We start from the raw sequence: 72,089 nt of genomic DNA on the forward strand, positions 1-72,089 counted from the left end.
TACACACGACTATTACATAATGGTTTACAATACAAATATGTTACAACAAAATAAGTTTCTTGAATGCAGTTTTTACACAATATCATACAAGCATGGACTCCAAATCTCGTCCTTATTTAAGTATGCGATAGTGGAAGCTCTTAATAATCATCTGAGAATAACAATGCTTAAAACGTCAACAAAAATGTTGGTGAGTTATAGGTTTAACCTATATATATCAAATCATAATAATAGACCACAAGATTTCATATTTCAATACACATCCCATACATAGAGATAAAAATCATTCATATGGTGAACACCTGGTAACCGACATTAACAAGATGCATATATAAGAATATCACCATCATTCCGGGACACCCTTCGGATATGATATAAATTTCGAAGTACTAAAGCATCCGGTACTTTGGATGGGGTTTGTTAGGCCCAATAGATATATCTTTAGGATTCGCGTCAATTAGGGTGTCTGTTCCCTAATTCTTAGATTACCAGACTTAATAAAAAGGGGCATATTCGATTTCGATAATTCAACCATAGAATGTAGTTTCACGTACTTGTGTCTATTTTGTAAATCATTTATAAAACCTGCATGTATTCTCATCTCAAAAATATTAGATTTTAAAAGTGGGACTATAACTCACTTTCACAGATTTTTACTTCGTCGGGAAGTAAGACTTGGCCACTGGTTGATTCACGAACCTATAACAATATATATATATATATATATATATATATATATATATATATATATATATATATATATATATATATATATATATATATATATATATATATATATATATATATATATATATATATATATGTATATATATATATATATATATATATATATATATATATATATATATATATATATATATATATCAAAGTATGTTTAAAATATATTTACAACACTTTTAATATATTTTGATGTTTTAAGTTTATTAAGTCAGCTGTCCTCGTTAGTAACCTACAACTAGTTGTCCACAGTTAGATGTACAGAAATAAATCGATAAATATTATCTTGAATCAATCTACGACCCAGTGTATATGTATCTCAGTATTGATCACAACTCAAACTATATATATTTTTGAATCAACCTCAACCCTGTATAGCTAACTCCAACATTCACATATAGAGTGTCTATGGTTGTTCCGAAATATATATAGATGTGTCGACATGAAAGGTCGAAATATTGTATACGTGTCTATGGTATCTCAAGATTACATAATATACAATACAAGTTGATTAAGTTATGGTTGGAATAGATTTTTTACCAATTTTCACGTAGCTAAAATGAGAAAAATTATCCAATCTTGTTTTACCCATAACTTCTTCATTTTAAATCCGTTTTGAGTGAATCAAATTGCTATAGTTTCATATTGAACTCTATTTTATGAATCTAAATAGAAAAAGTATAGGTTTATAGTCCAAAAAAATAAGTTACAAGTCATTTTTGTAAAGGTAGTCATTTCAGTCGAAAGAACGACGTCTAGATGACCATTTTAGAAAACATACTTCCACTTTGAGTTTAATCATAATTTTTGAATATAGTTTCATGTTCATAATAAAAATCATTTTCTCAGAATAACAACTTTTAAATCAAAGTTTATCATAGTTTTTAATTAACTAACCCAAAACAGCCCACGATGTTACTACGACGGCGTAAATCCGGTTTTACGGTGTTTTTCGTGTTTCCAGGTTTTAAATCATTAAGTTAGCATATCATATAGATATAGAACATGTGTTTAGTAGATTTTAAAAGTCAAGTTAGAAGGATTAACTTTTGTTTGCGAACAAGTTTAGAATTAACTAAACTATGTTCTAGTGATTACAAGTTTAAACCTTCGAATAAGATAGCTTTATATGTATGAATCGAATGATGTTATGAACATCATTACTACCTTAAGTTCCTTGGATAAACCTACTGGAAAAGAGAAAAATGGATCTAGCTTCAACGGATCCTTGGATGGCTCGAAGTTCTTGAAGCAGAATCATGACACGAAAACAAGTTCAAGTAAGATCATCACTTGAAATAAGATTGTTATAGTTATAGAAATTGAACCAAAGTTTAAATATGATTATTACCTTGTATTAGAATGATAACCTACTGTAAGAAACAAAGATTTCTTGAGGTTGGATGATCACCTTACAAGATTGGAAGTGACCTAGCAAACTTGAAAGTATTCTTGATTTTATGTAACTAGAACTTGTAGAATTTATGAAGAACACTTATAACTTGAAGATAGAACTTGAGAGAGATCAATTAGATGAAGAAAATTGAAGAATGAAAGTGTTTGTAGGTATTTTTGGTCGTTGGTGTATGGATTAGATATAAAGGATATGTAATTTTGTTTTCATGTAAATAAGTCATGAATGATTACTCATATTTTTGTAATTTTATGAGATATTTCATGCTAGTTGCCAAATGATGGTTCCCACATATGTTAGGTGACTCACATGGGCTTCTAAGAGCTGATCATTGGAGTGTATATACCAATAGTACATACATCTAAAAGTTGTGTATTGTACGAGTACGAATACGGGTGCATACGAGTAGAATTGTTGATGAAACTGAACGAGGATGTAATTGTAAGCATTTTTGTTAAGTATAAGTATTTTTATAAGTGTATTGAAGTCTTTCAAAAGTGTATAAATACATATTAAAACACTACATGTATATACATTTTAACTGTGTCGTTAAGTCATCGTTAGTCGTTACATGTAAGTGTTGTTTTGAAACCTTTAGGTTAACGATCTTGTTAAATGTTGTTAACCCAATGTTTATAATATCAAATGAGATTTTAAATTATTATATTATCATGATATTATCATGTATGAATATCTCTTAATATGATATATATACATTAAATGTCTTTACAACGATAATCGTTACATATATGTCTCGTTTAAAAATCATTAAGTTAGTAGTCTTGTTTTTACATATGTAGTTCATTGTTAATATACTTAATGATATGTTTACTTATCATAGTATCATGTTAACTATATATATATCCATATATATGTCATCATATAGTTTTTACAAGTTTTAACGTTCGTGAATCACCGGTCAACTTGGGTGGTCAATTGTCTATATGAAACATATTTCAATTAATCAAGTCTTAACAAGTTTGATTGCTTAACATGTTGGAAACATTTAATCATGTAAATATCAATCTTAATTAATATATATATAAACATGGAAAAGTTCGGGTCACTACAGCAGTAGTGAGTCTGGACTTCGACCGTGTTTTTCTTCAAAAACGATTGCTTAACACTTTTTGTTGGAAACTATATATTATTAACATGTAAATATTATGTGATATATTAATCTCTTAATGTGTTTGATATTGTGTGATAGATGTCTACCTCTAGTACAAATCCCATCAACTCACCTAATAATAATGAAGAGTCGAATATATTTTGGGAAGATTCACAAATTCCCGAAGAGGAACCGGAAGAGGAGGAACCGGAAGAGGAGGAACCAGAAGAAGAGGAACCGGAAGAGGAGGAACCAGAAGAGGAGGAACCGAAAGAAGAAGAGGTTCCGCAGGAAGAAATATTGATACCTACAGTAAATCGATTAAATAAAAGAAAATCCTCAACCAACGGACCAAAGTTAAAAATGGTCAATGGTGTATCTGCCGAGGAAGCAAAATATTGGGAAGATTACCCATTTTCTGATGAATCGGATCTCGATGAGGATTCCGATGATGTTATAGAAATTACCTCGACCCAATTTAATATAGCAAAATAAAATAATAAGGGAAAAGGTATAAAAATAGAGAAACCTGATTCCAACCCCGATGAACTTTATATGTATCGACAACATCCGTATTTCTTAAAATGTAACAATAACCCGGGAACCTCTAAACCACCAGGTTTTTCTAAACCATTGTGAAAAATGACGGCTCGTATTAGAGGAACACCATATATCACTAGAAAATTAGGAAAACGAACCAAGTCCGAAGAAGAAGAAACCAGTGATTCAGATTAGAGGGTTGTAATCATGTTGTGTATTATATGTATTGTAGTGTTCTTGTACTTTTATGTTCTATGTAAAAATTGCTTGTATTGTTTGTTAATTATCTTTTACAAATCTAATCCTTGTCTATTTTACAGTATAAAAACAAAATGGATGTTAAGGGTAGACAACCGAATATTTTAGAAGACCTACCAGAGGATATGATTGAGGAAATCTTGTCTAGAGTCGGTCAGAATTCATCAGCACATTTAGTTATGACGAAATTAACTTGTCAAACATTTGAAAGACTTTCCAGAAATGCCTTAGTTTATAAAAGGCTTTCTTTTGATAGGTGGGGTTGATGTTATGCGAGGTGTATACGAAATAGTTATATTTTTGTTACGAAATACTATTAAATACGATACAATTTTACACAAGTTATTTATTTATTTATAGAGTGGATATACCTAAACCTTGCTACAACACTATAAGCAGTGTATCTAATCGTACAGTAGTGTAGTTTTTAGTAAGTCCGGTTCGTCCACAGGGAACTAGCCAAGTTTAACGCTATATTTTTAAAAACTATATTTATATATATATATATATATATATATATATATATATATATATATATATATATATATATATATATATATATATATATATATATATATATATATATATATATATAAGTAGTATTATTATTATTATAAAAAGGGGTTTTTACCGTTTAATGGCCGGTTTGTCGATTTTATGTCTTAAGTCGCAATTAAAACCTAATGTAAAATATTAAATATAAATACAACTTAATTTAAAGCGTAAAGTAAATAACGATAATAAAAGTGCGATAAATAAAATGATGATAAATAAAATTGCGATAATTAAAAGTACGATAATTAAAAATGCGATAAGATATAAAATAAAGGAATTATGCTTGTTTAAACTTCCGTAATCATAATGTTCGATGTGTTGATTTTAGTTTATTACCATGGGTTAATTGTCCTTTGTCCTGGATTATTCAATATGTCCATCTGGTTTTTGTCCATAACAGTCCATCAGTCATAAATATAAAGTGCGAGTGTCCTCGTCAAATTATCCTTATACCCGAAGTCAAATATTCCAACTAATTGGGGACTTAAACTGTAATAAGGTTTAATACATTGTTAATGATTACACTAGGTTATCGATTGTGTGCAATCCAAGGTTTTAATACTTTATTAACAATTACACCAAGTGTCCTTGTATGTAATCCACCCATGTTTTAATGAGTCCATTAACTATTAATCCATTCCCGTTTCCAGTTAAATGAACGATTATTAGTATTTATAAATATCCCGCCCATCGTGTCCGATCGAGTGTATATGGTTATTTATAGATACGTCAAATTGTAAATCTCTATATTAAATTAACGAACTATCATTCAGTTAAACAAATATAAAGCCCATTAATAACCCATAGTCCAATTTTCACAAGTGTCGGTCATTTGTCCAAACCCCAATTATGGTCCAAAGCCCAATAACCCCGTCTTTAATATTTAGCCCAACAACATGATTACTTTGATTTAAATAAGCATAATAATAACTTAGCTACGAGACATTAATTAAAAAAGGTTGAACATAATTTACAATGATTAATAATAGCGTAGCGTTACACGGACAAAATTTCAACTTACAAACTTAAAACATTCGCCCCTTTAACCTTATTATTATTAATCTTAAATTAAAATTAAAATTATAAAATATATATATATATATATATATGTTGACAGAGTGCAGAGAAAGGAAAGAAAAAGATGTGTTAAATTCGACAGAAAACGTTCCAATTTATAGCACTTGGCCAACATTTTACAACCATGTGATCGCATGGTTTTTGTGCTTCCAGGCCATGCGATCGTATGGCCCTCTGATCCAGCTCACAAAACTTTGTTTTCTAGTTTGCCGACGGTTTTTAATATATAAATATTATATATATATATATATATATAATTTATAGAATTATTTATATATTATATTATATTTATGTGCATAGTTGACTTGTAATTTTAGCTCCGTTGCGTCACGCGTTGATAGTTGGTTCATATCCCGGTTTCGGATTTTCGAACATCCTTGCGTACTATTTAATATCTTGTACTTTGCATTTTGCGGCTTGTACTCTTATAATTTTGAGACGTTTCTTATCAATAAATTGAACCACTTGGATTGTATTTTGTACTTTTGAGCTTTTTGGTCGTTTGCGTCTTCAAATCGTCGAATCTGTCTTTTGTCTTCACCTTTTATTATTTAAACGAATATCACTTGTAAATAGAACAATTGCAACCAAAAGTTTGTCTTTCTTGAAGGATAATGATATGAAATATGTGTTCGTTTTTAGCATTATCAAATATTCCCACACTTGTGCGTTGCTTGTCTCAAGCAATATAGAACTTGAATATAACTTTACTAAAATCACTTCTTTATTCTTCACACTTTGTACATCAGTGATTTCTATACGGCGGTATAAACAATGATAGTAACGATGTGGTTTACAGTCCCACATGACTATGAAAATTTAGATCATTTAAGAAATTGGATCTTTATGAAAACATTTGATCTTTTGAAAATTCCATCTAGCTTTTACCCTCGATAAGTTTTTCGGAATAACCCTTCATCGGTGTTTGCAAAATGTTTGTGGGTTTTGTGGGTTTCAGATTTGAAAATTTTAGCTCAAAACTTATGGTTTTATGTCACCCACTTGCTAACCTTGTATTGGGAAAGCAACATGTCCAGTTTACTTGCTCCCTATATTACCTTTCGGTAAACTACCGTCCGGTTGTAAAGGAAAGCATTGAACAAGCAACTGTTAAGGCAATGTCCCGTGTCATGCTTTTGATTATGGTCTATATCGTGTCGGATGCAATTACTATCCTTTGTAGGAGCAATAGTAAAGATCACCCTATAGTTTTTTCGGTCTGGCACAAGGTCCTGTCTTCGAATATGCTATGCAACCACCGTTCTTACGGTTGACACCCGATTTGGTTCAGGTGACCTAATGAATTCCAGGTGAATTCCTAGGATTTTACGTTCAATGGTAATGAACGCATTGAAAATGGGTTTTCTGAAAACAAATCGGTTTGTAATTTGATCAAAATATTTTCTCGTTCAAGCTCGAGTTTAGATATCATTGAATTCCATGAGTTTGAATTCTCAATCTTTAAGGTCAATCTCAAGGATTGAGTAATATCAGTCTTAAAAGCTGATTTTTGATCTTTAAAGAGATTATCCTTTCTGGGGATCTGATTCATTAGTCTTATAACCTAATTTTCACGGTGCCCCCCCATTGTACGGGACAGATCCTCTCATGGTTAGGATAAGTCTGACCACTTGGCGACCCTGTTTGACGCTGAGGTCCGTGGATTTCCAGCTGATTTTCGAGAAAACTTTTTAAGGTTTTTCATAGACTCTACAACTGGTCTGGACGACAACTTCCTGACATAAATCAAGAAGCGTGTGTCTTTTTCTCAGAAGACTTTACTTCCTTTTAAATTCTATTACAATAAACTGGGTAAAACTTGATTAAAATTGTCCAAAACAAAAGTTTCTGCAATTATTTGTACAAAAATATGTGATATATGTTCTAAATAACTTGGTAAATTTTTCCCACATTTGGCTTTTATTTTCCTTTCTTTGCCTTTTTATTATCCTCTATTCCATTTTAAATTAATTCAAGCATTTTGGGTTGTTTCTTAATTTATGTCCTTTCCGAGGTAACAATAATTTCGGTGTTAACACCTAGTTTTATCGTTCATAAATATGTATAAACATGATTTTGAGTTCATTTATTTAAAAATTTAAAAAAAAAAATTTATTAGAATTGGGTAGTCAGTATATAAGACTAGGGATGTTCTTTATTATCAGAGAGCACTAGATTCTAATACAACTACTGCGTTACTAGTATTTTTAATGGTAACCAAGTGTTTAAATTAAAATGATAAAAATCCGAAAGAATTTAACCCCTTCCCACACTTAAGATCTTGCAATGCCCTCATTTGCAAGAAATCAGTAACTATTTAAATTATTGAGGGTGATTAGTGTAAAAAGATGATTAAAATTTTACCAAAGTTTCCAAACATATTGTTATTTATGTTGAATGATAAAGGGTGCACATCATTTGTTCATTCTGTCTGTTGTTACATCACACTTGTTTTTCGTTTTGTCGTCAAAATTAATAGCTTTTGCTGAACTTAATACCAGTCTTTGAAAATGCGCTGTTTTACCCTGTTGTGTACATGAGATAAAATACATATAATACAAATATAAACATGCATGGTAATTTTAAATGGGACTTAATATCCCACTTTAAAATTACAAAAATGAAATATTAGTACAAAATAATAAAAATATTAAACATTACATTAAAGTATCAAAATGTTAAATGTTTAGCATAAATAGATAAAAATAATAAAAGAGAAGACATCACCAATGGAACACTATTGATTTGAATAGAGGTTCCAGTTCATATCATCGTTTGGGTTCCATGGTTGGTGATAGGTGTTCTGGTATGCTTGATTTGGGTCGTACAAGTCAAAGGGTGGTCGCATGTCGGGCTGATGCGGTGGATAGTAAGCAGGCCGAGTCGGGATGTAGTTATTTGGTACCTGATATGATAGATGGCTCATGATTTGGTGCTGATGAACTTGCCAGCTATCGTGTTTGCGTCGCCTGGAAGTCTCATACTCATTCGCGGCTTGCCACTGCTCATACCGACGATGCCTATCCTCATTAGTCATTTTTACCTCATCTATACGCTGGAAAACGTCAGTAGCACTATCCCTAATGACATCCCTAATGTCATCCGCTTCCTCCATTTCCTCATCCGAACCCCTCTCTACCTGTGGATGGCGGCCCTGATATTGTACTGCCTGATTGCGTCTCCTAGTCAATACCATTGCACCTTGATAGACTTGCAAACCTAAAGTCTCGCCCTGTTCCCTACATACCATCATCGGACCCCCTTGATCCCTATCTACACCTAAATACTCTCCAATGAGAGTAACAAAAATACCTCCTCCTATTATTCCCCCTTCCTGTATACCTTCCACCATTTTGGACAGATAAAAACCATCACAGTAGGGGATATTAACAAAGCTTCTAGTGTTTCGAATGCACTTAAGGTAAAATAAATCGTGTAAGGTCATTTTCTCCTTGTTGTTACCTCTTTGTGTAATCGATTTTGCTAAGAATCTATGTATTATACTAAGCTCGACTTTATTAATATCTAAATAGGAGTGTCTTCCTCCCCGAGTAAACACATTAAAATATGACATACGTCTCCAGATGGCGTTAGCGTCAAAATTTCTATCTACCCGCTCACCATGATAAATCAAATTTGTACAATCAGGTGATAGTAATTCAGCGGGAGTGTAAATCTGTAAAGCTCTGGCCATGTCCAGCATGGACATCCTGTACATCCTACGGCCAAGTAAAAATCTAAGAAAACTCTTATCGTCTAACCTATCTACATCTTTATTAAAAGCGATAGTACTCATTAGCTCAACACACCACTCCTTATATACATGCCTACGAGTGGTAAATAAACGTTCCCAATCAGTAAAAGAAGAGATGCCATACCTTTGGATTAGATGCTGCCTAACTGGGTTAGCTAGGTGGACCCTTTCCAAAGGCTCCCAATCTATTACCCTTGGAACTTCTACATTTTTGGTCCAAAGCTTAAATTTGTTACTTTGGTACGTCGGGTAATCTCTCCAACTTCTATCAATCCTTAAATTGGGATGCAACTGTTCTTCATGAATTGTTAGGTGTTCTATTATATGGTGAACAAGAAATACAACGTAGGCAATAAAAAATTGTGGGTCTGGTTCATAGTATGGTACGTGTTGATCATAATGTTGTTGTTGTTCAGGTTGGTGTTCAGGTTCGTGATATTGCATCTCTGCCTGTGGTTCTGGATCAGGTTGCCTAGACGATGATGCACCGTCCGTATCTGTATTTCTCTGTAAAACACATTAAACACAAAATTTGTGCATCCAAATATGCATTAATGTTAGCAAAATAACAAATTAAAATAATTACAATAACATGTTTAATCCATATTAAACTTATACTCATTTCTATATTTTTATCAATTCTACACTTTTTTAAATAAGCATATATGAAAATGTATACAAAGTTCATAAGCATTCAACTCAAATAACATGTTAAAATAATCATTACTAACAATTAAACAAGTCTCAAATGGCATTTATATCAAATTAATCAAGTTCATGAATTTTAGACTTAAAAAGTCCACTTTAATTCTCAAAAATCATGTTTAGGATCAATGTTTGGATCATTTTGCAACCTAAACATGTTACACTACTCAATTTAGCAATAATTCATGACAAAAATCGGCCATAACCTGTTTATATCAAAAACCCCCAAATTGCTCAAGAACACAAATCCTAGATTCCTAAAATTTTTGAAGTTTAAGGCTTCAAATCATGTTAAATAGCATCAATCTAGGTTGTACATGCATAATATACTAACAATTTAACTCTAATTACACTAGAAATTAACAAAATCAAAGTAGGTAAAAATTAGCTCAAGAACACTAAAATTCGAATTTAAAGAGTTTTAGAGGTGAAATCTTTACCTTCCTACCTCCTCATCTGAATATAGGCATGATTAGAGCAAGAAATTTGATGAATTTTGGTTGAAAAATGCGAATTTTTGAGAGTGTTTGTGTGTGTTTTCGTTTGTGTATGTGTGTGTTTGTGAAGACAGAGAACCAGCGAGCTGCTCTTTTGATTCTGTCCAGTATTTTGATACCATGCGATCGCATGGTCTCCATGTACAAATCCCATGCGATCGCATGGGATCCAAGTTTTTTTTTTTTTTTTTGTTTATAAAATCATTTACTTATAAAACAAATAAATAATTTTAAAATTTTGTTTTCTTTTAGAATGAGAGCGTTTCGAATCGTTGTCCTAGTTCGTCTCTCGACAAAATTTTAAAATTTATCACTTGTAAGCGTTATTTTAAAAGCTAAGGTTTTTTGGATTTTTTTTTAAAATGTTTTTGGCATACTTTAATTCAATAAGATTAAAAATAATGATAATAAAATTTCTCGTCCCGCCCTCGGGTAAAGCAATTTCGGTTCAACGACCTAGTCTTCAACTCATGACGAATTTTAGAAATCATATTTTTATTTTAATGAAATAAAGTAATTTTTTTTTAAATTCACACCAAACTTAAATTTAAAATGCATAAAATTAAAAATTCATATTAATATTAGTAATATTTTTATACATTAATTTTACAAACTTATATTGAAAATATTAATTTTCAAAATATTTAAAAACTTAAATATATTGGTTTTAAAAATTTACAATAATAATTTAATATTAATTTAAAAACAAGGTAAAAATTAAAATGAAAAATCTTTTTGGTCTTTTATCCCACTTTAATCAATCAAATATTATCAAAAATATACGCCCCTCTTTTGGGTAAAGTAATTTCGACTATTTTACCTAGTTTTACTCCTAAAGATTTTTTAAAATATTTTGGATTGATTGATTAAAGATATTTATACCTTAAGAATAACTGGTAAATTTTGTAGTAATGTAATAAATTTATGTATGATATCAATAATTTCGGTTTCGCGTACCTAATTTTATTGAATATCAATTTAATACTTTATAGCGAACGATTCAGTGTTTATTATCAAAAGGTTAAAAGCAATAAATAAAAACAAATAAAAACGGTACATACTTACCCGTGAGGTAGAATTCTCAGTGACCTGCTTTAGCCGACTCATAGGAGAGTCGTGTAATTTGAGTTTCCATATCTACATAAGCGTAACCTCGATTCTTCAATAACTTTTCTTCTAAACATATGAATGGTCCTTCTCTGCATAGAGTAACAAATTCGGTATTTGAATATGTTTGATTGTTCGAACATTTACCTTCGTGTGACCATTTTCCTCATTTATAACATCTTTCAAGGTGTCGTGCTCTTCTTTTTGTTGCGGATTTTGATTTTCCTTTACCAAAATGTATCTTATTATGATTGTTTCTGAGTTCTTTCCTCACTTCGTCCATTTTTCCTCTTATGAATGATACCAGTTCACTCGGGAAGATGTTATTATTACGTTTAGTAATCAAAGCGTGTAGTAGTAGACCATGGTTCAGATCAAAGGAATTCTTCATCTCGTAAAACCTAAAAGAAATAAAAATTCAGAATGGAGGGAGAAGACTAGTTCTTTAGGGTCTGCTAGGGAAAGACCATTCGAATTCCATTCTACGAAATTACACAAAAATAGAATATCTAACTCTAACAGAAATACATATTACCCTTAAAAGACTCGAATCTTCCTACACTTAGTTAGCTGTGGTATCGAAATTGTGATTAACTTCATCTTCAACTTCCATTGGATTATCTATGTAATGTTTAACTCTGTGACCATTAACTTTAAATTCAACTTTAAATTCAACCCCATTTGAATTTATTAATTCTACTGTCCTGTATGGGAAAACTCTTTTGACTATAAATGGTCCAGACCATCTTGATTTCAATTTTCTAGGAAATAGCTTGAATCGTAAATTGAAAAGAAGAACTCTGTCTCCTTCCTTAAATTCTTTTGAACTTCTGATTTTTTTATCATGCCATTTCTTCGTTCTTTCTTTATATATTAATGAATTTTCGTATGCCTCATGTCTTAATTCTTCTAATTCATTTAGTTGACTTAACCGTAGACGTCCAGCTTCATGCAAATCAAGATTACATGTCTTCAAAGCCTAAAATGCTTTGTGCTCAATTTCTACTGGAAGGTGACATGTTTTTCCGTAAACGAGTCTAAAATGTGTGGTTCCAATTGGAGTTTTGTAGGCTGTTCTAAAAGCCCAGAGTGCATCCTCCAATTTCATGGACCATTCCTTCGGATTTGATCCTACGGTTTTCTCTAGAATACGTTTTAATGCTCGGTTGGTATTTTCAACTTATCCACTTGTTTGTGGATGATAAGCGGTTGAGATTTTATGAGTTACTCCATATCTTTTGAGAACTTTCTCAAGTTGATTATTACAAAAATGAGTACCCCGATCACTTATTAAAGCTTTCGGTGTTCCGAACCTAGCAAAAAGACGTTTTAAGAAGTTGACTACAACTCGTGCATCTTAGTTGAGAGAGCTTGTGCTTCCGCCCATTTAGATACATAATCAACGGCAACGAGAATGTAAAGATTATTATGAGATTTTGGAAATGGACCCATAAAGTCAATACCCCTAACGTCAAATACTTCACATACTTGAATGACATTTTGTGGCATTTCATCACGTTGACTTATTTTTTCGGCCCTTTGACAAGCATCACAGGATTTACAAAGAAGGTGTGCGTCTTTGAAAATTGTAGGCCAATAGAATCTAGCGTCGTAGACTTTTCTTGCTGTGAGTTGAGGCCCATAATGCCCTCCTGTTGGTCCTGTGCAATGGTTTAAGATTTGACTAGCTTCATCTCCGAATACACATCGGCGTATTATTCCATCGGGACAACTTTTAAACAAATGTGGATCTTTCCAAAAAATAGTGTTTTATATCACTACAGAATTTCTATTGTTTTTGGTACAACAACCCTTTTTCAAGAAATCCACATACTAAGTAGTTTGCATAGTCTGCAAACCATGAAATTTCACTATAATCGATTTTCAATAGATATTCATCAGGAAAGTTATCTTGTATAGCCGATTCATTTAGAACTTCTAATTCAGGATTTTCGAGACGAGAAAGATGATCAGCGGCGAGATTTTCTGCTCCCTTTTTGTCTCAGATTTCAATGTCGAACTCTTGTAAGAGTAAGATCCAACGGATTAATCATGGTTTGGCATCTTGTTTTGAAAATAGGTATCTAAGAGCAGAATGGTCGGTATAGACCACCGTTTTAGCTAGAACGAGATATGAACGAAATTTGTCAAAAGCAAAGACAATAGCAAGGAGTTCTTTTTTAGTAGTTATGTAATTCGTTTGTGCTCCTTGTAACATCTTACTAGCGTAATAAATAGGTTGAAATCGTTTTTCAATCCTTTGTCCTAAAACGGCTCCCATTGCAAAATCACTTGCATCGCACATGAGTTCAAATGGTAGATTCCAATTTGGAGTTATCATGATCGGCTCATTAGTGAGTTTTTCTTTAAGAATATTAAAAGATTTGATGCATTCATCCGAAAATATGAATGGAGCATCCGTTTCTAGGATTTTATTCATAGAAGTGGCAATTTTAGAAAAATCTTTTATGAACCGTCGGTAAAAACCGGCATGCCCTAGAAAACTCCTAACTCCTCTAACATTGGTGGGATGTGGAACTTTAACAATTACATCTACTTTAGCTCTATCCACTTCAATTCCTTCCTTTGAAATTTTATGACCAAGAACGATGCCTTCTTTAACCATGAAATGACATTTCTCCCAATTAAGAACTAGATTTGATTGCTCGCATCTAATAAGCATTCGTTCAAGATTAATTAGACATGTTTCAAAAGTATCACCGAAGACTGAAAAGTCATCCATGAAAACTTCCATGCATTCTTCTATCATGTCGTGAAAAATTGCCATCATGCACCTTTGAAAGGTTGCAGGGGCGTTGCAAAGTCCAAATGGCATGCGTTTGTAAGCAAAAGTACCATAAGGGCATGTGAAGGTGGTTTTCTCTTGATCCTCGGGTGCGATTAGAATTTGAAAATATCCGGAAAAATCGTCAAGAAAACAATACTAACTGTTTCCAGCTAACCATTCCAACATTAGATCAATGAAAGGTAAGGAAAAGTAATCTTTTCTGGTGACGTCATTTAATTTTCTGTAATCAATATAAATACGCCATCCTGTTACAGTCCTAGTAGGAATAAGCTCATTTTTTCATTTGTGATAACAGTCATGCCACCCTTCTTAGGTACGCATTGAACTGGGCTTACCCATGGACTATCAGAGATTGGATAAATTAAACTGCATCTAGTAGTTTAATAATTTCTTTCTTAACAACATCTTGCATACTAGGATTTAGTCTTCGTTGGCGTTGCACATATGTTTTATTACCTTCTTCCATAAGAATTTTATGTGTGCAATACGAAGGACTTATACCTTTAATATCATGAATCTTCCATGTAATAGCTGGTTTATGAGCTTTTAGCACAGATATGAGTTGAGATATTTCATTTTCAGTAAGAGAAGACGATATTATTACAGGTAATTCAGATTCACCATGTAAATAAGCGTATTCCAAATGATTTGGAAGTGGCTTTAACTCTAATGTCGGTGGTTCTTCTATCGATGATTTATATCGATATCTGTCTTCTTCTTTTAGCATTTGAAGTTCTTCTATTGTTGGTTTGTATTCATTAGCCATGAGTGCGGCTAACATTTCAGCTTCATCAATTGGTTCATTTCCTTCTCCTAAAGAACATTCTCCTGTTCCTTGTAATTCTGGAAATTCGTCTAACAATTCTGCATGTGAATCTATAGTTTGAATATAATAACATGTATCATCTGCAGATTGCTGTTGTTGCATGGCTCGATCAACAGAAAAAGTAACACTCTCGTCCTCTATACTTAGGGTCACTTTCTTACCAAACACGTCTATTATTGCTTTAGCCGTGTTTAAGAATGGTCTCCTAATATGAGAGGAGCTCGAGAATCTTCTTCCATGTCCAGAATAACAAAATCTACTGAAAATACTAAAGTACTAACTTTAACTAGCATGTTCTCCATTATCCCTCTAGGATATTTTACTGATCGATCTGCTAGTTGTATACTTATTCGTGTTGGTTTCAATTCTCCGAGGTCTAGTTTAGCGTATAATGAATATGGCATTAAATTTATACTAGCACCTAAGTCTGCCAATGCTTCTATTGAACTAAGACTTTCCAGAAAACATGGAATTGTGAAACTTCCTGGATCTGATAATTTTTCTGGTATCTTATTCAATAGCACTGCAGAACAATTAGCATTCATTGTAACAGCCGAGAGTTCTTCCATTTTCTTTCAATTTGTGATTAGATCTTTCAAAAATTTAGCGTATCTTGGCATTCCTGATATCACATCAATGAAAGGAAGATTGACATTTATTTTTTTAAACATATCCAAGAATTTGGATTGCTCGGCTTCAAGTCTTTCTTTTCTCATTTTACTTGGGTAAGGAAGAGGTGGTTGGTATGGTTTAACATAAGGTTTTGCCTTAACTTTGTTATCTTCATTAACCTTTTCAACTACCGGTTCTTTTTCCTTTTCTTGCTCAGATTGTGGTTCTTGTGTAGTAGGAATAGAGTCATCAGAAATTTCAGGTGGTTTAAGTGTAATACCACTTCTTGTGGTAATGGCTTTAGCTGTTTCATTCTGGGGGTAAGCATTTGTATCGCTAGGTAGACTTCCAGGTTTTCTTTCACCTATTAACCTTGCTAGGTTACTCACTTCTTATTCCAGATTCTGAATCGAAGCTTGTTGATTTCTAAATGTTTGAGCATTTTGTTCATTAGTTTGTTTCTGAGATGTGAAAAATTGAGTTTGAGATTCAACTAGCTTCGACATCATATCTTCTAAATTTGACTTTTTATCATCGGTTTGTGGTGGTTTAATTGGAAAAATAGGTCTTTGCTGATTGTAAGTATTGTTAGATACTTGTTGATTGCTAGGACCTTGTTGATTGTTGTATGGAACATTTCGGTTATAATTCTGATTTTGATTGTAGTTTGGTCTTGGCGGTTGATAATTATTTTGATAATTATTTCCAGGCCTTTGGTTCATGTATGAAACATTCTCTCTTTGTTCCATTGTTTGTTCAATACTGAGACAATCTTTTGTCAAATGTGGTCCTCCACACTGCTTACAACTAATTCGTATTGCGTGAATATCTTTAGTCATCTTTTCCATTCGTCTTTCGAAAGCATCAATCTTTGCGGACATGGAATCAAAGTCATGGCTAGAATCGGCTCTAGCCGCTTTAGATGATCTAACGATATCTTTTTGTTGATGCCACTCATGTGAGTGGGAAGCAGTGTTATCAATAATTTTGTAAGCTTCAGTTGCGGTTTTCTTCATAATGGAACCACCAGCTGCTATATCGATGTCTTTGCGTGTAGTAATGTCGCATCCTTGTAGAATATTTGTACTATTTGATAAGTGTCTAAACCATGTTGCGGACATCCTCTTAACAACTTTCCAAATCTTGTCCACGCCTCATTTAGAGTTTCATTTGGCTTTTGCGTGAACGTAACAATTTCTCCTTGAAGTCTCACGGCTTTAGATGCCGGAAAGAATTGTTTAAGAAAATTTTCAACTAAAACATCCCATGTATCAATCGCCCCTTCAGGTAACGATTCTAACCAATCTTTGGCTTCTCCCTTTAAAGTCCAGGGAAATAATATGAGATAGATCTGTTCATCCTCAACTTCTCTTATTTTGAATAGAGTACAAATTCTATTAAAAGTTCGAAGATGTTCGTTTGGATCTTCCTTCGGCGCACCACTAAATTGGCATTGATTAGTTACCATGTGTAGGATTTGTCCTTTGATTTCATAATCTGGTGCATTAATGTCTGGTTGAGTAATTGTGTGACCTTGGCCAGTGCGTTTAGCTCTCATTCGGTCTTCCATACTTAGAGGTTCCAGATTTTCCATGATTAAAATTGTTGAATCTGAATCACTAGAGGATTCTGATTTAATGGTTTCTTCCTCGACAATCTCTGGATGAGTGATTTGTGGTTCAGGAGGAATGATTAGTGGTTCAGGATCTCTGAATTGTCCCTGAATATCCTCCGGATTCTCAATTGTGAGGTAGGGTTCAAAAAATGGATTATCGGAAATTTGAATTGGAGTACTTGGTCGACTAGATAACGATTCTAAAGAAAAATCAACGGCGAAAATATTGGCTAGATGTCTTGATCGAGTTACAGGTGGTGAACGTATGAAAGGTGGTGAACGATTTGCTCGGTGCATTCACTGAATATCCTATTAGTTATAAAAGATAAGAAAAAATTATATAAGTTATCAAATTAATAGACTTTTCTGATTTTGCCCACGTTTTGAATAGCCAATAGATGCAGCAGGTAGCCAGGACTCTTTAAATCGGAAGCCCACAACTCGCCACTAACAAATCCAACTATTACTACGAACCAGAAAATTTTGGATGTCTATCAATTTAACCGCTTAAAATAATTTTTCGTCGAAGTTTAAATAAATAAAGAAAATTCTATGTCCTAAAAACTAGAGGGCCGAGAAATAAGAAAGAAAAAGAGTGCGTCGTAAAACGTCGAAAAATGAAAGGTCGAAAAATAAGCGTCGAAAAATAATAAAATGCAGCGTCGAAACTTAAAAGTCTAAAAACTAAGAATTAAAAGTTGTGTCTAAAGGTATTAAAGCTTAAAGGAATTCTATATCCAAAACGGCAATAACTTAAAAAGTACTAAAATCTTAAAACGGCATCGCAAAATTCTAAAGCACCTAAATCATAGTCTAAAGAAAAAGCACTTAAGGGATTTTACGGCAAAGCTTAGAAATCTAGAAATATAAAAATAAACTATGGCAAAGACTAGTCTTAAAACTAATTACGAACGATAAAAATACAAATACGTGCTAAATAATAAAAAGATTCAAAAAATGATAAAATTACTTAATTTTATAAAAAAAACATTATTATTTTATAATAGTATTAAGTTTATATATTTAATAAAACTAATTATAACTTTAAATATAATATTAATTAAAACTAAAACTAAATATTATTAAATTAAAAACCCTAACTATAATTAATTATAATTAATAATAATTAAAATCGTAACCCTAACCTGCAAACTGAGGTATCGGTCCTGTCAAATCAATCCATGTGATCGCATGGATTGAGTGTAGGATTTTCATGCGGTCGCATGACTTCGGTTTCCAGGCCAAGTAGTTGGGCTTCTACAGTGTTGGCCCGAAATTTTTTTTTCTGTTTTTTTATTTTATATTTTTATAAAATATTTATATAAAACTTATAAATAAGAAAATTTTACTTATTAGTTTTTATAAAATATAAATTTTTAAATTTAACTAAACTTAAAATATAGATATATATTTTTCTTTTTCTTGATTTTATATTTTTGATTGTATTATATAAAACGTATTTTTATAAAAATAAATTTAAGCTTAATAAAAATCTTTTTTATAGCTTTTCGCTTCGGCGTTTAAGATGTTCCCCGGTAGCAGCGCCAAAAATACTTAATGTTATGCGAGGTGTATACGAAATAGTTATATTTTTGTTACGAAATACTATTAAATACGATACAATTTTACACAAGTTATTTATTTATTTATAGAGTGGATATACCTAAACCTTGCTACAACACTATAGGTAATGTACACAATCGTACAGTAGTGTAGTTTTTAGTAAGTCCAGTTCGTCCACAGGGAACTAGCCAAGTTTAACGCTATATTTTTAAAAACTATATTTGTATATATATATATATATATATATATATATATATATATATATATATATATATATATATATATATATATATATATATATATAAGTAGTATTATTATTATTATAAAAAGGGGTTTTTACCGTTTAATAACCGGTTTGTCGATTTTATGTCTTAAGTCGCAATTAAAACCTAGTGTAAAATATTAAATATAAATACAACTTAATTTAAAGCGTAAAGTAAATGACGATAATAAAAGTGCGAAAAATAAAATGACGATAAATAAAATTGCGATAATTAAAAGTACGATAATTAAAAATGTGATTAGATATAAAATAAAGGAATTATGTTTATTTAAACTTCCGTAATCATGATGTTCGACGTGTTGATTTTAGTTTATTACCATGGGTTAATTGTCCTTTGTCCTGGATTATTCAATATGTCCATCTGGTTTTTGTCCATAACAGTCCATCAGTCATAAATATAAAGTGCGAGTGTCCTCGTCAAATTATCCTTATACCCGAAGTCAAATATTCCAACTAATTGGGAACTTAAACTGTAATAAGGTTTAATACATTGTTAATGATTACACCAGGTAATTGACTGTGTGCAATCCAAGGTTTTAATACTTTATTAACAATTACACCAAGTGTCCTTGTATGTAATCCACCCCTGTTTTAATGAGTCCATTAACTATTAATACATTCCCGTGTCCGGTTAAATGAACGATTATTAGTATTTATAAATATCCCGCCCATCGTGTCCGATCGAGTGTATATGGTTATTTATAGATACGTCAAATTGTAAATCTCTATATTAAATTAACGAACTATCATTCAGTTAAACAAATATAAAGCCTATTAATAGCCCATAGTCTAATTTCCACAAGTGTCGGTCTTTTGTCCAAACCCCAATTATGGTCCAAAGCCCAATAACCCCGTCTTTAATACTTAGCCCAACATCACGATTACTTCGATTTAAATAAGCATAATTATAACTTAGCTACGAGACATTAATTTTAAAAGGTTGAACATAACTTACAATGATTAATAATAGCGTAGCGTTACACGGACAGAATTTCGACTTACAAACTTAAAATATTCGCCACTATAACCTTATTATTATTAATCATAAATTAAAATTAAAATTATAAAATATATATATATATATATATATATATATATATATATATATATATATATATATATATATATATATATATATATATATATATATATATATGTTGAGAGAGTGCAGAGAAAGGAAAGAAAAAGATGTGTTAAATTCGGCAGAAAACGTTCCAATTTATAGCACTTGGCCAACATTTTACAGCCATGCGATCGCATGGTTTTTGTGCTTCCAGGCCATGCGATTGCATGGCCCTCTGATCCAACTCACAAAACTTTGTTTTCTAGTTTGCCGACGGTTTTTAATATATAAATATAATATATATATATATATATATATATATATATATAATTTATAAAATTATTTATATATTATATTATATTTATGTGCATAGTTGGCTTGTAATTTTAGCTCCGTTGTGTCGCGCGTTGATAGTTGGTTCATGTCCCAGTTCCGGATTTTCAAACGTCCTTGTGTACTATTTAATATCTTGTACTTTGCATTTTGCGGCTTGTACTCTTGTAATTTTGAGAAGTTTCTTATCAATAAATTGAACCACTTGGATTGTATTTTGTACTTTTGAGCTTTTTGGTCGTTTGCGTCTTCAAATCATTGAATCTGTCTTTTGTCTTCACCTTTTATTATTTAAACGAATATCACTTGTAAATAGAACAATTGCAACCAAAAGCTTGTCTTTCTTGAAGGATAATGCTATGAAATATGTGTTCGTTTTTAGCATTATCAAGGGTATATCACATTGGGGAGATTGTAAGTTACGCTGGGTTTTCTTTAAAGCGTTAAATGCGGGGAACCCAAATGCAATTTTACGCTACGGGTTAAGAACCTATTTTGACTCAACATATCCCAACATAAGATTTCGTGAGTTAGAAAGAGCTTCTAACATGCAGCATAAAGAAGCATGTTATACTTACGGGTTAGTGATGTTCGCTTCTTACCAAAGTGAGAAAAAGAACATCGGATTACAACTTTTAAATAAAACCTTCCCACAAGTGACGGATTCAGTAGTTGGGGTGAGGAACAAGGGTTTTAGATTATTACGGGGCTGTTGGACATTACGAAACCCTCGTCCTTTTGACGACATTACAACATGCTGCCTAGCCAATGGTCATAACGGTTACTTTCCACAAGACCAAGAATGGAAAGTCGTCTTAGTAAAACCAGAATGCATGACTTATTTCTGGACTTATGAATTATGTATCTTTATTTCTTTTGCTGAACAACTTGCGTATTAACTAGAATTGCCTTTATAGCTGCCGAGTAGTAAAGTTATTATGTGCTATATTTCATCCTATATGTATAATAGCGGTATTGTAAGTTTGTAAAATATTTTATAAAATTTGAACGCGAAATATTATTATAATCAGTTTTTTCATATAGAATTGTAGTAGTTGAATTGTATATTAGCTACTAAGTATGAACTTAACGGGTAGGTACTACCCGAATTAAAACTATAAAACGCTAATATGATGAAAAAACTTTTATAAATGAGTTCATACTATGCTACGAAATACTATTACTACTCTTAAAATTCTATATGATTAACTTAATTCTTTTGGGCTATTTTTGAAGGAAATGGCACCGACGACTCGTCAGAATTTGAACATGAGCGAGGAAGACTTCCGTGTTTTCCTTGCAGCAAACATAGCCGCAGTACAGGCTATGATGCAAAATAACTATAACTCTGGATCAAGCAGTGGAACTAATTCCGCAAGAAATCGTGTAGGATGTTCCTACAAAGAATTCACTGCCTGCAAACCTTTGGAATTTGATGGAACCGAAGGACCAATTGGATTGAAACGGTGGACCGAGAAGGTCGAATCGGTGTTTGCCATAAGTAAGTGTACTGAAGAGGACAAAGTTAAGTACGCTACGCATACCTTCACAGGTACTACGTTAACATGGTGGAACACCTATCTTGAACAGGTAGGACAAAATGCTGCTTACGCACTACCGTGGTCGGCATTCAAGCAATTGAAGAACGAGCAGTACCGTCCTAGAAACGAAGTCAATAAGCTCAAGGTAGAACTTAGAGAGTTACGAACACAAGGGTTCGACATTACCACATATGAACGACGATTCACAGAGTTGTGGATATTGTGTCCGACAGCGTTCGAAGATGAAGAAGAGAATATCGACGCGTTTGTAAAAGGGTTACCAGTAAGGATTTAAGAAGATGTGTGGATATTGTGTCCGGGAGCGTTCGAAGATTCACACGAGCCCCCTTCCATACAGAAGGCAAGTAGAATGGCTCATAAACTCATAAATCAGATTGAGGGGAGAATTAAAGAACAGGCGGCCGAAGAAGCCAACACGAAACAACTCAAGAGGAAGTGGGAGGAAAACAGTGACCACAACCGCAACAACAATCGCAATAATAACCGCAATCCCAACAATAACTACAACAAACGTCCCAACAACAGCAACAACTACAACAACCGTTTCAACAACAACAACAATCCCAACAACATCCTCAATAACAACAAACATAACAACAAACAACAGAAACAACCATGCTTCAGGTGTGCAGAGTACCATCCGAATGCTTTTTGCACAACATTTTGCACCACGTGTAAGAGAAGTGGTCATGACGCGAGAAAATGTGAGGTTTACGGACCAAAGAACACCAAAAATAAAGAAACAAATAATGTCGGAACAAATAATGCCGACGTAGTTTGTTATAAATGTGGAAAACCGGGCCACATTATTAGAAATTGCCCAAACCAAGGGAATACTAATGGGCAAGGCTGCGGAAGAGTTTTCAATATTAATACGGCTGAAGCGCAGGAAGACCCGGAGCTTGTTACGGGTACATTTCTTATTGACAATACATCTGCTTATGTTTTATTTGATTCGGGTGCGGATAGAAGCTATATGAGTAGAGATTTTTGTGCTAAATTAAGTTGTCCACTGACGCCTTTGGATAATAATTTTTTACTCGAATTAGCAAACGGTAAATTAATTTCAGCAGATAATATATGTCGGGATAGAGAAATTAAACTGGGGGATGAAACGTTTAAAATTGATTTAATACCAGTCGAGTTAGGGAGTTTTGATGTAATAATAGGCATGGACTGGCTGAAAAAGGTGAGAGCAGATGTCGTTTGTTATAAAAATGCGATTCACATTATGCGTGAAAAAGAAAAACCTTTAATGGTGTACGGAGAAAAGAACAACGCGAAATTAAATCTTATTAGTAGTTTGAAGGTGCAAAAACTAATAAGAAAAGGTTGTTACGTCATTCTAGCACACATCGAGGAAGTTAAACCTGAAGAAAAGAACATCAGTGATGTTCCCGTTGCAAAAGAATTTCCCGATGTATTTCTGAAAGAATTAACGGGATTACCCCCACATCGATCCGTCGAATTTCAAATAGACCTTGTACCAGGAGCTGCACCAATAGCTCGTGCTCCATACAGACTTGCACCCAGCGAAATGAAAGAATTACAAAGTCAGTTACAGGAACTTTTAGAGCGTGGTTTCATTCGACCAAGCATATCACCGTGGGAGCTCCTGTTTTGTTTGTCAAGAAGAAGGATGGTACATTTAGGTTGTGTATCGACTACCGAAAGTTGAACAAACTTACCATCAAGAACTGCTACCCACTACCGATAATCGACGACTTATTTGATCAACTACAAGGATCGTTGGTTTATTCAAAGATTGATTTACGCTCTGGGTATCATCAAATGCGGGTGAAGGAGGATGACATTCTGAAGACTGCTTATAGGAAGCGTTACGGTCATTACGAGTTTATGGTTATGCCATTTGGATTGACTAACGCACCAGCTGTGTTCATGGATCTCATGAACCGAGTGTGTGGACCATACCTTGACAAGTTTGTCATTGTTTTCATCGATGACATACTTATTTACTCAAAGAATGACCAAGAGCACGAAGAACATTTGAGAAAAGTGCTAGAGTTGTTAAGGAAAGAAAAACTGTACGCTAAGTTTTCAAAGTGTGCATTTTGGTTAGAAGAAGTTCAATTCCTTGGACACATAGTGAACAAAGAAGGTATTCAAGTGGATCCAGCAAAGATTGAAACCGTTGAAAAATGGGAAACCCTGAAAACTCCGAAACATATACGCCAATTTTTAGGACTAGCTGGTTACTACAGAAGATTCATCCAAGATTTTTCCAAAATAGCAAAACCCTTGACTGCATTAACGCATAAAGGGAAGAAATTTGAATGGAAAGATGAAAAAGAAAAAGCGTTTCAATTTTTGAAGAAAAAGTTAACTACGACACCTATATTGTCATTACCTGAAGGGAATGATGATTTTGTGATATATTGTGACGCCTCAAAGCAAGGTCTCAGTTGTGTATTAATGCAACGAACGAAAGTAATTGCTTATGCGTCTAGACAATTGAAGATTCACGAGCAAAATTATATGACGCATGATTTGGAATTAGGCGCGGTTGTTTTTGCATTAAAGACTTGGAGGCACTACTTATATGGGGTTAAAAGTATTATATATAACGACCACAAAAGTCTTCAGCACATATTTAATCAGAAACAACTGAACATGAGGCAGCGCAGGTGGATTGAATTGTTGAATGATTACGACTTTGAGATTCGTTACCACCTGGGGAAGGCAAATGTGGTAGTCGACGCCTTGAGCAGAAAGGACAGAGAACCCATTCGAGTAAAAGCTATGAATATAAAGATTCGCACTAACCTTACTACTCAAATAAAGGAGGAGCAACAAGGAGTTTTAAAAGAGGGAAATTTAAAGGATGAAATACCCAAAGGATCGGAGAAGCATCTTAATATTCGGGAAGATAGAACCCGGTATAGGGCTGCAAGGATTTGGGTACCAAAATTTGGAGATATGAGAGAAATGGTACTTAGAGAAGCTCATAAAACAAGATACTCAATACATCCTGAAATGGGGAAGATGTACAAGGATATCAAGAAACATTTTTGGTTGCCGGGTATGAAAGTCGATGTTGCTAAATATGTAGGAGAATGTTTGACGTGTTCTAAGGTCAAAGCTGAGCATCAGAAACCATCAGGTCTACTTCAACAACCCGAAATCCCGGAATGGAAATGGGAAAACATTACCATGGATTTCATCACTAAATTGCCAAGGACTGCAAGTGGTTTTGATACTATTTGGGTAATAGTTGATCGTCTTACCAAATCAGCACACTTCCTGCCAATAAGAGAAAATGACAAGATGGAGAAGTTAGCACGACTGTATTTGAAGGAAGTCGTCTCCAGACATGGAATACCAATCTCTATTATCTCTGATAGGGATGGCAGATTTATTTCAAGATTCTGGCAGACATTACAGCAAGCATTAGGAACTCGTCTAGACATGAGTACTGCCTATCATCCACAAACTGATGGACAGAGCAAAAGTATGAAACAAACGCTTGAAGTCATGCTACGAGCATGTGTTATTGATTTCAAAAACAGTTGGGATCGACATCTACCATTAGCAGAATTTTTCTACAACAACAGCTACCATTCAAGCATTGAGATGGCACCGTTTGAAGCACTTTATGGTAGAAAGTGCAGGTCTCCTATTTGTTGGAGTGAAGTGGGGGATAGACAGATTACGGGTCCGGAGATAATACAAGAAATTACTTAGAAGATCATCCAAATTCAACAACGGTTGAAAACCGCCCAAAGTCGACAAAAGAGCTACACTGACATTAAAAGAAAAGATATAGAATTTGAAATTGGAGAGATGGTCATGCTTAAAGTTTCACCTTGGAAAGGCGTTGTTCGATTTGGTAAACGAGGGAAATTAAATCCAAGGTATATTGGACCATTCAAGATTATTGATCGTGTCGGACCAGTAGCTTACCGACTTGAGTTACCTCAACAACTCGCGGCTATACATAACACTTTCCACGTCTCGAATTTGAAGAAATGTTTTGCTAAAGAAGATCTCACTATTCCGTTAGACGAAATCCAAATCAACAAAAAACTTCAATTCATCGAAGAACCCGTCGAAATAATGGATCGTGAGGTTAAAAGACTTAAGCAAAACAAGATACCAATTGTTAAGGTTTGATGGAATGCTTGTAGAGGACCTGAGTTCACCTGGGAATGAGAAGATCAGATGAAGAAGAAATACCCGCACTTATTTCCAGAAGATACGTCAACACCTCCAACTGCTTAAAATTTCGGGACGAAATTTATTTAACGGGTAGGTACTGTAGTGACCCGAACTTTTCCATGTTTATATATATTAAATGAAATTGATATTTACATGATTAAGTGTTTCCAACATGTTAAGCAATCAAACTTGTTAAGTATTTTAACAATGAGTTATATACATAAAAATGAGACTATTGAATTAAGAAACTCGAAAACGATATATATAACGATTATCGTTATAACAACATCTTACTAATTACACTACCAGAATTTTTACTAAGTGACCATGTGACCACCGGAATTTCCCCTCTTCACACTACCAACGCTTTCGGAGCGCTTCTTACTATTCTTGTTTGAAAAGTTCGAATGACTCGAACCCTCAAACTTTCTTTTGCTTAAAGTAAAGCTACTCTTTCTCAAAATGAGCGTCTCAAAACCCTTTGCCATGTTGAACAATTCATCAAAGCTTTTTACCACACTTACACTAATCTTTTTTTGATAGTTATCGTTCAAGATTCGGTAAAAATCTTCTTTCAACATTTTATCATTCCCGACATACTCCGGGCAAAATTGGGTCTTTGACAAGAAAACGGATTTGAGAGTGTTCAAATCCATCGACCCTTGTCTCAAGGAACGCAACTCATCCTTGAGTCTAGTAAGATCGGACGAAGTTCGGTATTCGTCGAAAAACTCTTTCTTGAATTCATCCCAAGTTAATTCCATGCATTGTTCTTGCCATAAAGTTGGATCTTCGCGTCCCACCACAATTTAGCATCACCTCTTAACATGCTACAGCCATACCTTGTCTTTTTATCGAGGGGCATTCACATGTACGAAAATCCCCCTCCATATCGGAGATCCAACGGCACTCTTAAGTGGGTCCCGTTCACCATCGAAGGTGGGAGGTTGAGAGTACTTGAAATTCTTATAAAAGAAGTCCCGTCTCCCCACATTATCCTCTTGTAGAACAAGCTTAACTTGTTCCCTAACCACATTAACTAGTTACTCGTCGATCGTATCTAGAAACATCTTCTTAACGTCTTCGAGAAACTCCGCTTTTTGACATTTAAAGATGGCCTCAACTTTGGCCGTGAACTCAACGTCCTCACTCGTACTTCCGTCATTGGTGTCGTGTCCATTTCTCTTCTTCATTCTATAAAACGGAAATAGGTTAAACAACGAATGAAAAGACATGACACATATACATATTCACCTCACCGCCCCATCTTGCTCAACAATCGTCGTGCATCGCTTGCTTGACACGATTTGGACCCGTAACAATGGTAGCTAATCATTGTTACGCGAGCACGTTGCATTAACTCGCTAGTACAACGTCTATCTCGCTTGATGATTACAAAAACACAACACAAAACAACTAGCGCATAGTTAGTTCACCTAAACCTAGGTACTAACCAATTCTCGGTCCGACCCGTCTCCTACAAGTTCCGCATAAAGCGCATACACAATACAAGTCTAAGTCTAGGCACCTATCTCAAGTCGCCTAAATCCCTTAGACCATGCTCTGATACCACTTGTAACAAACCAACCCATTATACAATTAAACACGCGGAATAATTTTTTTTTTTAAGTTAGAAGGGTGCACCACGCACACCACCTTAGGGTAGGGTGTTCATCGGTTCGGTGTTCGGTTTTTCGGTTTTGAAATTCTAAAAATTAAAACCAAAAACCAAACCGAAACCAAATTCAAATATCAAAACCAAAACCAAAACCGAACCGAAAATCAAATTTGAATTCGGTTCGGTTTCGGTTAAAACCAAATTAACTTCCACATCGATTTTTTTTTTTTTACTTTTTTCCCACGATGTAAATAAGCATTATATTATTAACTTTGTAAGTATCATACTAAAATAATATATATAATCGAACATATATACAAATTTTATAAAATAAAAATAAGCTTATATAATATCATAATACAATACATTTTATATCAAAAAATAAACAAAACCAATACCAATAGCAAACTAAAACTTTCTTTGTTTTAGTCATAGTGTATATTTTCTAATAATAAACTGTTGTAAAGCAGTGTATATAAATTTGATTGATTCAACGTGCACACACATAAATTGAACTGAATAGCAAATCGACTTGAAATGATTACAGTTTCAAAAATGTGGAGTTCAAAGGAAAATTATGAAATTAAAGATTAAAATAGGATTTCAATCCAAATAACAAAATTTGACCTGAAGAGTTAAAATATTTATTCAAAATCGTTTCTCGTACATGTATACAATAATATAAATAACTTAAAATATTTATTTAATATTGTATAAATTGAATTCGGTTTTATATTCGGTTTTCGGTTAACCAAATTAAAAATTTTCAAAACTGAAAACCAAACCAAAAAACCGAATTAAAATTCGGTTTCGGTTATTCTCGATCCGAAAACCATTTTTCAAATTCGGTTTGTTTTTTTTTCGATTTGGTTTCGATTCGATATTCGGTTTAAATGGTTTCAAACCAAATGGTGCACCCCCTACCTCAGGGTGCGCGGCGCGCACAGGCCCAATTCAGTTCTGTTCGGTTTTGTCAATTTTCAAATAAAGATCTCCCACTTGCCGACATATTTAGACGAAACTCTTTTCACAACATGATATATAAGTTAAAACTCACGCGATTCTATAATAAAATAAGTTTTACGAAACCGGGCCCACATTTGCCGTAATACGAGTTTCGTACAAAAGTATAAGTTTCAACCGAATTAGTTTAAATTCCAAACGACACTAGAGCATGATGTTTGGGGGTTAAACTACCCAACTCTCGGTCAAACTTCAAAAGCTAACACATCCGAAAGCGTCCCCTATCAAAACAAGCGGGATCTCTAATCCAATCGTACGCCCTTACCCTTGTCAACGCCCGAGCCTATAAAAAGGTAAACAACGAGAGGGTAAGCAAAACGCTTAGTGAATGCAATAATTATACATACACATATATAACCTACTTACTTGCAAACACCAATACCGCATACAAGCTAGCAATTCGACAACTATGCAAACATTATGCATATACCAATATCCGCAATCATAATAAGCTAGCGATACCAAAAGCATATAGTTCACAATTAAATATGCTAGTACAAAAATTCACACAACCATGGTTAACCAATCGTACAAAGGAATGGTACTCGAATTTTCCATCGGTGTTCATAACAACCGTTAGCGTACAACAACATATATCACTAACCCTTGGCGAAACGACAACACATATCCGTTCATAAAACCGTTAGTGTACAACGACATATATCACTAACTAGGACAACACATATCCGTTCATAAAAGTCGTTAGTGTACAACAATATATATCACTAACTAGGACAACACATATCCGTTCTTAGAAACCGTTATTGTACAACAACATATATCACTAACTAGGACAACACATATCCGTCCCTACAAATAAATACATTATATACATACATGTATATTTATTCCACTCACCTTACGCCTTTGGTGAATTGATAAACCAAGCTCGCAACTTCAAGGTAACGTACCTATTACATTATGCACATATATCAATCATTCATTCAAGTTGGTCAACCAACTTATTCGCCATTCTAGTGCCATTCGGCCCATAGTGCAAACGTGACCCATTTACACTATTCATTTTAACACTAGGTCGAGATTATGTCAAACCCTTACCAATACTTCAATTATGGTCTTAATACACCTTTTAACATAAGGTTATCACATTTTCACACCCATTAACCCACTTTGGTCATCAAAGACTCATTTGACCCATTTCAAGGTTAACACGCTCATTTGGGTCACTAACAAACCCAAATACACCCATTCACTATAAACACTAAATGTGCTAGTGATTTACTAACAATTAAGACCCATAAACACAACTTAACATTTCAAAACCCTAGGTTAGTCATCTTTGAGTCCTCATGACCCAAACTTACCCAAACCCCCCCCCCCCCCTCTAAATCACTAGCAAATGGGTTTTATGCTCATCTATAACCCAAACCCTAACCCTTTAAACAATTAAAACAAAGAAATCAAGGTTAAGACTTACCACTACAATCAAAATGTAGCTAGTGAGGAGATGAACAACTTTAATACTCGATCTCTAACCCGAAACAAGCTTCTTCCTCTTCGATTTGAGCTTTCTCACACAAGAATCACTCTCTCTCTCTCTCTCTAGAATTTAAGTGGAAGAGGTGTGGTGGTTGTAGATGGAGTAAATGATGCTCCAAAAACTGATCTAGGGCTTTAAATTCGACCCCCATGTGAAATTACCAAAATACCCATTTAAATATCTAAAAATAAGACAGCTGGCCCGCCAAACCATTTGGACGGCGTCCAAACAGTCTAGACGGCGTCCAGTACTTCACACTGGGACGGCGTCCCATAATCTGGACGGCGTCCCATCCTTCTGTGAAAACAGGATCTTACATTATGATTGTTAGTTCTAGACAAAGGATATTCAAAGACGCACTGTAATTAATTCATCCATTGTTGTAAACAAAGCTGCAAATCAAATACATATGCTTCTGGTGTGTTTGTATAACAATTTTTTTTTTTTAAAAAAAAAAAAGAGAGAAAGCAAGGTTTTATATAAAAAACAAGTTTCTATTCTAAAGAAACGAAACCCGTTTTATTAAGAAACCGGTTTCGAAGGTTAGGTTTGGAAACCGTCTCAACTTTCTAAACCCCTACCTTTGCAAACCGGTTTTAAATCCGGTTTCGAAAGCCCAAAAAACCAGTCTCAATCTCCTTTTTTGTAGTAGTGATTGATCATTTATTTAGGAATTAGTTGGGTAGTTGCCTGTTATTTGTTCCGTTTTGATTTGGTATGGTATCTCCCTATTGTATTATTGTATGCCACTTATCGTTGTTTGGGTTAGTGGCTAGTTTTTCTCTTTAGTTGTTATTAAGTGCAAGTAATAAACTGAGAAAAGGCAGGTAGTTAATGCCAACTAATCTTATTCTTTGCATATATTTTAACGTATTAGAGCTAGGTTATAAAAGGAGGAGCAACAGACTTCATATGTTATACTAGCCTTTAATAGCCCTTGCGTTGCACGACGACCCTTAATAAGACAAAATGTAAAATGTTAATGAAAGTAGCAAAAGTATCTAAATCATATGAATATAAAACATTATAGTTGATATCAAATAAACGATGTTTGTCCATCAAGAAATGCATTTAATTTTCTCTAAGGATTGTTGTAAACATTAATAAAGATATAAAGCACGTTCCTTAAAGTAGTACGTGAATAACATTTTGTGCCACGTTTGAGACGATTTTGTCTTTGAAAACGGCTAAATCCGTACGACACCTGTTTACATAGACCACTGAATGGATCAGTTCTGCTGACCCGCTAAAGCTGAGATCAAGACTCCACTTGCTTAATTACAAAAGAGTATAATGACATTCTTTGTAGGTCCTTTTCTTTGTTCCTTTTAGTGTATTTTGCTGGTATATTTGTTAAGATAATGAGCACGTAGAAAAAGAACTTTCTTGTATTCCTGCTTCTTCAAAGAAGGTAAAGTATGCCTCTCCAATATGTATTGTCTCGGCAGATGCCAATGAAACAGTACCTAGAAGACAGTTAAAACGAAAAAAATAAACAAATAAAGTGGAAATTATTTTACATCTCATAAAAGAGTAAAACAATTTAAATTTATCTATGTTATCATTGATTTGTAAATAGATAATACCAAGTACCAATTTCAGATGTTTTAGTAACATGTTGTTTTAGTAGTCGAATTTCAGACCATCTGCTCTAATATTTCATCTTTTTGGCAAACTTCAAGCTAAGATACCTTATGCTATCATTATTATTGATCATACCAATTTTGGTCCATACGACTCCTAATATTCTGCCATTATTGAACGGTTATATACGCCTATTTACGAACAGTCAAACATGCCTATGAAGCATCACAATTCAGAGAGAATATTCTTATATTATAGATTAAAGAAAAAGTACCTCTAAATAATAACTTAAGTTCCTTTGAGAAATCTTCTATGCGTCCCAACATGGGTCTTAATTCGCAAACTTGTGAGACACGGAATTTCAAATATAAACACTTTCAAGTTATTTGTAGAAGTAGGAAGCAAACACCCTTAATTTCTGGCGTCACCTGCTTCGACCTGTTGGCTTCACATAACTTCTTAACAACACCAAAAGTTGGTGGATCGTGTCGAATTGGTTAAGTCAGCTTGCTTTGAATAACCGCTTTAAAACAATTTGCCAAAAAGATCAGTGGCCACATATCCATCATAGAAAAGGTACTTGTAGAATCATTCAAAGCAATTAATACAGTGACAAAAACATGAACTAATATAACGTTTCTTTACCCAGTAATTCTTAAATCAAGACTGATTATCATTATAGTATAACAAATTACATTTCAACAAATTAAATAAAATTTAATCTTTTCCTGTACACTGTTCAAGTCGCTCAAATATGGTTAGTCAAAAGTGGTCAAATGGGTTAATAAATAACAAATTACGTTGTAGCTATTTAGGAAAAAAAAATTAACCTATTTCTATACATTGTCAAAATTAAGTAAATGTAAAGTTGTTAGAAATGGTAAGTCAAAGAACTCAAATATACCAAGTCATTTTGTTTTAGTAAGATTTAACCGTTTATCGGTTGTAGAATATGACCCGTTTGAAGCTGCCCATTTTGAAATATGTAGGAACACCACATCGCAATTCTCTGACTTAGAACTATTTCTATATTAAGTATGCGCAGATAAAAACCAAAGCTAATTACAAATGATTCAAGTGACGATTAATAAAAAGTCCAAACTATCTGAGCAAGCGTAGAATGAAACAGTTAACTACAGCAAGATATTATTGTGCACAGGGTCGCGAAAGTTACTTGGAAAAATGCATATATATATATATATATATATATATATATATATATATATATATATATATATATAAGTATTCAAACGAGAACATTTTCATTTTTAAATATGGTGAGAACACTTATGGACCACATGTTTAATTTAAATAATTTTAATTAAATAATAATTAGATAATAAATTGTAAGGGTGTAATAGTCATTAGCATTAGTATTTAGGGGGCAAGTATGTACTTTACATTGTATAAATCCGATTACCTTCAACATACATGTCCTATTTTTTTAGCAATAACTCAATTCTCAAATACTAAAACTGCCCACCACTATCTCACCCACTATGCCTATTTTCTAGTATCATATTCAATTCGTCAGAAAAACTCGATTTTGAAAAGTAGTATTACTACCCCGTCGCATCTGTGATACTATTTGATAATATATTAACATATTCAGTTCGTCAGTAGCTAACTTCTTAATTGTGATCAATACTTCATCCATCATCCATATCCATATATTTATAAAATTAGCATAATTCATTAATTTAGTGTTGACATCCAGTTATGGTTAATTAGTCTAGATCTTAATTTGGTACATCCCGAGTTACGAGTTAAACGTATGTATGCATCCCAACTACGTAGTCCCGTCCGATGTTTATGTATGCATGTCCAGTCCCAACCGATGGTTTTTTAAGTATCCTTCGTCCCGACGTAGCATGGATGTATGCATCCTTTTCTCCCGACCAATGTGTATGTATGCATCCCGAGTCCCCGACTCATGTGTACGGTTTACGTATGCATCCCTAGTCTTGATGTATGTTGTATTTATATGTAGCCCAGACTAATATGTATCCTGCGCATCCATAATTATACATATGATGCACATGAAAATATGTATCTTGAATTAAAGTTGATGAGGGAAAATTTTGATGAGATTTTTTTGATTAAATACTAAAGCAGTTCATGTTATTAGGATGAAAATAGATAGATTGCGCTTGAAACTAATTAAAAGAGTTTTTAAAAGGGGTCGTTAGAAAAAGTAGATGTTGATATACCTTTTTTACCCTTTTCAAAGGTTAATGAAATGAATGGCTGAAAACTGTTCTCACTATAATATAAAGTAAGAACATTCTTACATGATTACTACCTTTTATATATATATATATATATATATATATATATATATATATATATATATATATATATATATATATATATATATATATATTAAAATAGCAAAAGAAGAAATTACTTGAAATGTTATATACGGATATACATGTGAACTTACATAATCAAATAGTAATGAGTGCATTAGATCAGACAAATATTGTTGCACCCAAGAAAAGCTCAGAATACATGTTTCTAGGATATAAACTAACTATTAATAATAATAAAGCACAACAATGTATATCGTTTTTGTACCTGTGATAGTTGTTGGATAATAGGGTTTGAATGCCGGATAAACCTTTGAATCGTGTAGTCACTTTTGCGATAAAGTATTTCGACCCTATACATGATTGCCTTATGGTTACACGAAATCTTTATTTGAGATAAGACAAAGGCACAACTCCAATATAGGCAATTAAAATTGAAAGTCAAGAACAAAGAGTTTTATGTATATTGTGAATGTTCATGTTTTCATCATCTTGAAAATGAGACAAATCTTCTCTATTTATAGAGTATGAATGGTTACTATGAAAAAACACATATCTTGGTATAAAAGATTCCATGAAAAGTCATACATTTTGATTAAAAGGTAAAACACCATTTCATTACAAGTTACATCATTTCATTAATGATAGTCACCATTCCATGAATAGTTGTGTCCTTTGACCAAAAAGACATCAACTAATAAACATAACCTTTCAATTAAATGACTCTAGTTAGCTTAAACAAGCGTGTACTCCACACTCTCCTAGCTTGTTATAAAGCTTAACTAGAAATCCATTTGTCTCAAGTAAATCACCTTATCACACAAAATGACCGATGACACTAAAATCACCAACAATCCCCACCCGCCTTTGTCTTATCCCGAATAAAGATTTCGTGTAATAGTCATTAGCATTAGTATTTAGGGGGCAAGTATGTACTTTACATTGTATAAATCCGATTACCTTCAACATACATGTCCTATTTTTTTAGCAATAACTCAATTCTCAAATACTAAAACTGCCCACCACTATCTCACCCACTATGCCTATTTTCTAGTATCATATTCAATTCGTCAGAAAAACTCGATTTTGAAAAGTAGTATTACTACCCCGTCGCATCTGTGATACTATTTGATAATATATTAACATATTCAGTTCGTCAGTAGCTAACTTCTTAATTGTGATCAATACTTCATCCATCATCCATATCCATATATTTATAAAATTAGCATAATTCATTAATTTAGTGTTGACATCCAGTTATGGTTAATTAGTCTAGATCTTAATTTGGTACATCCCGAGTTACGAGTTAAACGTATGTATGCATCCCAACTACGTAGTCCCGTCCGATGTTTATGTATGCATGTCCAGTCCCAACCGATGGTTTTTTAAGTATCCTTCGTCCCGACGTAGCATGGATGTATGCATCCTTTTCTCCCGACCAATGTGTATGTATGCATCCCGAGTCCCCGACTCATGTGTACGGTTTACGTATGCATCCCTAGTCTTGATGTATGTTGTATTTATATGTAGCCCAGACTAATATGTATCCTGCGCATCCATAATTATACATATGATGCACATGAAAATATGTATCTTGAATTAAAGTTGATGAGGGAAAATTTTGATGAGATTTTTTTGATTAAATACTAAAGCAGTTCATGTTATTAGGATGAAAATAGATAGATTGCGCTTGAAACTAATTAAAAGAGTTTTTAAAAGGGGTCGTTAGAAAAAGTAGATGTTGATATACCTTTTTTACCCTTTTCAAAGGTTAATGAAATGAATGGCTGAAAACTGTTCTCACTATAATATAAAGTAAGAACATTCTTACATGATTACTACCTTTTATATATATATATATATATATATATATATATATATATATATATATATATATATATATATATATATATTAAAATAGCAAAAGAAGAAATTACTTGAAATGTTATATACGGATATACATGTGAACTTACATAATCAAATAGTAATGAGTGCATTAGATCAGACAAATATTGTTGCACCCAAGAAAAGCTCAGAATACATGTTTCTAGGATATAAACTAACTATTAATAATAATAAAGCACAACAATGTATATCGTTTTTGTACCTGTGATAGTTGTTGGATAATAGGGTTTGAATGCCGGATAAACCTTTGAATCGTGTAGTCACTTTTGCGATAAAGTATTTCGACCCTATACATGATTGCCTTATGGTTACACGAAATCTTTATTTGAGATAAGACAAAGGCACAACTCCAATATAGGCAATTAAAATTGAAAGTCAAGAACAAAGAGTTTTATGTATATTGTGAATGTTCATGTTTTCATCATCTTGAAAATGAGACAAATCTTCTCTATTTATAGAGTATGAATGGTTACTATGAAAAAACACATATCTTGGTATAAAAGATTCCATGAAAAGTCATACATTTTGATTAAAAGGTAAAACACCATTTCATTACAAGTTACATCATTTCATTAATGATAGTCACCATTCCATGAATAGTTGTGTCCTTTGACCAAAAAGACATCAACTAATAAACATAACCTTTCAATTAAATGACTCTAGTTAGCTTAAACAAGCGTGTACTCCACACTCTCCTAGCTTGTTATAAAGCTTAACTAGAAATCCATTTGTCTCAAGTAAATCACCTTATCACACAAAATGACCGATGACACTAAAATCACCAACAATCCCCACCCGCCTTTGTCTTATCCCGAATAAAGATTTCGTGTAATAGTCATTAGCATTAGTATTTAGGGGGCAAGTATGTACTTTACATTGTATAAATCCGATTACCTTCAACATACATGTCCTATTTTTTTAGCAATAACTCAATTCTCAAATACTAAAACTGCCCACCACTATCTCACCCACTATGCCTATTTTCTAGTATCATATTCAATTCGTCAGAAAAACTCGATTTTGAAAAGTAGTATTACTACCCCGTCGCATCTGTGATACTATTTGATAATATATTAACATATTCAGTTCGTCAGTAGCTAACTTCTTAATTGTGATCAATACTTCATCCATCATCCATATCCATATATTTATAAAATTAGCATAATTCATTAATTTAGTGTTGACATCCAGTTATGGTTAATTAGTCTAGATCTTAATTTGGTACATCCCGAGTTACGAGTTAAACGTATGTATGCATCCCAACTACGTAGTCCCGTCCGATGTTTATGTATGCATGTCCAGTCCCAACCGATGGTTTTTTAAGTATCCTTCGTCCCGACGTAGCATGGATTTATGCATCCTTTTCTCCCGACCAATGTGTATGTATGCATCCCGAGTCCCCGACTCATGTGTACGGTTTACGTATGCATCCCTAGTCTTGATGTATGTTGTATTTATATGTAGACCAGACTAATATGTATCCTACGCATCCATAATTATACATATGATGCACATGAAAATATGTATCTTGAATTAAAGTTGATGAGGGAAAATTTTGATGAGATTTTTTTGATTAAATACTAAAGCAGTTCATGTTATTAGGATGAAAATAGATAGATTGTGCTTGAAACTAATTAAAAGAGTTTTTAAAAGGGGTCGTTAGAAAAAGTAGATGTTGATATACCTTTTTTACCCTTTTCAAAGGTTAATGAAATGAATGGCTGAAAACTGTTCTCACTATAATATAAAGTAAGAACATTCTTACATGATTACTACCTTTTATATATATATATATATATATATATATATATATATATATATATATATATATATATATATATATATATATATATATATATTAAAATTGCAAAAGAAGAAATTACTTGAAATGTTATATACGGATATACCTGTGAACTTACATAATCAAATAGTAATGAGTGCATTAGATCAGACAAATATTGTTGCACCCAAGAAAAGCTCAGAATACATGTTTCTAGGATATAAACTAACTATTAATAATAATAAAGCACAACAATGTATATCGTTTTTGTACCTGTGATAGTTGTTGGATAATAGGGTTTGAATGCCGGATAAACCTTTGAATCGTGTAGTCACTTTTGCGATAAAGTATTTCGACCCTATACATGATTGCCTTATGCTTACACGAAATCTTTATTCGGGATAAGACAAAGGCACAACTCCAATATAGGCAATTAAAATTGGAAGTCAAGAACAAAGAGTTTTATGTATATTGTGAATGTTCATGTTTTCATCATCTTGAAAATGAGACAAATCTTCTCTATTTATAGAGTATGAATGGTTACTATGAAAAAATACATATCTTGGTATAAAAGATTCCATGAAAAGTCATACATTTTGATTAAAAGGTAAGACACCATTTCATTACAAGTTACATCATTTCATTAATGATAGTCACCATTCCATGAATAGTTGTGTCATTTGACCAAAAAGACATCAACTAATAAACATAACCTTTCAATTAAATGACTCTAGTTAGCTTAAACAAGCGTGTACTCCACACTCTCCTAGCTTGTTATAAAGCTTAACTAGAAATCCATTTGTCTCAAGTAAATCACCTTATCACACAAAATGACCGATGACACTAAAATCACCAACAATCCCCACCCCCCCCCCCCCCTCCATTTTAGTGTAATCCTTGGATTTACTTAATAATTTGAACAAACACACAAACTAATGCGTAAATGGAAATGTTCGTGAACAATTGAATTTCCACTTAGTATATTATTTACGAGAATTCGAAAATCGGGGTGTTCGTGAAGAATTAAACTCTTCAATTCATTTGAAAACTATAAAATAATATACACATCAGTTTCTTAAAATCTCTATTGTTCGTCTTGACGCTTTTATAAGCCATGCGTCCATATCCATTCATGAGTATATAGGAAGCCAAGTCCAAGCTTCTTTGAAGCGGCAAAACTTCATACTCATATAGGTAACTCTTTTAGTCTTGCACCAGCATATGCAATTTTTCAAAAGAGCTATTAAGAAGTTTAACTTCAACCTACTCAACTTACGGGTCTAAACACATACTTTGGGATCAGTATATTTATGTGTTTCAATCTTCAGAAAGTAAGCTTACCTCATTGAATTCAGCTTCTAACGTTGTACTAGAAGGGAATTGGGCGTCTCACTTTGGAAGATTTAATGGACTTCTATCCCACAACATTAGCCAACTTGTGCGCACTTCAGGCTAATGCTTTTGTCAAGTGATTTTGTTAAATTCTGTTGTGACCCAACAAAATCTACATATCTCACTCCATTCGTGATTAACTCACGAAACATAAAGGCATAAGTGTCTAGACTTTCCCTTGTACATTTAACTATATACCTTAGCCAACTAATATCCCATAATTAGGGATCTAAATAGACTTTACTCATATCTCTTATGACTTCAATCAATTTTCGTTGTAATCCTTTAATCCAAGGACTTACAAAATTCTTATTCTACCATAAGAAACTCGTGTACACTCATTTATTCATTGATTGATCAGTCGACAACTAAGTCCGTTTCTCTACAACTCACCAATGTAAACCTATAATTTGTACATACTTGATAATGAATCCACGTTATCATTAAGCACACAATTATTACCATTACATTGGATAGCGAGATTATAACTATAAACATATCTTAGTCAATCTACTTATAGAACCAAGAAGAAATGACAAAATGTTAATTTATAGTGTCAATAATCTCAACATTAATCTTTTGATCCAAGATATCATCTACACCAAGTGTAAAATCCAACACTTTGTAGATGTCATCATCATCTTGATCAAAAGTTGAATCAGTACGTCCTTAAAGTACTCAAGGATTTTCATTGTAGATTAAATCATAATCCTATACTCAAGGATTTTTATTGTGAATTAAACCATAAGTCATGATTGACTTTTACAAGTATTAAAGTACTTAAGCCACATCACAATTATACTAGACTATTTTTAATCTTTTCAACATATATACTATATTGATCACATATATACTATATTGATCACTTGATGTCATCATATACATCATACTATCAATTTTCAAAACATATTTGTGTCTAATACAACATCAGTATTCGTAGACATTAACAACATGGAAACCTTATTCCACATTTAATCATACACATAGTTATATATTATTGACTGTCCACCAAACGAACCAACAATTGCATCAATTAACACATTCAGTTTCCAATTAATATCTTAGATATCAATATAATATATAATATATTATATCATATCATATCATATCAATATTTCATAAATATTAATATATATCATATCTCATATTAATAAAATAACTATGTATGTAAAATATTTGTGAATGTGAAAACCAAATTAGTTTTCCTGTCCTGATCTGAAGCACCAACGGTCCTCATAACCAACGACTTTTCAAAACCAACCGTTACAAATAGGTTATGGTTACCCATAATTAATTTATTGAATCGTTCATATTTAAACAATTGCAAATTCATAATGGTTAACTTGTGACCATTACATGCAATTTAAACGAATCAATTCCAATACCGTGAGGTATCTTTGGATCAATACAGATCAAAGAATAAGGAAGAACAACTAATTCACACATCCTTACTTATTTGGACGAGGACATGCAAATACTACCCATTTAACAATTTCATATTTATTTCTATCATCAATCATCATAGAAAAGGAATAGAAAATGTGTACTTGTAATTATGATTGAACCAATTTGTTAATCAACTGTTTGAATCTTCAATCCATCAACTTCAAAATTCTCTTCTTATCCCTTTCAATTAGATAGCGTTTGTTTGTGTATGAATATTATATACGAAACTGAAACGAGTAAATCAAATAATAACATATTACTCAATATAATCAGATCATAAACATATATAGAATAAGAACTGAAAAAGTTAAAATGATCAAACCGAATTGAAGGTTGAACCGGGCTTGTGTTTGACACAATTCCCTTAAACAGATTCGAAGTCTGTTTCCAGGGTACACCGGTCCGAAGCAGCGTACTGCCGGACTTGAACACTTGCCTGAAAGATAGTCGAACGTGGAGACCGTTGATGTTGAACTGAGAGAGCACAATAGAAATTGTGTGTGTGTTTTATTGCTGGGCAATTTTGTGTGTTTTTCTCCATGACCCATAAGGCTTATTTAAAGAGGAAGTTTAATCCTTAGTTTCCAACTACCTTCAATTTGGCATTATCTTAAAAGCCTTATATGATTTGCAGTAAATGCACAACTTTGAGACTCGATATCTCATTCACCTTTATTCCATTTTGGACACACTTTAGTTCGTTGTAAAGCTCTCGTTAGAGGCTACAAAACCCACTAAATCATCATGAATATTCACACTCTATCAAATATTAATTAGTGTCCAAAGTTGGTGAAAACACACTTTTTTCCAATTTTTTCCAATTTTTTCCAACAATCCCCCACATGAATGGAGATCGATCTCAGAAACAACAAAATTCCGATTAAGTTTCAGCGGTTGAATCTTGCATACGATAAGTAGGTGTTACCCTTTGAACTTTCGCTTATGAAATGCACTTAGTCTACTGGCTCTGAGTAGACGGCGATGTCTTTAAACTCGTCTGCCGTTTGTGTAGGCGACAATACGCTTCATACAAGACTCTCCCTGACAAAGTCAAGTCCTCATAGTTATGTTCGTTATGGTCATGAACATTCGTCTGGTTCTGCGAGAGCTTATCAAATATTGTGCCCCAACAATACCCTTCGAAGCGACCCCACTTCTCTCTCACATAGGTGATTCACCACAGAATGGCTACTGATTAACCACGCATGATTATTTCAGTTGACTCATTAAAAGCCATAGGCTTATCCTCTAACATGTCAATTTTAGGAATGGACTAGGAAGTCTACTCTTAATTAGTAAACTCCCTTTAAGTGATGTAGGGGTTGCTAGTTTAGTAATTAACTCCCCTACAGTGACTTCGCCAGTTCATATAAGTAGGTTGTCCTATTGAACTCATATCTTGAGATCTCCAGTCAACTGAGTTAGGTTTTCCTTCATATAAACTTAGCCTTTCATGGGCTTCAGTCTCATTCCCACGTACGACTCATAACTAACTCTCTGCTTAAGCCTTTTGTCAGCGGATCCGCAACATTATCCTTTGATTTCACATAGTCAATAGTGATAATTCCTCTAGAGATTAGTTATCGTACTTTATTATGTCTACGTCTCATATGTTTATTCATACCATTACACATTGTAATATGAGCTCTACCAATCACCGATTGGCTATCACAATGTACACATATAGCCGACACCGGCTTAGGCCATCTGGTATATCTTTAATGAATTGACGTAGCCATTTTACCTCTTCAACAGCTTTATCTAAAGCGGTGAATTCTGATTCCATCGTGGATCTAGCAATAATCGCTTGTTTAATTCTACGATATAGTCGCACCTCCAAGTGTGAATACATACGCACTTGTCGCTCTTGAATCATTCGTATCAGATATACAGTTTGCATCACAGTGTCCCTCGATCATTGCAGGATATGTGTTACCGAACTAACCTAATCATACAACTCTAATGAGATGTACTTGGATTACTCTTGTATCTGTTTAGTTTTCTTACAGCATATGCTAAGTCGGATAGAGTACAACTCATTAGAGATACATTAGAACGCGTTTTTGTTCTTGATAGAAAACGCAAGACACCCCCACAATTACAAGTTATTGTGTTCATTTTACACAACCAACTAGGGTTACTGCTTATCCTTTCAAAGCTTCCCCCACATGTCTTGCAACTTGATATCATAATCATATATATCTAATATGACTTTAATCAATCAAGCGTTCAAATGCTCACACATAAGGTTTGAGCAATTCTTAGTCATATTAGGTTTGACCTAGAGGCGTCGAATTTAGCACATTTGAGCAATTCTTAGTCATATTCTAGGTTTGACCTAGAGACGTCGAATTTAGAAAACTTAATAAAGTTCTCGCACTCAAGTTACATTTTCACATCCGAATTCTGATTAGGTAATTCAAATCTTAAGATAATAACGATATAATAAAGATTGACATCTTTATATAATAATTATCTTCAATATCATAGTTCACATAACATGCGAATAATTCACATCATCAATGATGTTCATAATATGCCAAATCCTTCTATTACTGAATGAAATCGATTTTTTCTTTAAATATATTCAATACAATGAAATATTAGTTGTTAATTGATCTCTGCAGATGATCATTAACAAGTCCAAGTCTAGCATTCCATAGACTTTATGTCCAAAGCATTAGAATAATTGACGCATCATTCATATTCTCCATAGCTTTTCTCACAAGAAATGTCATACCATATCTCTTGTATCATGACAAAATAGACTTCACATACATAAACACCGTCTTAAATATACAATTTAAAAGGGTCTCAAATATTATGTATATCTTTTATACATTCAGTTTTAGTTCCTCTATAAGCATAATGTGTAGGCCATTTATCGAGAAAGTTTCTTTAATCATACTAGTTCCTATTGAACTAGCTCATTAGGTGTCTCATCTTGAACACCCTCTCGTCTATCCTAGACGAACTTTCACGTTCATTTGTAATGTATGAAAATACATTTTAAAGAATGAAACGTTTCTCGATTCTATTATAGAACCTTTGTGTATATCCAAAATCTTGGATTCATCCACAAGGAAGCGATAAGCACTACTTTGTTTAGTACATCCGATAAATATACAGTCAATAGTCTTTGATCCTATCTTTTGTGCCTTAGGTAGGGAACAACTACTTTGCTAGGCACCCCCACACTTTGAGGTACTCATAGGATGATTTTCTTTTCCACCATAACTCATATGGGGTTTCATCCCTATTTTTTTGGGGTATCTTATTTAAAAGATAGTTTGCCGATAGGATGACATCTCCCCACATTGACTGACTTACACCCGAACTCACCAACATGGCATTAACCATTTCTTTCAAGGTTCTATTCTTTCTTTCAGCAGTACCATTTGATTGGGGTGAGTAAGGTGCAGTGAATTCATGTCTAATGCCATTTTGCGCACAAAATTCGGCAAAATGTGCTACATATTCACCACCTCTATCACTGCAGACAACCTTGATTTTTTTTTTCGTTCAAGTTGATTTTCAACTACATTTTTATAAGCAATAATTGTGTCTATTGCTTCATCTTTACTTTTCAACAAGTAATATAACAATACTTCATCTATCATCGCTAAACATAACAAAGTATTTGTTTTCCATTCCTCGTTGGAATGAATTTCATGTCACACACGTCAGTGTAGATCACATCAAGGAGTTCAGTTATTCTTTTAACTAATTTCAATCAGTTATTCTTTCAACCGATTTAAAGAATAGTCTCTTTTATTTCCTTTCAACCCACAATTCCTAGAATGTTGGTATGTAATTTAGGGTCATCAAACCACGAATTGAATTTTAAGTTAACAATGACCATGTCTTTCATGCCACACATTTGAAGACATAATTACGTAAGCAAAATTAGAAACAACCTAATTCATGTCATTGTTAACAACCATTACACTTACTTTGAACATATCATTCTGTTCTTGGTCAACATGACTGTATCAGATTCTATTCTGACACCAAATATGGTTAACAACCATCTGGACACCAGATTCCTACGAATCTCATGAACATATAGCACAATGTTCAATGTAAGTTCTTATTCGGAGTTCATTTAAGGATTACAATCCTATCGCCAGTGATATCATCAAAGGCAGAGTTATCCATGAAGAGCTTTTCTCCATTTTACACATACATGACGAATAACCCCAGTATAAATCAACCTTTTCTTGGTGTTAGAACCAACCAAGTTAACTTCAGAGATCATCTGAAATTTGAACTAAACTGTTTAACAAAACAGAAGGTTTCGATGTCTCAATTATTGTTAACAAAACAACAAGTATCACGTGAACTGAATTAATTTGAGTTTACAACTCGAAATAAACGTTTTAGTATACCGTGAACAGAATGGGTTAAACCAAACAAGGTTTCAACACAAACGGTTAAACCAAAAAAGGTTTCAACCCTAAAAGGTGAATCACACACGGTTCAACCCAACTGGGTAAACCAAATTAGTTAAATAACCAAATAGGTTAAATAACCTAACGGGTCCAAACAGGTATCACCTTAAAATTAATTTTAACTCAAACGGGTAACCAAACACGTATCACCTTAAACCGTTTCAACTCAAACGGGTAAACCGAACAGGTTTCAACCCTACAGTTAAACCAAGAAGTTTAAACACAAACATGTTAAAACCAAAAGGTTTATACTAAACGATTAAACCAAACGTTTCAACAAAAACAGTTAAACCGAACATGTTTTAGCCCATCTGTTAAACAGACAAGTTTAAATCCGGTTTAATAACAGTCTAAAACTGTCTAAATATTGTCCTGAAGACAGTCTATAACTAGTGTCGAATACTGTCTGGAAACAGATCGAAATACAGTTCGAATTCAGTCCGGAAACGGTCCGAAGACTCTTCGAATACACGTTATAGAACGAATAGACTATGTCATTCAAGACATAGTTTCGCACAAGGAATCCGAATGATTCCAAACCTAAACTGCGCTCACAATTTGAGCATCATATTCCCCTTCTGCAACTTGGGAATCGGTTCAGTCAAGAACCTCGCAAGGTTCAGTCAAGAACCTCGCAAGGTTCAACGTGGTCAGGTAAAAGAACATCTTTTTTCTGTCAACTCTCAAAATTCACACTAGTGAACTTCTCAGATTTCTCAACATGAGAAGAACCGCGTTAGGAAGCAGTTTAAAATTAGCTGAACCAAAGTTGAACTCCGAAATCAAAATTATTAACATAATCTATTATATATTGCAAATCAAATCATCATATTACTCAACATAAGATGATTATATATCGAATAATTTAAATACCTAAATAATTTGATCAACCACAAATTATTTGAGTCCACAAATATGTTAATTAATCATAACATAATACAGTGGACTACGGAATAAATGTGTTCATTTATTTAATTCACGTTATTGTTGAAATGCCCCGTTCATATACATTATAAATGATTCACAATAGTTGATTACATCGCGAGGTATTTGACCTCTATATGATACATTTTACAAATATTGCATTCGTTTTTAAAAGACAAACTTTCTTTACATCGAAAGTTGACAGCATGCATACCATTTCATAATACATCCAACTATAATTGGCTTAATAATAATCTTGATGAACTCAACGACTCGAATGCAACGTCTTTCGAAATATGCCATGAATGAATCCAAGTAATCTCCTTAAAATGAGCTAATGCACAACGGAAGATTTCTTTAATACCTGAGAATAAACATACTTTAAAGTGTCAACCAAAAGGTTGGTGAGTTCATTAGTTTATCGTAATCAATCATTTCCATAATTTTAATAGACCACAAGATTTCATTTATTCAATAATCATACACTCGCAAGTGTTTAAAATTCATTCATATGGATTGAACACCTGGTAACCGACATTAACAAAATGCATCTAGAATATCCCCAAACATATAAACATCGAAGTACTAAAGCAGTTCAAATTCTCTGACTGGGGCGTGTCAAAGCCCATAGATCTATCTTTAGGATTCGCGTCAATTGGTGGCAATTATAATAAACACCAATTCTTAGGCTACCAAGTTCAACAAGGGCGATATCTGGTATAACAATTCAACCATAGAATGTAGTTTTGATTACTTGTGTCTATTTCGTCAAACATTTATAAAAGTGCATGTATTCTCAGTCCCAAAAATGTATATTGCAAAAGCATTTAAAAAGGGAGCAAATGAAACTCACTATACTGTATTTCGTAGTAAAAATACATATGACGTCATTGAACAAGTGCAAGGTTGACCTCGGATTCACAAAGCTATATTAAGTATATATATTTATATATTGGTCAATATCTGTCTAACAAATTCAGGTCAAGTCGTAGTGTATCACAATCCTAATGCTCGAGATTATCATGCAAAAGTCAACAAAAATCAATTTAACCCAAAATGACTTCCAAAAATTCATACGTGTTTATTATATAGCTTAAATATAGTTATTATATATATTTAAATATATTTATCAAACTTTATTAGAGTAAATAATAATACAAGTCATTTATTAATAAATAAAAATTTATATATAAAAATATACTTTTATATATTTTAAGTAATAAAATTTATACAGTTCACTCAATATTATAAAAACATGGTGGTATGTATTATTAATGTAATTATATTACGTGTGGTTGAAATATCTTTGTATCACATATTTGTTTGATAAAATAATATTGATAATAATAATAATAATAAGTAACAGTTGTATTATTTTGTAATAATAATAATAATAATTATTATTATTATTATTATTCTACTAATAATAATAACAATATTTATATTTAAAAATGATGATATTAATTATGATAAAATGATAATTCTAATCATGATAATTATAACGATACTTTTTAATATTTACCGTAATAATAATAATATCTTATATAATAGTAATAATTCTATTGAAAATGATAATTTTTAATATACTAAAATGATAATAAAAATGATATTTTATAATTACAATGACATTTCTATTAAAAATGATAATGTTAATAAAAATGATAGTTTTAATATAAATGATACTTTTAATAATAATAATAATGATAAAAATAATGAAAAATGATATTTTTCTCTTAAATCAATATCATACAATATTTTAATTTCATCATGATACTTATACTCGTTATTTCCTAATCGATTTTTAATAGCTTTTAGTCCTCTTTTAAATCGCATTCATAATATTGATAATAATATTAGTCATAATAATTAGATGATACTAATATTAGTTTTAATTGATAATGATACTAGTAATAATAAATATTAATGATAATACTAATAATAATATTAATATTATCAATAATATTAACAATTACTTTTAATGATAATAACGATAGTAATAACAATAACAATTTTTAATGATAATATTTATAGTAATAATGATAATGATAATAATACTAATAATAATTATTTAGATAATAATAATAAGGACTATAATAACGATGATAGTAATAATAATAATTATTTTAACAATAATACTTAAAATTATAGATAATTCAATTGACTACATCTTTTAATCCGTTCATCGAAACTATTCGATATCTAAATGAAAAGCTATTGATTTTTCGCCAGCTTTCCAACGACATGCATATCATATACCTTATCTCGGTAGTATGTGTATTAAACTCATGATCTATCATAAACTATTTAACGACGAAATTAAACATACAAGCATGCATAATTATATATACTCGAGCACTAGTCAGGTATACATTACTAATATATAAAAGTTAAGTTATGAGTGCTCGCGTATCAATATTGTGATTCAATATTGCAGGAAAGTATGTAGATGCAACGGAGATGATAAACACTAGTTTGACCTCATGAGCATATTCCCGAACATTATCCATAACCTTCATAGCTATAACCCATAATTTCCTTAGCCCTATCTCGCTCGCAAAACCCATTTTGAAAACATGCGAGCAAAACCTCATCGTAGTATTTTATGTATACTAATAATATCTTGAAATAATACAGAGTAAAAATATATATATATATATATATATATATATATATATATATATATATATATATATATATATATATATATATATATATATATATATATATGTAAATCGATTGAGAGGGTTTAGAAAAATATATTTTTAAGTTTCTATGAAATAATGAAACCTATTGAATTCTATTTATAATAGATTTTTGAATTATTAAAGTGAATTATTAAAGTATGAATTATTAAAGTGAATTATTAAAGTATGAATTATTAAAGTATGAATTATTAAAATGAATTATTAAAGTATTAATTATTAAAGTAAATTATTAAAGTTAAAGTAAAGTAAAAGTAAAGTAAAGGTAAAGTTAAAGTATAGTAAGAGTATAAAACTATGCACGTATAATACGCGTATAAATATACATAATATTAATTTAATTCGTTATATATATTTAATAAAATAAAATATAAATATAGTTATCTTTATCATACTGGTTAAGTAATGAGTTATCAAAAGTGGTTCTAGATATGTATAAAAGTTATATACGTTTTAATAATAAATAAGTTCTTTTTAAACTGAAAATGTTTTTGTACGTCTAAAACTAAATCAAATAAATATGATAATTTTGTTTTCCAAAACTAAATATATTTAAGAATCATTTTGTTAAAAGGTTAAAATAATGGAAATCGTTATATCATAAAACGTTTTAGAAAAGTAGAATTATATATATTCATAATAGGTTTCAAGTTTTTAAATTATAGTATGTTGGTGAAGCATGGGATAAAGTCCAAAGGTTAAATAAACGTATGAAATCATCTTAATGAAAAATGTCGAGTTACTTAACTTGTCGATATCCAACATCTAAGTTATTTATACTCCACGTTCTTACTTTCATATTAAATAAAATGAAAGTTAACATAATTATCCTATCAAAGTCACGAGGAAAATATTATAAAACATGAATTGGAAATTAAACAGGAATCTCTACTAACCCTTGTCTAGTTTCCGTTAATTGACATATTTGTTCTTACTTATAAATCACTTTACCATTTTTCGAATGTTATCAAAAAGAATAGATTTCTTAAATCACAGTGGACCTCATAACATAGACTTGTAATCATATCACAATGTATCTGATAATTCAATAATTTGATATTATCTTTTAATTTCGTCGATAAATATATTAAACATATAGTGAAACAAATACGTTCATGTAAAGTATTATACATCTAATACTTTGTTAACATTTTCAATTAATATAACTATATATTATATATACATATCTATATACACATAAATGTTCGTGAATCGTCGAGCACAGTCAAAGGGTAATTGATTACATGAATATAGTTCCAAAACTTTTTGAGACTCAATATTACAGACTTTCCTTATCGTGTCGAAATAATATAAAGATTAAGTTTAAATTTGGTCGAAAATTTCCGAGTTATCACAATTGTATCATTATATTCAATTTAATGAAACTCTTCATAATCATGTTAAAATATAATCACAATATCACAATAGATCTATTATTTTAATGTCCATTATTATGATGCATAAAACCATAATGGATATATAAAAATCAAAGTAGATGTAAAGTGGATGTATTATTGTCGGCTCTCATTATCTATTATCAATATAATCATGGTGGACATGTATATACATAATGCATGTATTATTTTAATGTCCACAGTACACTAATGTCCATTATGTTAGTTTAACTGAAATCATTCAGAATCAACCCAAAATGCAATTATTTTGAAGATATTATTTTAATGTCCACTAATGTCATATTCAACCCTACAAGCCTAATGGTTTTTTTTTAACTCACTTTAACAACAAAAGGCAAGTCAAATAACCTGTTTCTATCCATAATAAATTAATATTAATATTAATATCATATTTTATATCAACAATATATTAAGACATATTGTACAACTAATCTTCCTATCTCAAATAGAAGATTTAATAACATGACCATGTTTCGCAAATAAGCTCATATACAATTATTAAGGCATATCATAAATTGATTCAGATATCACACTGATATATATATATATATATATATATATATATATATATATATATATATATATATATATATATATATATATATATATATATATATATTGATCATACTAGTAGCAGAGTATCAGTAAAATCAATGTTCATGTACCAAGTCACCAAAAATAAAAAGTATGCACATGTTTAAAACATACATAAATATTAGTTTATCCTGAGCAATTAGTTAAATCAATTAATAGCCAAATACATGTTTTATTAATCACTATCAGCTTATATTCAGGTCAGCAACTTATACATTAACCATCAACATATGACAACAGCGTATACATCTGCTTCTACAATAAGACTAGTAAATAACCAGTTTGAAAGATTGTAAAAACACATATGCAAGCCAGCAGATCAGTTTAGGCAACAAAATAGACAACATGTTATTTACTTTAGATACAATATTATAACAGCATGTCTTAAAGAGTATATGTAGCAGAATCAGTTATCACAGCTTTATTTTAGCATGAGCAATAACGTAATACTCCATGTATTCTGTTATAATCAGCAAGTATAAACAAATCATATCACCAATTTAATATGTCTTTAATAGTAAATAAAACCACAGTTTACAACAGAATCCAATACGTTCAGTTTAATCGAGCAGCATGTAAGACTCAGTTTCGTAACAGAACAAGAGTCAATATAAGTTTGTATGAATATTATATATGAAACTGAAATGAGTAAATCAAATAATAACATATTACTCAATATAATCAGATCGTAAACATATATAGAATAAGAACTGAAAAAGTTAAAAGGATCAAACCAAATTGAAGGTTGAACCGGGCTTGTGTTTGACACAATTCCCTTAAACAGATTCGACGTCTGTTCCCAGGGTACACCAGTCCGAAGCAGCGTACTGCCGGACTTGAACACTTTCCTGAAAGATAGTCGAACGTGGAGACCATTGATGTTGAACTGAGAGAGCACAATAGAAATTGTGTGTGTGTTTTATTGCTGAGCAATTTTGTGTGTTTTTCTCCATGACCTATAAGGCTTATTTAAAGAGGAAGTTTAATCCCTAGTTTCCAACTACCTTCAATTTGGCATTATCTTAAAAGCCTTATATGATTTGCAGTAAATGCACAACTTTGAGACTCGATATCTCATTCACCTTTATTCCGTTTTGGACACACTTTAGTTCGTTGTAAAGCTCTCGTTAGAGGCTACAAAACCCACTAAATCATCATGAATATTGACCACTCTATCAAATATTAATTAGTGTCCAAAGTTGGTGAAAACACACTTTTTACCAATTTTTTCCAACAGTTTGAACCGAAGATGCTGTTGTTTGATCCATATTACAAGATTTCTCATCCAATCAATAGATAACTTTCCTCCATGAAGAATTGATCTTTAGTATCATGTAAATCATGCATCGGTTCCAAATACAATAACCAATTGCACTTCCACGTAACATATTATACACATCAATTTGACATGTCAACGGGGGACTGACAAAAAACCACTATTGAACAACACGATTTGAATTCTGTTGTGTTATTCAAAATTGATTATTTGGGGTAGTGTATGAATTAATAACCCGGTACATATTTTATACAAATAATTCTTGTGAGAAAGTATGAACCACCGACAAGGGTCAGTTAATTAAACATCGTATTTTCAACCCCTTTCTGTTTTGATCAAAATTTTGACCACTAGATATCCCTTGAGATTTTTACAATTCGTCCATGACATGATGACAAAATTATAAACCCACTGTTACGTATTGCCATTACCAAAGTGTCCCTTTTCCGATTCCATCAAAGGTTTATCACTACCAAATACTTTATCGCTTTGTTGGATAATAGGGTTTGAATGCCGGATAAACCTTTGAATCGTGTAATCACTTTCGTGATAAAGTATTTTAACCCTATACATGATTGCCTTAGGGTTACACGAAATCTTTATTCGGGATAAGACAAAGGCACAACTCAAATATAGGCAATTAAAATTTGAAGTCAAGAACAAAGAGTTTTATGTATATTGTGAATGTTCATGTTTTCATCATCTTGAAAATGAGACAAATCTTCTCTATTTATAGAGTATGAATGGTTACTATGAAAAGACACATCTCTTGGTATAAAAAATTCCATGAAAAGTCATACCTTTTGATTAAAAGGTAAGACACCATTTCATTACAAGTTACACCATTTCATTAATGATAGTCACCATTCCATGAATAGTTGTGTCTTTTGACCAAAAAGACACCAACTGATAATGCTAAAAACGAACATATATTTCATTTCATTATTCCTCAAGAAAGACAAGCTTTTAGTTGCAATTGTTCTATTTACAAGTGATATTCGTTTAAATAATAAAAGGTGAAGACAAAAGACAGATTCGACGATTTGAAGACGCAAACGACCAAAAAGCTCAAAAGTACAAAAGACAATCAAAAAGGTTCCAATTATTGATAAGAAACGTCTCGAAATTACAAAAGTACAAGATTCAAAACGCAAAGTACAAGATATTAAATTGTACGCGAGGACGTTCGAAAATCCGGAACCGGGACCAGAGTCAACTCTTAACGCTCGACGCAACGGACTAAAAATTACAAGTTAACTATGTATATAAATATAATATAATATATAATTAATTATATTAATTATATATATATTATATATATATATATATATTAAAAACCGTCGGCAGAGAAAACTCCAAGGACTGAGCTGTAAATACTATCTCCGCGACTCGCGGAGTTTGAAGGGGTTTTTGCCGCGAGTCGCGGAGCCCCAATTTTCAACTCTGGCTATAAAGCCAACCGAATTCTGATCAAATTTCAATATCTTTTTCTTCCTCTTCATACGTAAAATTTATATTTATATTTATAATTTATATTTTAATTTTAATTATAATTCTAATAATAAGGGTATGTTAGCGAATGTTGTAAGGGTGTAAGTCGAAATTCTGTCCGTGTAACGCTACGCTATTTTTAATCATTGTAAGTTATGTTCAACCTTTTTATATTAATGTCTCGTAGCTAAGTTATTATTATGCTTATTTAAAACGAAGTAATCATGATGTTGGGCTAATTACTAAAATTGGGTAATTGGGCTTTGTACCATAATTGGGGTTTGGACAAAAGAACGACACTTGTGGAAATTAGACTATGGGCTATTAATGGGCTTTATATTTGTTTAACTAAATGAAAGTTTGTTAATGTTAATATAAAGAATTACAATTGGGCGTCCCTATAAATTACCATATACACTCGATCGGACACGATGGGCGGGGTATTTATATGTACGAATAATCGTTCATTTAACCGGACACGGGAATGGATTAATAGCCACTAGAATAATTAAAACAGGGGTGAAATTACATTCAAGGGTAATTGGTGTAATTGTTAACAAAGTAGTAAAACCTTGGTTTACACGCAGTCGATAACCTGGTGTATTCATTAAACAAAGTATTAAAACCTTGTTACAATTCGAATCCCCAATTAGTTGGAATATTTAACTTCGGGTATAATAATAATTTGACGAGGACACTCGCACTTTATATTTATGACTGATGGACTGTTATGGACAAAAACCAGACGGACATATTGAATAATCCAGGACAAAGGACAATTAACCCATGGGCATAAAACTAAAATCAACACGTCAAACATCATGATTACGGAAGTTTAAATAAGCATAATTCTTTTATTTCATATTTAATTTCCTTTATTTTATATTTAATTGCACTTCTAATTATCGCACTTTTATTTATTGTTATTTAATCGCACTTTTAATTATCGCAATTTCATTATCGTTATTTACTTTATGCTTTAATTTAAGTCTTGTATTTATTTTATATTTTACATTAGGTTTTAACTGAGACTAAAGTTTTAAAATCGACAAACCGGTCATTAAACGGTAAAAACCCCCCCTTTATAATAATAATATTACTTATATATATATATTTGTATTTTTATAAAAGTAAACTAATATAGCGTTGAACTTTGTTTAAAGATTTCCCTGTGGAACGAACCGGACTTACTAAAAACTACACTACTGTACGATTAGGTACACTGCCTATAAGTGTTGTAGCAAGGTTTAAGTATATCCATTCTATAAATAAATAAATATCTTGTGTAAAATTGTATCGTATTTAATAGTGTTTTCTGCTAAAATTTAATAGTATTTTATACCCCTCTGCTTTGACATCAAGTATTTTTGGCGCCGCTGCCGGGGAACTATCTTAAAAGCCGGAAGCGCAACGCTAATAATAAAAAAAAAAAGATTTTTTAGTTTACTTTTATTAAAATTCGCTTTTGTAAAAATACGTTTTAATTATTCAAAAATATAAAAAAGAAAAAAACAAAAATATAAGCATTTTTAAGATTTTGTTAAATATTTAAGTTTTATAAGTTTCTTTATTTCTATTTTAGTTTATAAAAATATAAGTTTTATTTTAAAATCTTTTATTTATTTAAAAAAACAGAAAACATAAAATAAAAAAAAAAAATAAAGAAAAACGCGTAAAAATTGAAAGCTGTCAACAGAATTTCTGAACCCCGCGACTCGCGGGGTTTTCTTCTTTAATTGCCGCGACTCGCGGAGCTTGTCTGACACGCGAACAGATGCCCTAATTCAGCATTTATTACGGGATTTAATTAATTATTATTATTATTTAACCCTTATTATTATTATTATTATTATTTTTAGTTTTATTTTTACTTTTACTTTTTATTATATATTTAGTTTAAATAAGTTTAATTAATTTGTAAAATTAATAGTTTAATAAAATAAATAATATAAAAATAATATTTTTATAAAAATTGTACTTTTTACAACTTTTTGTATATTTTTATATTTTGTCCCTTTTTAATCGTTGTAGCGTAATATTTATATTTTTCGCTCATATTTAATTTTAAACTTAGTTTTTGCTATAGTTATTTTTACTCCTAGATTTTTAGGCTTTGCCGTAGAATTCCTTAAGTGCTTTTTCTTTAGACTAAGATTTAGGTGCTTTAGAATTTTGCGACGCCTTTTTAAGTTTTAGTTTCTTTTTAAGTTATTTCCATTTGGGATTTAGTTTTTCCTTGTAAGCTTTAATATTTTTAGACCTTTTACTATGTATCAATTATCATTCCAATTAGTAATATCAATTTGCGATTATAATTTTAAGTTAGTTGTAGTAATAAGGTTAAATTAGGTTAGTATTTTTAAGTTTTTATAAGTTTCTTTTATTTTTCCGTCACCTTTTATTTTTCAACCATTTTTTTCTTTTTCGACCTTTTTCGACGAACTCTTTTTCTCTCTTATTTCTCGCCAGTCTAGTTTTTAGGACTTAGAATTTTTTCTACTTCTTATCTAAATTTCTTAAAATTACGAAAATTTATTTTGAGTGGTTAAATTAATAGACATCAAAATTTTCTGGTTCGTAGTAATAGTTGGATTTGTACGTGGACCGGGTTATTGGAGCCAAACAGTCCTCAATTATATTGAGACCAAACGAATCCTGCCCCTCTGCTGCATCTTTTGGCTATTCGAAACGTGGGCAAAATCAGAAAAGTCTATTAATTGGATAACTTATTATAATTTTTCTTTCCTTTTTAAAACTAATAGGATATTCAGTGAATGCACCGAGCAAGACGTTCATCACCTTTTGTACGTTCACCACCTGTAACTAGATCAAGACATCGTTTAACAAATATAACCGCCGTTGATTTTTCTTTAGAATCGTCATCTAGTCAACCAAGTACTTCAGTTCAAATTTCCGATAATCCATTTTTTGAACCCGACCTCACAATTGAGAATCCAGAGAATATTCAGGAACGGTTCATAGATCCTGAACCACTAAACTTTCCTCCGGAACCACCAATCATTCAAACAGAGATTGTTGAGGAACGAACCATTAAATCAGAATCATCTAGTGATACCGATTCAACAAATTCAATTATGGAGAATCTGGAACCTTTAAGTATGGAAGACCGAATGAGAGCTAAACGCACTGGCCAAGGTCACGCAATTACTCATCCAGACATTAATGCGCCAGATTATGAAATCAAAGGACAAATTCTACACATGGTGACTAATCAATGCCAGTTTAGTGGTGCGCCGAAGGAAGATCCAAATGAACATCTACGTACCTTTAATAGGATCTGCACACTATTTAAAATCCGAGAAGTGGAGGATGAACAGATATATCTCATGTTATTTCCCTGGACTTTAAAGGGAGAAGACAAAGATTGGTTGGAATCGTTACCTGAAGGGGCGATTGATACATGGGATGTTTTAATTGACAAATTTCTTAAACAATTCTTTCCTGCATCTAAAGCTGTAAGACTTCAAGCAGAAATTGTTACGTTCACACAGAAACCAAATGAAACTCTATATGAGGCGTGGACAAGATATGGAAAGTTGTTAAGAGGATGTACGCAACTTGGTTTAGACACCTGTCAAATAGTACAAATATTCTACCAAGGATGCGACATCACTACAAGAAAAGACATAGATATAGCAGCTGGTGGTTCTATTATGAAGAAAACCGAAACTGATGCTTACAAAATTATTGATAATACTGCTTCCCACTCACATGAGTGGCACCAAGAAAAAGACATCGTTAGATCATCTAAAGCAGCTAGAGCCGATTCTAGCCATGACTTAGATTCCATTTCCGCAAAGATAGATGCTTTCGAGAGACGAATGGAAAACATGACTAAAGATATTCATGCAATACGAATTAGTTGTGAGCAGTGTGGAGGACCACATTTGACAAAAGATTGTCTCAGTATTGAATTAACAATGGAACAAAGAGAGAATATTTCATACATAAACCAAAGGCCTGAAAATAATTATCAGAATAATTATCAACCGCCAAGACCAATTTACAATCAAAACCAGAATTATAACCGAAATATTCCATACAACAACCAACAAGGTCCTAGCAATCAACAAGTATCCAATAATACTTACAATCAGCAAAGACCTAATTTTCAAAACAAACCACCACAACAAACCGATGATAAAAAACCAAATTTAGAAGATATGATGATGAAGCTAGTTGAAACTCAAACGCAGTTTTTCACATCTCAAAAACAAACTAATGAACAAAATGCTCAAGCATTTAGAAATCAACAAGCTTCTATTCAAAATCTGGAACAAGAAGTAAGTAACCTAGCAAGGTTAATAGGTGAAAGAAAACCGGGAAGTCTACCTAGTGATACAAATGCTAACCCCCGGAATGAAACAGCTAAAGCTATTACCACAAGAAGTGGTACAACACTTAAATCACCTGAAATACCTGTAACTTCTGATGAAACTATTCCTACTCCACAAGAACCACAACCTGATCAAGATAAGGAAAAAGAACCGGTAGTTGAAAATGTTAATGAAAATAACACAGTTAAGGATAAACCTTATGTTAAACCATACCAACCACCACTTCCTTACCCGAGTAAAATGAAGAAGGAAAAACTTGAAGCCGAGCAATCCAAATTTTTGGATATGTTTAAACAGATAAATGTAAATCTTCCTTTCATTGATGTGATTTCAGGAATGCCAAGATATGCTAAATTCTTGAAAGATCTAATCACGAATAGAAAGAAAATGGAAGAACTCTCGGCTGTTACTATGAATGCTAATTGTTCAGCAGTGCTGTTGAATAAGATACCAGAAAAACTATCTGATCCAGGAAGTTTCACAATTCCATGTTTTCTGGGTAGTCTTAGTTCAATAGAAGCATTGGCAGACTTAGGTGCTAGTATAAATCTAATGCCGTATTCACTATACGCTAAACTAGACCTTGGAGAATTGAAACCAACCAGAATAAGCATACAACTAGCCGATAGATCAATAAAATATCCTAGAGGGATAATGGAGAACATGCTAGTTAAAGTTGGTACTTTAGTATTTCCAGTAGATTTTGTTGTTTTGGACATGGAAGAAGATTCTCAAGTTCCTCTCATATTAGGAAGACCATTCTTAAACACGGCTAAAGCAATGATAGACGTGTTCGGTAAGAAACTGACCCTAAGTATAGAGGATGAGAGTGTTACCTTTTCAGTTGATAGAGCAATGCAACAACCACAATCTGCAGATGATACATGTTATTATATTCAAACTATAGATGCACATGCAGAATTATTAGAAGAATTTCCAGAATTACAAGGAACAGGAGAATGTTCTTTAGGAGAAGGTAATGAACCAATTGATGAAGCTGAAATGTTAGCTACACTTATAGCTAATGGATATGAACCAACAACAGAAGAAATTCAAATGCTAAAAGAAGAAGACAGATATCGATATAAATCATCGATAGAAGAACCTCCGAAATTAGAGTTAAAGCCACTTCCAAACCATTTGGAATATGCTTATTTACATGGTGAATCTGAATTACCTGTAATAATATCGTCTTCTCTTACTGAAAATGAGAAATCACAACTCATTTCTGTGTTAAAAGCTCATAAACCAGCCATTGCATGGAAGATTCATGATATTAAAGGAATAAGTCCTTCGTATTGCACACATGAAATCCTTATGGAAGAAGGTCATAAAACGTATGTGCAACGTCAACGAAGACTAAATCCTAATATGCAAGATGTAGTTAAGAAAGAGATTATTAAACTGCTAGATGCAGGTTTGATATATCCAATCTCTGATAGTCCATGGGTAAGTCCAGTTCAATGCGTACCTAAGAAGGGTGGCATGACTGTCATTACAAATGAGAAAAATGAGCTTATTCCTACTAGGACTGTAACAGGATGGCGTGTATGTATTGATTATAGAAAATTAAATGACGCCACCAGAAAAGATCACTTTCCCTTACCTTTCATAGATCAAATGTTGGAAAGATTAGCCGGAAATAGTTACTATTGTTTTCTAGATGGATTTTCCGGATATTTTCAAATTCCAATAGCACCCGAAGATCAAGAGAAAACCACATTCACGTGCCCTTATGGTACTTTTGCTTACAAACGCATGCCATTTGGACTTTGTAACGCCCCTGCAACCTTTCAAAGGTGTATGATGGCGATTTTTCACGACATGATAGAAGAATGCATGGAAGTATTCATGGATGACTTTTCAGTCTTCGGTGATACATTTAAATCATGTCTAGTTAATCTGGAACGAATGCTAATTAGATGCGAAAAATCAAATCTAGTACTTAATTGGGAGAAATGCCATTTCATGGTTAAAGAAGGCATCGTTCTTGGACATAAAATTTCAAAAGAAGGAATTGAAGTGGATAGAGCTAAAGTAGATGTAATTGCTAAACTTCCACATCTCACCAATGTTAGAGGAGTTAGGAGTTTTCTAGGGCATGCCGGTTTTTACCGACGTTTCATAAAAGATTTTTCTAAAATTGCCACTCCTATGAATAAACTCCTAGAAAAGGATGCTCCATTCATCTTTTCAGATGAGTGTATCAAATCTTTTAATATTCTTAAAGAAAAACTCACTAATGCACCGATCATGATAACACCAAATTGGAATCTACCATTTGAACTAATGTGCGATGCAAGTGATTTTGCAATGGGAGCCGTTTTAGGACAAAGGATTGAAAAACGATTTCAACCTATATATTATGCTAGTAAGACATTACAAGGAGCACAAACAAACTATACAACTACTGAAAAAGAACTCCTTGCTATTGTCTTTGCTTTTGACAAATTTCGATCATATCTCGTTCTAGCAAAAACGGTGGTCTATACCGACCATTCTGCTCTTAGATACCTATTTTCAAAACAAGATGCTAAACCAAGATTAATCCGTTGGATCTTACTCTTACAAGAGTTTGATATTGAAATCCGAGATAAAAGAGGAGCAGAAAATCTCGCCGCTGATCATCTTTCTCGTCTTGAAAATCCCGAATTAGAAGTTCTGAATGAATCGGCCATACAAGACAACTTTCCTGATGAATATCTATTGAAGATAGATTATAAAGAAATCCCATGGTTTGCAGACTATGCAAACTACTTAGTTTGTGGATTCCTTGAAAAAGGATTATCGTACCAAAGACGAAAGAAATTCTTCAGTGACATAAAACACTATTTCTGGGAAGATCCACATTTGTTTAAAAGTTGTCCCGATGGAATAATACGCCGATGTGTATTTGGAGATGAAGCTAGTAAAATTTTAAACCATTGTCACACAGGACCAACAGGAGGGCATTATGGGCCTCAACTAACAGCAAGAAAAGTTTATGAAGCTGGATTCTATTGGCCTACAATTTACAAAGACGCACACCTTCTTTGCAAATCCTGTGATGCATGTCAAAGGACCGGAAAAATAAGTCAACGTGATGAAATGCCACAAAATGTCATCCAAGTATGTGAAGTATTTGACATTTGGGGTATTGACTTTATGGGTCCATTTCCAAAATCTCATAATAATCTATATATACTCGTAGCCATTGATTATGTATCTAAATGGGCGGAAGCACAAGCTCTCCCAACTAACGATGCACGAGTTGTAGTCAACTTTTTAAAAAGTCTTTTTGCAAGGTTTGGAACACCGAAAGCTTTAATAAGTGATCGGGGTACTCATTTCTGTAATAATCAACTTGAGAAAGTTCTTAAAAGATATGGAGTAACTCATAAAATCTCCACCGCATATCATCCACAAACAAGTGGACAAGTTGAAAATACCAACCGAGCTTTAAAACGTATTCTAGAGAAGACCGTAGGATCAAATTCGAAGGAATGGTCCATTAAATTGGAGGATGCACTCTGGGCTTTTAGAACAGCCTACAAAACTCCAATTGGAACCACACCTTTTAGACTTGTTTATGGAAAAGCATGTCATCTTCCAGTAGAAATTGAACACAAAGCATTTTGGGCTTTGAAGACATGTAATCTTGATTTACATGAAGCCGGACGTCTACGATTAAGTCAACTAAACGAATTAGAAGAATTAAGACATGAAGCATACGAAAATTCGTTAATCTATAAAGAAAGAACGAAGAAATGGCATGATAAAAGAATCAGAAGTTCAAAAGAATTTAAAGAAGGAGACAGAGTTCTTCTTTTCAATTCACGATTCAAGCTATTTCCTGGAAAATTGAAATCAAGATGGTCTGGACCATTCATAGTCAAAAGAATTTTCCCATACGGAACGATTGAATTAATAAATTCAAATGGGATTGAATTTAAAGTTAATGGTCACAGAGTTAAACATTACATACATGGTCCGATGGAAGTCGACAACGAAGTTAATCACAATTTCGACACCACAGCTAACTAAGTGTGGGGAGAATCAAGTCTTTAAAGGATAATATGTATTTCTGTTAGAGTTAGATTGTCTGTTTTCGTGTAGTTCTCGAAAATGGAACACGTATGGTCTTTCCCTAGCAGACCCTAAAGAACTAGTCTTCTCCCCCCATTCTGAATTTTTATTTTTTTTAGGTTTTTACGAAATGAAGACTGCCTGTGAACTAAACCATGGTCTAATGCTACACGCTTTGATCACTAAAAGAAATAATGACATACTACCGAGTGAATTAGTATCAGTAATCAGAGAAAGAATGGACGGAGTTAGAAAAGGATCCAGATGCGAAGATAATAAGTTACAATTTGGTAAAGGAAAATCAAAATCCGCAGCGAAAAGAAGAGCACGACACCTAGAACGATGTCACAAATGCGGAAAATGGTCACATGGAGGTAAATGTTCAAATAATCAAACCTATTCAAATACCGAATTTGTTACTTTATGCAGAGACGGACCGTTCATATGTTTAGAAGAAAAGACACTGAATGCTCGAGGTTACGCCTATGCAGCCATGGAAAATCAATTAAACCGACTATCTTATGAATGGAATAGATCATATAACTAAAAAATCTATTTCACAGGTATGTCTGTACAGTTTTTATTTTTATTTTTATTTTTAACCTTTTGATAATAAACGCTAATTTGTTCGCTAAAAAGTATTAAATTGGTATTGAATAAAATTAGGTTTGGCGACCGAAATTATTGATATCATTCAAAAATTTATTACATCACTGCGAAATTTAACGTTTATTCTTAAGGTATAAATATCTTTAATCAATCAACCCAAAATATTTCAAAAATTCGTCATGAGTTAAATTAGGTCTTGGAACCGAAATTACTTTACCGAAAAGAGGGGCGCATATTTTTGATAATATTTGATTGATTAAAGTGGGATAAAAAGACAAAAAGATTTTTAATTTTATTTTTACCATGTTTTTAAAATTAATATTTAAATCTTAAATTAATATTGTAAACTTTGTAAAAATAATATATTTAAAATTGTAAATATTTGAAAAATTAATATAAGTTTGATATGAATTTATAAATTTTTAAATTAAGTTTGGTGTGAATTTTTAATTTTTAAAATATTAATTTTTAATTTTATGCATTTTAAATTTTGAGTTTGGTGTGAATTTTTAATATTAATTTTGAATTTTATATTTAAGTTGTGTGAATTTAAAAACAAAAATTTACTTTATCTCATTAAGTTAAAAATATGATTTTTAAAAATTCGTCGTAAGTTGAAGACTAGGTCTTTGAACCGAAATTGCTTTACCCGAGGGAGGGACGAGAACTTTTATTATCATTATTTTTAATCTTATTGATTTAAAGTATGCCAAAAACATTGAAAAAACCCAAAAATCTTAGCTTTTAAAACAATCGCTACAAAAAGACAAATTTTAAAATTTTGTCGAAGGACGGACTAGGACATCGATCCGAAACGACCTCGTCCTAAATAACAAGGGAAACAAAATTTTAAAATTAATTACTAAATTGTTTTAATAAGTTAAAGATTATATTAAAAAAAAAAAAATACCAAACTCCGCGAGTCGCGGAGTTTGGAGGGTATTTTGCCGCGACTCGCGGAGGGACCAAAACCCAGAAAAAAAAAATAAAAGAGCTGCACGAACTGATCAGCTCCCACACACAAAAACAACTCGAAAACACTGCGAAAAACCCACGAAAAACCACTCAAAAACACCCCAAAAATCCCAATTTTTAACCGTTAATCACCAAATTTTTTGCTAAAATCATGTTGAGAAGGATGCTATCTAAGAATTACTCAAGAAAAACGGTAAATTTCTACACCTAAACACCATTAATTCGAAATTAGGTGTTCTTGAGCTATTTTTTCCCCAATTTGATTTTGATGCTTTTTAGTGTAATTAGACTTAAATTGTTTATGTATTATGCTTGTATAACCTAGATTGATGCTGTTTAACATGATTAGAAGCCTTAAACTTCAAATTTTGAGTAATCTAGGGTTTGTGTTCTTGAGCAAATTTGGGGCTTTTTGATATAAACAGGTTATGGCCGATTTTTGTCATGAATTGTTGCTAAATTAAGTAGTGTAACATGTCTAGGTAGTTAAATTACCATGTTTGATGTGTTTTGCAGAATGAAAGGGGTGAATCTTCATCCCAAGCCCGCCATGCTCCTGCTGAGAATTTGGAACAACAGGAGGTAGGTAACTACTACAAGCAGGATGTACCTCATCCAGTCATGACCTTTTTCGATATGCATTTGGAAGAGTTGCACCCGAACCTGAGATTTGACAGACTTTGGATAGATTATCCAAAATATCAACGGGGTTTGCATACTCTTCATTCCAAGGTTGTTGAGGTACCGAGGGTCATAGAATGGGGACCCTTAGAAGCTGTAGAATTGGCCGGGCCAATTAGGGAATTACTAGTACAGAGGTATGGTAATTCTTCTATTAATGACTGGATATGTTTATTCACCATACGCAGACCTGTATATAAAGTATGGTGTGAAGAGTTGTTATGTAGTATAGAGTTGAATGATCGGGTAGCTAGTTTAACCGATCGTTCTTTTATTAGATTTTTGTTAGGCGGTTCGATGCGCCACATGTCTTTACTGGACATGGCTCAGGCTTTACGTATATATACGCCTGAGGAATTAGCGTCTGCCGATTGTAGAGGATTGATACTAAACGGTAGAAAGATAGATGAGAATTTTGATACACACGGTGTGTGGAGTCAAATGACAAGCCATCACCGTTTCAAAGGGGGAAACTACTCTTATTTGGATATAGATAGAGCCGAATTAAGAGTGATACATAGGTTTTTAGCTAATTCGATTACACAAAGGGGTAAAAACAAAGAAAAGGTAAATGAACAAGATTTGTTTTACCATATGTGTATTCGAGACCCACAGAGCGCTGTAAGTATACCATATTGTGTGGGTTATTATTTATCAGCTATGGTTCGGGGGATGCGACCACATAGCATAATAGGAGGTGGTATTTTTATTACTTTGATTGGTGAATATCTCGGTGTGGATATAAGTCGGGGGGGATTATTACTAGAAGAGCCGGAACCCCGCGACACTATAGGTTTAAATGTATACCATGGTGCGAAAGTTTTGAAGCGGCGAAATAACGCCGCAGTAAAATACCATGGTAGACATCCACAGGTGGAGAGAAACCAGGAACAAGGTAATGTAGGAGGGGGGAATGAGATGCAAGAAATGCATAGGTTTATAGCTTCTCAGGAATACGAAAATGCTAGACAGAGAGCATTTGAAGATTGGCAAGTTCATCAGAACCAGATCATAGCGCATTGCCAACATATAGGTAGAAACTATATTCCTACACCGAAACCCGTCTTCCCTCCTTGGTCGATAGAGATGCAGCCACCATATCCTACGTATGACCCTGCCGAAGCATTCTATAGCACTTATGGTTATGCCTGGAACCCCTATTGGTACCAATATCATCCTTAGTTTACTTATTATTTTTTTTATTTTGTAATCTGTAATTATTGATACATTTAATATTTTTGTTAATATTGTAATCATTTTTATAATTATCTAACTTTTATTCTTAGATTTTAAATATTTTTGAATGTGGGGTAATATACCAAACTTCAAAAATATGTATATATGTTTGCAGTTTATCTTATGTACACAACAGGGTAAAACAACGCATTTTCAAAGACTGGCATTAAGTTCAGCAAAAGCAACTAATTTTGACGACAAGATGCAAAATATACGTGAAATAACAACAAGACGGAATGAACAAATGATGTGCACCATTTATCATTCAGCAAACAAACGCCAATATATTTGGAAACTTTGGTAAAAATTTAATCATTTTCACACAAATCACCCTCAATAATTTAAATTGTTACTGATTTCTTGCAAATGAGGGCATTGCAAGATCTTAAGTGTGGGAAGGGGTTAAATTCTTTCGGATTTTAAAATTTTTATATTAAACACTTGGTTACCATTAAAAATACTAGTAAAGCAGTAGTTGTATTAGAATCTAGTGCTCTCTGATAAAAAAGAACAGCCCTAGTCTTATATACTGACTACCCAATTCTAGTAAAATTTTTCAAAATTTTCAATTAAATGAATTCAAAATCATGTTTATACATATTTATGAACGATAAAACTAGGTTTTAACACCGAAATTATTGTTACCTCGGAAAGGACATAAATTGAGAAACAAACTAAAATGTTAAAATTCATTTAAAATGGAATAGAGGACGATAAAAAGGAAAATAAAAGCCAAGTGTGGGAAAATTTACCAAGTTATCTTAACATATGTCACATATATCTGTAACAAATAACTGAAAATACTTTTGCTTTGGACTAAACTAAACTGTTTTACCCGATGAAAGAAAAGAAGAGATGGATCTACACGATGAATCAATTCCATCATTAAAAGGAAGTAAAGTCTTCCAAAAAAGACACGCGCTTCTTGATTTAGGTCATGAAGTTGTCGTCCAGACCAGCTGTAGGTTGACGAAAAATCTAGAAAAGTCATCACTAAAATCAGCAGGAAATCCACGGACCTCAGCATTAAACAGGGTCGCCAAGTGGTCAGATTTATCCTAACCATGAGAAGGATTTATCTCGTACAATGGGGGGGCACCATGCAAATTAGCTGGATAAGACTAATGAATCAGATCCCCAGAAAGGATAATCTCCTTAAAGATTAAAAATCAGCTTTTAAGACTGATATTACTCAATCCTAGAGATTGACCTTAAAGATTGAGAATTACAAACTCATGGAATTCAATGATATCTAAACTCGAGCTTAAACGAGAAAATATTTTGATCAAAAATTATAAACCGATTTGTTTTCTGAAAACCCTATTTTCAATACGTTCATTACCATTGAACGTAAAATCCTAGGAATTCACCTGGAATTCATTAGGTCACCTGAACTAAATCGGGTGTCAACTGTAAGAACGGTGGTTGCATAGTGGTCAAAGACAGGACCTTGTGCCAGACCGAAAAATTATAAGGGTGAGCTATACTATCGCTCCTACCAAGGATAGTAATTGCGTCCGACACGTTATAGACCATAATCAAAAGCATGTCACGGGACATTGCCTTAACAGTTGCTTGTTCAACGCTTTCCTTTACAACCGGACGGTAGTTTACCGAAAGGTAATATACGGGACAAGTAAACTGGACGTGTTGCTTTCCAAATACAAGGTTAGCAAGTGGGTGACACAAAACCGCAAGTTTTGAGCTAAAATTTTCAAATCTGAAACCCACCAAACCCACAAAAATATTTTGCAAACACCGGTAAAGGGTTATTCCGGAAAACTTATCTAGGGTAAAAACTAGATTTCAAAAGATCAAATGTTTTCATAAAGATCCAATTTCCTTAATGGATCTAAATTTTTATAGTCATGTGGGACTGTAAACCATATCGTTACTACCATTGTTTATACCGCCGTATAGAAATCACTGATGTACAAAGTGTGAAGAATAAAGAAGTGATTCTAGTATTTCAAGACAATATTGCTTGAGGACAAGCAACGCTCAAGTGTGGGAATATTTGATAATGCTAAAAACGAACATATATTTCATTTCATTATTCCTCAAGAAAGACAAGCTTTTAGTTGCAATTGTTCTATTTACAAGTGATATTCGTTTAAATAATAAAAGGTGAAGACAAAAGACAGATTCGACGATTTGAAGACGCAAACGACCAAAAAGCTCAAAAGTACAAAAGACAATCAAAAAGGTTCCAATTATTGATAAGAAACGTCTCGAAATTACAAAAGTACAAGATTCAAAACGCAAAGTACAAGATATTAAATTGTACGCGAGGACGTTCGAAAATCCGGAACCGGGACCAGAGTCAACTCTTAACGCTCGACGCAACGGACTAAAAATTACAAGTTAACTATGTATATAAATATAATATAATATATAATTAATTATATTAATTATATATATATTATATATATATATTAAAAACCGTCGGCAGAGAAAACTCCAAGGACTGAGCTGTAAATACTATCTCCGCGACTCGCGGAGTTTGAAGGGGTTTTTGTCGCGAGTCGCGGAGCCCCAATTTTCAACTCTGGCTATAAAGCCAACCGAATTCTGATCAAATTTCAATATCTTTTTCTTCCTCTTCATACGTAAAATTTATATTTATATTTATAATTTATATTTTAATTTTAATTATAATTCTAATAATAAGGGTATGTTAGCGAATGTTGTAAGGGTGTAAGTCGAAATTCTGTCCGTGTAACGCTACGCTATTTTTAATCATTGTAAGTTATGTTCAACCTTTTTATATTAATGTCTCGTAGCTAAGTTATTATTATGCTTATTTAAAACGAAGTAATCATGATGTTGGGCTAATTACTAAAATTGGGTAATTGGGCTTTGTACCATAATTGGGGTTTGGACAAAAGAACGACACTTGTGGAAATTAGACTATGGGCTATTAATGGGCTTTATATTTGTTTAACTAAATGAAAGTTTGTTAATGTTAATATAAAGAATTACAATTGGGCGTCCCTATAAATTACCATATACACTCGATCGGACACGATGGGCGGGGTATTTATATGTACGAATAATCGTTCATTTAACCGGACACGGGAATGGATTAATAGCCACTAGAATAATTAAAACAGGGGTGAAATTACATTCAAGGGTAATTGGTGTAATTGTTAACAAAGTAGTAAAACCTTGGTTTACACGCAGTCGATAACCTGGTGTATTCATTAAACAAAGTATTAAAACCTTGTTACAATTCGAATCCCCAATTAGTTGGAATATTTAACTTCAGGTATAATAATAATTTGACGAGGACACTCGCACTTTATATTTATGACTGATGGACTGTTATGGACAAAAACCAGACGAACATATTGAATAATCCAGGACAAAGGACAATTAACCCATGGGCATAAAACTAAAATCAACACGTCAAACATCATGATTACGGAAGTTTAAATAAGCATAATTCTTTTATTTCATATTTAATTTCCTTTATTTTATATTTAATTGCACTTCTAATTATCGCACTTTTATTTATTGTTATTTAATCGCACTTTTAATTATCGCAATTTCATTATCGTTATTTACTTTATGCTTTAATTTAAGTCTTGTATTTATTTTATATTTTACATTAGGTTTTAACTGCGACTAAAGTTTTAAAATCGACAAACCGGTCATTAAACGGTAAAAACCCCCCCTTTATAATAATAATATTACTTATATATATATTTGTATTTTTATAAAAGTAAACTAATATAGCGTTGAACTTTGTTTAAAGATTTCCCTGTGGAACGAACCGGACTTACTAAAAACTACACTACTGTACGATTAGGTACACTGCCTATAAGTGTTGTAGCAAGGTTTAAGTATATCCATTCTATAAATAAATAAATATCTTGTGTAAAATTGTATCGTATTTAATAGTGTTTTCTGCTAAAATTTAATAGTATTTTATACCCCTCTGCTTTGACATCACCAACTAATAAACATAACCTTTCAATTAAATGACTCTAGTTAGCTTAAACAAGCGTGTACTCCACACTCTCCTAGCTTGTTATAAAGCTTAACTAGAAATCCATGTGTCTCAAGTAAATCACCTTATCACACAAAATGACCGATGACACTAAAATCACCAACAATAGTCGTCTTGGCTGCCGTGAGCCATACAAGCTCGACTGGTTCCGATATCGTCCAGCTTCTTTTTTACATGTTTTGCAAGCGTTGTGGCACCAGACTTACCATGCTTAACCAAGCAGGAAAAACATAAGCCATACTATTATAAAGCAAGTGCACAAACATGCCAAAAAAATTAACATGAAATGCAAACGAATTATATAAGCGTGCATTAAAAAAAATATTGTTCTAAGAAAAAAAGACTTAATGACGATTATTTGAAAGAGCCATAAATGGATGGTGTACCATGGATGGTGTATACTGCAAACATATATATATATATATTCCTCTAAAAATGGGTCATTCTGTATATATGATAAGTTGAATATAATTCAGTTTTTTTTTGGATTTATATTTTCAGTTACATATTTAGGTTTAAAAATAACTTTAGATTGGCATAAATTTCGGAATGTAAGTATTCTTTTAAGATTCAAAATGCTAAATTAAATATTTTTTAAAACATATTCAAATTAAAATCTGAATAAATTAAATGAAGATTGAAATTTAAAAAAAAAAAAATATGAACATGAAACAGAGATAACCTGTGATTTTGCTGGAGATCAATAAACATTTTGAATCAGTCCTTTATGTATATTCATATGAGTCAAGTAATATATTCCAAATTTTATAGTCAGCAAAAAAAAAAAAAAAAAGCATTATGATAATATTGCTCAACACAACAACATTGTTCATCACTTAACATTAAAATGAAACCATAAAAACAGAGTTTTTGAAATAAAACACAAAATTTTGAAATCAAACTATAACCTTAACATTTAAACAACTAAAACTTGATTAATGGGCATTGTTAACACAAAATATGAACTGATTCGATTGAATCAATACCTTACCGGTGTAGTCGTGTCAGACGGCCATAGACAATTGAACATGATGACTTGTGAGACTACTTACGTATGTAGCAGCACATTATCAAGTGAATGTTGTGATTATAAGAGGATCTCCTGGACGTTGAGAGATACAAATATTGAGAGAAAATAACTCTATTACTCACAAGAATATATTACAGAGTATTACAAAACTCAAAAACACAAAAACACTCTCAAACTAACACACTAGGAATCTCACCACTATCTAGGATGTATTCACCCTTGGTTAGGATTACACTTAAAACTCACACACACTAACTAGGTGTGATTACACTTTTTTTTTGAATGAATTACAATGGAGCTTTGCACCTCTATTTATAGAAAATTTTGAGGAGGTGGAATGGTGTGAAAGGAGATAGTGTGAACACAAAAAATGGTGGCTAGCCGTAACTGTTTCAAATTTTGCTACTTCCTTATGGTGTGAACGGAAAAACAAGTGGCTAGCCGTCATTGAATTCAATTTTGCTATTTTCTTATCCATAGTCAAAATTAGCAACTTTGAATATCTAGTATCTTCTAGATTGCGGCTAGAATGGAGACATCTAGCGGTATCTTGAAGATACTATATTACGGCTGAAACTTATCAATTATCCCCCTCCAGCTGTATACAGGGAAAACACATCCCGGTTATGTCTCTGCATAACATTAGCTTCTCTCGAGTCACCACCTTTGTCAACATATCTGCAGGATTCTTTTTTGTATGGATGTTCACTAGTCTCAACAGTTGTCGAGCAATTACCTCGCGTATCCAATGATAGCGAATATCAATATGTTTTGTATGGGAATGGTACATGGATTTATTTCTCAAATCTAGAGCACTCTGACTATCACAATGTACCTTGTACTCCTTTTGCTTGATTCCAAATTCTCGAAGATAACACTTTAACCACAACATTTCTTTTCCAGCTTCCGCGGCAGCAATATATTCTGCTTCGGTTGTGGATAATGCAACACACTTCTGTAGTCTTGACTGCCATGAAATAGCTCCTCCTGCAAATGTGTAAATGAATCCTGAAGTAGATTTCCTACTATCAAGATCTCCAGCCATATCAGCATCCGTATAGCCATCCAAGATTGGATCAGCTCCCTCGTAAAAAAGACATATCTTCGTTGTACC

The sequence above is a fragment of the Rutidosis leptorrhynchoides genome, chromosome 3 (genome assembly GCF_046630445.1).
Source record: "Rutidosis leptorrhynchoides isolate AG116_Rl617_1_P2 chromosome 3, CSIRO_AGI_Rlap_v1, whole genome shotgun sequence".
Lineage (NCBI taxonomy): Eukaryota > Viridiplantae > Streptophyta > Magnoliopsida > Asterales > Asteraceae > Rutidosis > Rutidosis leptorrhynchoides.